Source organism: Dermacentor silvarum, chromosome 3 (genome assembly GCF_013339745.2).
Source record: "Dermacentor silvarum isolate Dsil-2018 chromosome 3, BIME_Dsil_1.4, whole genome shotgun sequence".
Taxonomy (NCBI): domain Eukaryota; kingdom Metazoa; phylum Arthropoda; class Arachnida; order Ixodida; family Ixodidae; genus Dermacentor; species Dermacentor silvarum.
In genome coordinates, this window is record NC_051156.1 from 155719911 (window position 1) to 155791999 (window position 72089).

General features: G+C 46.5%; 1 protein-coding gene across 1 annotated transcript; it reads left to right on the forward strand.

The window, feature by feature from the left end:
- Positions 1-20465: 20465 nt before the first annotated feature.
- LOC119444923 (neprilysin-1) lies at positions 20466-54691 on the forward strand. The gene is made up of 2 exons (XM_037709263.1): positions 20466-20678; positions 54332-54691. The coding sequence occupies exons 1-2, from the start codon at positions 20466-20468 to the stop codon at positions 54689-54691; spliced, it is 573 nt and encodes a 190-aa protein (XP_037565191.1).
- Positions 54692-72089: the final 17398 nt, after the last annotated feature.

Consider the following 72089-nt stretch of genomic DNA (forward strand, 5'->3'; position numbering starts at 1 on the left):
TTTGTGAAATCAGTTTATGCACCGAAAGCAACCATCCTACATGAAACGTTTTCGGCAGCGGATATGACGGAAGGACACGTGACATGTGCTAGCTGTTTGTTTTGAATGGTTCGGCCTAAAAAATACATCACGTGCGTTAATGCTATACTTACTGCCACCACATTAAAATATAGACTTATTCTGTACTTTTTAAAGCTACGAAGTGGACACACATTTGAGCTATGCAAGTTAATTTCGTTGGCCAAGTAGACAAGGTGCGCCTTGACAATTGAGTACACATGAAACATAATGCCAAAATGAGCAATTGCACGTAGCACGTAAGTGTGAACAGTCTCTAAATATCATTCTGTAAGTTTTTGGCGTTAACCGATCGCTATTTATAAAGGTAACTGGACGTGAGTAGGGGCGTTTGCAATAGTTTTACTAGATGGTGCCACCATATTAAGCGAGACTACGAAGCGAAGGCCACAATGGGGAAAAAATGTCCGGTACCACGGTAGGTAACAAGCGTTTTCATCGGAAGCAGCAAGAGCCCTCGCTAGGCGATCGAAATGCGAATAGGTACGCCTTTTTGGGTCGTCTGCGTTCATGTCGAAATTGTACTGGAACGTTTGTTTGGCGGCGTCCACTTTTGTATTTAGCATTTACCTCGTACATACCTGCCAAGTTCGAAGAAACTAAATCCGATAGAACTTCCGACCGGGGAGAGGGGGGGGGGGCAGTTGGTTACATCCCCCCCCCCCCCCCCCGACGTCTACATTTTCTAGTACGGACAGGAGAACTTCGTTACAATTTTCTTTACAGATATACACTTCTTTGTTGCTTATTCTGTATTTAATCAAATACTCTGGCCGTATGTCCCACAACCACCATCTGATTATCAGGCACGCTGTAGAGGGGAACTCCGGATTGATTTCGACCACCTGGGGTTCCTTAAGTGCACCCAATGGACGGCACACGGGCGTTTCTTTTTTTTTTTTTCACCCCATCGAAATGCGGCCGCCGCGGACTGGATTTGATCCCGTGAACTCGTACGTAGCAGCGCAATGCCAAAGCCACTAAGGAACCACGGCGGGTGTTCAAAAATTCTTCAGATAATGCTATATTGTAAGAAATTTCATTTCTTTCACATTGTGCCAAGATGACGTTTCCCAGCCTCTTAGACGAGCGACCCATGGACGAGTGGCACTACGTCGATCCTCGTATTTTTCTCGATGTTAAATTGCCGCTCGCACTCTGCATTGCTCTGTGGTATCAACAAAATGCCCAACGTCACTTCGACTGAGCACTACATTAAAATACTTGAAGACATTTTTGGCGCTCGCGCTCCTTGCTTTAAAGCCATGACTGACTGCAGGGCTACGCAATGCCAGAGCGGCTGACGCCAAGGAGAACGATGGAGAGTCGAGTGTTGCTAGTTGCGGAACGCGGCATTCGCTCGGTAGCTTAATGAGGTAAGGGCCACTAGGGCACCCAACAACCCAGTCAGCGTTAGGAGCGATTCTGCGGTTAACGAAATAGCGCATATATAGGGTTTCCCTACTACTTTCTTAACAATGTTATGCGCGATGAACTTCCAGCTGGATTGGATTGGGCTGTGTCCTTTTTGCCAATGTGGCCTGACAAAGCGCTGGATGCGGATAGAAACGGGACACAACTGCAATTTCCGGGAAATTTTCCTGTCAACCGTACAACCGGAAGAAATGGTCCAAATCCGGGAGTCTCCCGGGTAATCCGGCAAACTTGGCAGGTATGCTCGTATAACACAATGAACGCATTGTGATGCAGAACTTGGCGGCTACAAAATGGTCACAGTACCCGTTTAAGGTCACTGCGTAGATCGGTGTATTAGGCAGACAAGTATGTCTTCAACTGCGAAGCTTTACTTCAGGGAAAGTACTGCCTATAGTTTCGTTCTGCTTTCGTCCAGTTGATAATTATTCACTTTCTGGAAAACGTTTTCCACCTTGCCGATTTCAACCGGACTCATTCGGCCATCATTATTTCTTAGATTTTCATGTGTACGAGCCTTTACTACGATGCTGTTCCCTCTAGGATAATTTTCCCCACATAATAAACGTAAGAAAACGGCCATTGCTTCTTCTATTGCAAACTCAGAAAATTGCTTGGTGTTGGATGGATAACATTATTCTGCTTCTCAGTAACATTTTACGGCTCGACTCCATGAGCACAATGAATATCCGAACGGTGGGCGGACACCGCGTACCCCGCATTTGCGCCTATAGGACTTTATGCTTTGGATAGCTTTCAAGCGCGGTAGTGGTATTTACCCGATATGTACTTCAACGCCTTTTGAAATGCATTTGTGCATGAGCAAGCTCCTCACTAATTATTATTGCAAGAGGTCTTTACCCTATGCCCAAGTCATTGCGCATGAACATTTATATTTATTTTAGCTACCGGCCGGAAGGCGGCCGCTCAGACGACAATAAAAAAACGGGACATTGCGCTCACGAGCAGAACGTGCCTAAGTTCGGATAGCGCCGAGTCGAACGATGTGGTGCTGCACTTCTGATTGACCTATCATACCAGTAGAGATATATATAAAAAGACTTGGGAGTAGTTTTGATGAACGAACCCCAAGGGGCTAGAATAAGCGCCCGAGTGCATTTAAATTTGTTCGCCGTAAAATTCAAACGACATTACTACGCTATGTTGTTGCGTGATTCGCCCTGGACAACGACTAAAACCTTCTAGGAACTAACTGTTGTGCACCCGTACTCACCAAAAGGTCTTATGACAGAGTTACCCGTAACACAACATTTCGTGCCAGTCATGGTACTGGACGTAGTAGCGTAATGCGCCCCTGTAATCTCGAATACCACCTACGAATAAAAACCCTTTATTATTTGGATCCCTCTTGTTTTGATAATAATTTGGGAAGTCTGGTGGACGAGGTTTCTCTGGCGATGTCATTGATTTCCTTAAAGATGCAGTTGAGCTTCCAAGTGGCTTGCAATATATTGAATCTTGTTGGAGTAGCACTTCTGCGAAGTTGAGTGTCTTTTTCGTTTACGGTTGCGGCACGAGTTATGGTTAGGCACGGCGTCACGTGCTAACCATAACTTTACTAGCGTGCTGTGATAAACTGTGGAATTAAGCATCATGACCAGATGCTGGTCAGACATACAATGCTTCATTGAAGCAGTGCACTGATCAGGACAAAGTGGAGAGACACATGAATACACGACGCTCGCTGCACTCAAAACTACTTTATTTTAGTACGAAGACTGCATCTTTATTTACTCGCGCACCCTACGGCGTCAAGGATGTGCAAGGCAAGAATAGCAGCACTTTTAATAACACATACCCGCGCACACACGGTGTCAAAATAGGCAATATATCTAACACACTGTGCGATCCTATCCTAATCGTTGTACCCCTAACACATTCATTTTTGCAACTTTATTCTAGTGACGTTCCAAAAACGCATTTCGATGGGGGCGAAATGCTAAAACACCCGTGTACTTAGATTTAGGTGCACGTTAAAGAACCCCAGATGGTCCAAATTTCCTGGAGTCCCCCACTACGGCGTGCCTGATAATCAGATCGTGGTTTTGGCACGTTAAACCCCATAATTAAAAAAAATTAGGCGTTCCAAAAAAAAAAAATAAAACTGTGGCTCCAATCCATGCTGTGAAGGTGGTCGGACAGCGAAGCTCTAAATGACACCCACAACGATTACCCATTGTGACGTCTCTTGAATTCACACACGTGGCTCAACAAAGAGTGAAACCAGAGACAAGTGAAATGTACTTAACCACACCCTTTATTACTTCCCAACTACAGTATATTCACGCGGTTCTTCTTGCGTCTTTACATGCCGTGGTCTACCCATGGTAGCCTGGAATGAACTGAAGGAGTTGCTAGACCGCGCTGACGTCACTACGTGATTTCTATGCTGTTGGGTACTTTTCCACTCGGAGTAGCTTGCGCAACCGTAATCTTTACCGGGAAACACACGCGGCAAAAGGAAAGTGCTTCGCATTATTCGCAGACGTCATTATTATACATTATACGGTTTGTACTTCACACGAGGGTTTTGAATGATGTCAACCCGTTCGAAGGAGCTGCAAACCTAATCTTTACCGGAACGCGTCGGACGGTGTTCCCATTGTTTACACGTGCCTTATCATCCATCATGTGGTTTTGATGCTTGTTTGGTGGTTTTTATTTTGAAAACGAGTGCTGAGCTGTATGCTGCATGCCTGATTTCGAAGGAGACATGCATAACCGTTGGACAAATAAATGAAGTTTATTCCTATCCTACCCGATGCTGTATGTATTCAAGTTTTAGCCTGGCGTTTTTTTTTTTTTCTTACGCCAACGACACGAAAATTTCCTTGGCTGGTAGAGGTATACAGCTTCGCTGTAATAGGCGACTTCACTATGGCTCACTATGGCTATGGTTGACTTATACAACTCTGTTTTTCTTGTAGTGCTGATCCTTATGGTGCGAACCCGCCGTGGTGGCTCAGTAGGCTATGGTGTTGGGCTGCTGAGCGCGAGGTCGCGGGATCGAATCCCGGCCACGACAGCCGCATTTCGATGGGGGTGAAATGCGAAAACACCCGTGTACTTAGATTTAGGTGCACGTTAAAGAACCCCAGGTGGTTCAAATTTCCGGAGTTCCCCACTACGGCGTGCCTTATAATCAGATCGTGGTTTTGGCACGTAAAACCCCATAATTTAATTTTTTTATTATGGTGCGAAATAATTGTAGCGTCATCGTAAAGCGATGGGCAACCATGCCGTGCACAATGGCCTTTAATGTGAAATGAATGTTGCCCCTCAGTGACCTTTCGTATCCCATAAGTCTTTGTGTTCACACACCGTCGCGTTTGGCCGATATATACTTTTCCACAAGATATGGGTAAACAGTACACAACGGACGATCTGCACTCGACCAATTCTTTTGTATGCTGAATCGTGTGCTATATCTACTTCCTTTTATATTTGTTGAAACTTTACGATCCAGTCCGGCACATATATTACCAAGTTTGTTAGGTGCTGAAAAAACTAGTTGTAAACCATACCTGCTACCTACAGTCTTTAAGTTATGCGCAATATTGTGCGCATATGGTATTGACAAAATTTTTGTGCTGTCATTCTATTATTTACTGGGCTCCTGCTGAAGGCCATTGGGCACATGATGAATCAACTTATAGGTTGATCTACAAAGCATATGTTTTTCGCAACCTGCATTCTTTATCCTGATAACTTGTTGGTTGAAATTTTCCTTTGTTTTTTCCGGGCAAGACTTAGTTACGACCTATCGCAGACATGAAAAGGCTATGCCCCTTTTTACGACTTTTGAGTGTACCGAATCGTAGCTACGTAAGGGCTTTTCTGATCGCCGGATTGTATGGCCAGCAAACGTTGTCCAGTGTGGCAGTTAACGCTACATCTAAAAAATTTGGCTGTGGCTTAACTCAGTTGTGGCTGGGTGTGCGTAGCGAGAGGTACGGTTAATCTTATTGTATAGCTTGGTTCTCTCTATGGCTACATCTTTATCGTTAGCTTCGTACGTCTGAGTGTTTAGGTTTGGTTGTTACCTCTCGTTAAGTTACGGTTAGATTAATGACTAGACATATTTAAAGTGTAACGCATTTATTTTGAAAGTCTTCATCATGTTGTTTCTCAATTGCCACAAAGACGGCCGGATGTTCGGTGAGGCGGGAGGATAAGACGTTGTTGTCCAGCGACTTGAACAGGTTTCGGGTGCTATCCTCATCTGAATCCACTCGCCTGGCCGCTTCGCACTTACGACGCTTCTCGAGGCGTGCGGCTATTTCTTCCTCCGTCTCCTCGGCTCGCTGCCTCCTCTTGTTTTCGTTCCGACGACGGAACCTGGCTTCTTGCAGTCTCTCCGACCCACTTTTCATATCTGCCGACGAATCCGACCGAGCCGCCCCTTCTATATACGATGCAACGCCGGCTCCTCCTCTGTTGTTGCAACGCGGTTTCACCGGCTCCTCCTCTGACGTCATGCCAGATGGCGCGGCGAGCGGTACTGCCAGCTGCAGCGGCTGCTAGGGAATGGCTCAGCTGGCGGTGCGGCCACCGGCCACAGCGAAAGGGCGAGAATACGGCCAATGCAGCTCTCGCTACAAAACTGTAGCTTGGCACTTTTTGCCAACTCAACAGTGAAATCCAGTCCTTGGCTGTTGTCCTTGAACACTTTTAAAACTTCCGCCACTCTTCTACCCGAAACATCATGTTCAACTATAGCCAAAATGATCCACAAAACGGAACACCCTTAAAGCAAGGCCGTAAAGTTTTGAATCAATTGCCGTGCCACTACTACATATAAAAATTGCGCTGAGTATCGGAGCAACCTTTGAACCTATACATATCCCGGACCTCTGTCTGTACATAACATTATTCCACAGTACAAAAGTGGACTCCAGGTAAAAGGTTAATAGTTCAAGAAACTAACCGACACGGCACATTTGTTCACAAATTCTATCTCACCGTTGTCTTCCGTTATAAATTGCATAACACTCGATAACAAGGGACCATGCTGAATGTTATAATACAAATCCTGTACATCTACGCTCAAGAAATTGCACCTTCTAGGGTTAGACGTGCTCAAGTACGATACTAGTACCTCAGAGTTTGGTAAAACAAACGGATCAGACACCTTCCAGCCCTTAAGCTGGTTTTATAGATACGGTGACACAACCAACTGCAAAGAGTCCCTTTCAGATATTATGACCGGATTTGAACAACAATCTGATGTGTCCTGGCTGAAAAAAAAGAACACGAGGTGCAGGTTGCATGAGCGCTTAACTGCTGAAGCCAGTCGCTCGAAATTGTTGCTGGCCACTAAAGTGACTGCTTTATCCCTAACCTTACTAGTCTTAACGTCGACCCGGACGTCCTCCAGGTTAAAGAATCAATGAATCCAGCTACACAGCTTATTGTGACACTGTGGTCACTATTAAGTACAGTCACCATCTCATTCAGTGATAACCTCAGCTGTAAACAATTGGAAAATCCATTGTTCAACGCACATTTGGCGCCTACAGCAAAGCAGAGTACAACGCTCTCCGAGTCGCCATGAATGAAGCGTCGAGGCACTGTACCACGTACCTCATATCTTATAGCGATGCCACTGCATAAGATGGTGGTCTTGTGTGAATGTTGACTGTAGCTGCATAATAATTAGCGACATTAACAAATACTCAACACAGGCATCAATCAATGTCTACCACATGCCAATTATGTCCTGCTTCCACGTGAAGCTTATGTGTCCTGTTTATGAAACTTGGCAGGTCGATAGCACTAAGCAGCATAGTATAGACCATAGAGCACTGCACGGGCCGATTTTTTCAGCCCGGGCCCGGCCCGGGCTCGTGTTTACGTTGGGCTGCCCACCCGAGCCCGATCAAAACATTTATGGCGAGACCCGGGCCCGGCCCGGGCCCGGAAATAATCTACGTTACCCGCCCGGCCCGCCCCGGCCCGCCACCCCTTTACCTTAGGCCCGAGCCCGACTCGAAACCGGCCCGAACCCGGCCCGAGACCGAAAAATAATGTTTTTCAGAGTTGAGACACCCGAGAATATCTCTCTGCACGTTAAATGCACACCACCACAAAGCCCGAGCCCGGCCCGGGCCCGCGTCAAAAAACCCGGGCCCGGCCCGGGCCCGGGTCAAAAAGCACACGCAGTGCCCAAGCCCGGCCCAAGCCCATGAAAAAACTGTTCTACCCGGCCCGGCCCGGCCTGCGGGCCGGGCCGGGCCCGGGCTTTCGGGTAAGCCCGAGCCCGTGCAGTGCTCTTTAGACCATGCCGAACCGGTACGCGAGTTTGCGGACAGTTAAAAATTGATATTTCTCCTAGCCGGAACTGTACAGGAACAAAATCGGAGCAAGTTGAACCCGAACTTAACCATTATTCGTATTGTTTCGATACCTTGGTAAACAAATACACATTGAAGTGATCCTAAGACAAGACCATATAGGCATTTACCCCCATCACGCACAGATAACATCCGAAATCCCACGGATTGCCAAATCTGCTGCTGGTGCCACTACCGTCCCGGCCACAGGGCAGACCGCCTGGCAGAAAGCGACGGCACTCTTCCAGGCCTGCTTGTCGATGGTTGACTCCAAGCGTGACGAGGTGAGCGCAGCACGTTCCACAGCTATGCCTACTGCATTGCGAGGAAATACCACTGTTTTGCATCACAAACGCACACACGACTGTTGTATGCCTAGGTGTGCTGTTAGTAATACGGTCGAATAAGACTTTGGAATTGTATAGCAGTGCATAATATATGACAGAGTTACAAAAAAAGTAGGCATTTAACAGATTACCAGGCCTATAATATTACTTCTTAACAGATGCGTGATTGAATTGGGGAGAGTGTTACGGGTCGGGGTGTGGAGAACCTTCAACAGCGTCTACTTTGAGCTCGAACTAGGTTGACCATCGGAGGACTCTCGGCAGGGAAGACGTGGCGACATAAAAACTAATAACACAAGTTTAATGCATGGTTACGGGTGATCGGTGTGCTCCAAAGAAAACATACAAGAAACGTTCAGCATGCATGCGCCTGTACGCTAGGGAAAAGCAAAAGTGTTCTCCACGTGGCTGCTTGCTGGCTTTCTTATACCCTCCACCATCCGGGCGCTTTCCCCCTATCCTGCCCCCACTATAGGACAGGGAAACAAGAAGTAGTCAGGGTGGGTGACCGTAGCGGGTTGAACGTCACCAGCGGGGGTGAGCTGTCCGCAAGGCGGCACGGCAGGTTTCGCACATTCTCTCAGACTCATGCGATGGACACGTCTGTTCATGTTGACGAGCGAGAGCGTTCGGCACGTTGTTTCCCATGCGTTTGCACGTGTTCTGGGCATGATCGCTCTAAGTGAATCGTAACAGGAGATCCTACGTGGAAAGTTTCACCTACACTTTTTACAGCGAAGCTGTTAAGGGCTCAGTCTCTTATAATCGTGTCCGCGTGTAGAAAAAAAGTTGTCGCAGTTTCGCTTGAAAGGCGAAGCATCAATTGCGATAGCAAATTTGTAGAGAGCTATGCGGAGTAATGATAGTAGCTTTATCAGCTGTATAAACTTGGACATGCAGCAGCACCGGCAACACGCAGAACTGTTGTCGACGCCGTCGGCGTTTTGCCCGCGTTCGCACAAAATGCGTGCGGCGTTGGTGACTGTTGACGGAGCGTCTGATATAAATAGGCACTTGGTGCCGCAGCTAAACGTCCGCTCCCTTCCGCCCCCTCCCCCCCCCCCCCGCCACGGCCTTTCGTGCATCAGAAGAAGGCGCGATTGATCTACATATATGGTGATTATAAAGGAGGAAAGAGACGCCTACTTCTGCAGCCCTTAATGGAGCACGGCACAGAACGCGCGTTTGTTCTCCGCCGTGCGTTTACTCCCCGTGAAAGCGCGCGTCCCTCGCGCCCTTTCACTCGCACATACAGCGTTCGGCGGCGCGCGGCGATTGGCGCTGAGCCGTGCTCCCTCAAGGGCTGCAGAAGATAGCGCCAACCTTTCCCTTTCCCTCAAGAACCACTTATCATCATCGCGCGGCGACGATTTCATCTCCATTGACGTCATACGGAACCTCACGGCGACGGCGACGGCGACGGCGACGGCAACGGCAACGGCGACGGCGACGCCGACGGCAGAAATCTGCTTTGGAGTGTCCATATAATTGCTATCGCAATAAGAAAAACTCTCATTGGCTCGAGCATATTACCGCGAAGCTGTTAAGGGGTCACTCTTCGATGGTTGCGTCCGGATGTAGAAAAAAAAAACACCGCATATCCACGGGGTGAATGATGATGAGTGGGCTAAGCTCCGGAGGGAATCATCGGTAAACCGTGAATCTTCCGTGTAATTCGCCCAGTCTCGCCGCACTAAATCGAACGATTGACTTCCACCAATGACATGCGCCATATGTGACGTCATTCCTATTTTATAACAGCGCCCTTCATTATAATTGCACCATCTCCCGCCTAAGGGGACGTTAGCACAAACGCGTTAGAAACGTGCAGTACTCTAGTAAGGGGGAGAGGCCACAGCGTCTTACGCAGCCGTTTACACATGCCGGAACGTGCACCGCGTTTGCCGACGCCATCAGCGTTTATGAATATGGGGTAAGGCGGAGAGGCCACAGCGTCTTACACCAGCTTCTTACACCTGCTTCTTACACGGGCCGTAACGCGCTAGCACAAAGGCGTTAGAAACGCGCAGTCTTTCGTTAATGTTGGGTATTTATTGTCATCGTGGTGCGTGTGTCCATGTGCGCTTCGTGGCGTTGTGGTTAGCGCCGCCCGTTCGGAAGCGACGGGTCCCTGGTTCGATTCCCCGCTACGGACAGAACTTTAGGAATTTTTTTTTCATAAAAGTAGACGTGGCTACCTACTATGACGACGACGACCACTACTACTACTACTACTACTACAGAGGAGGGACAGACCCACACCCTAAGGAGCCTCGCCCCTAAAAGCTCTCATTGGCCGTATGATGTATGTGCCAGTGACAGCGCGCGAGGTCGAGGGACGCGCGCTTTCACGGGGAGCGACCGCATGGCGGAGAGCAAACGCGACTTCCCAGAGGAGGGAGAGCGGTTGGCGAGGAGGGCATCGAGGCACCCTAGACTGTGCGTGTGCGGGCCCGCTGTCCCACTGCGGCGCATGCGCGCAGCCCTGCCGGCCTCTGCGGACTCTTTCTCAGCTCTCGCCCGCCTCTCCCCTAATGGCACGTACACACTAGCGGCAAAACGCGCGCAGCGCGCCGCGAAAGCAGCCGCGAAACGGTTTTTTCTTGCCGCGGCATGGATCGCTCCTGGACCGATTTTTTGCGGTTTGCCGCGTGCCGCCTATGGAGACCAATGAGAGCGGCCCGCTTCCGTGACGTGCGCGCGGGAAACTGGTGCCATGCGGACCCGCCCTGACCGCTTGTTTCTAGTTTCGCACTGTCATCTGCACGCGTCAGCTCCCGGATAGTTCGAGAACGGGAGAGAAGTCTAGTCTGTCACGTGATTGCCGCAGCGGCGCGCCGCCGGTTGGTGTGGCCGCCCTGCCGCTGCTGCGCTTTGCCGCTGGCGGTGCGCCCCGCGCGTTTTGCCGCTAGTGTGTACGTGCACTAACAGTGCCGGTAGCGGCGTTTAGCCGTTCCGTCACGTAGACATCGCGCTAGCGCTCTTATCAGTTGCCCTTACGACTTGCCATGGCCCGGCCGCGTGCCGTTCGTTCAAAGGAACAACGCAACGATGACTGCGTGCCTAGAAGCGCGAATGGGCACGCAAACGCCGTGAAAGAGCATACGCAACAGAGCGCACGTCCACTGGTTCGGAAGCCCTAGCCAAACAAGAGGTCGTTGGCCAAATACGGCGCGAACGGCAGCAGAGCCAACAATGTCATCGGCGCCGGCGGGCCAACGCCACGGACGACGATCGGACCAAAGAGGCCAAGCGCAAGCGCAAGGCCCGAATACGGCAGGATACGGCGTTTTGCCTGCGTTTGCACCGCACGCGCGCGGCGTTGGTGACGTGTTTACGAAGAACGTGCCAACCTTTGCCGTACACCCTATGGCGGTGTACCGTAGCGACCATACGGCCATGGTCCCTGTGGTAACTAAATAAATGAGAACCACCGGATCATATATATTTCTCATTCTTTAATAGATCAAATAACCAATTACACCATCACAGCTTAATTGTCATAATTGGAAATACACAATTCCCACCATAGTACAGCTTCGCTGGTATTCCATCTCCACCCCAGTGGAAGGGCTGACAGTTTTTTTATTGCCATAGCAATTATATGGACACTTCAACCGGATTTCTGCCGTCGGCGTCGCCGTGAGGTTCCGTATAAATAAAATCTTCGCCGCGCGCCGTATGCCCGAGCGGAAGCGTGCGGGGACGCGCGCTATCACGGAGAGCGAACGCACTCAATCTCCCACGCGCAAGCAAGGAAGCGGGAAGCCAGCGCCGGAGGGAGCGGGGGGGGGGGCACTTTTACTCAGCGAACAACCACGCTCGTCGCTCGCCCGCACCGTCTGTTATCTCCACACGGCTCTGATCTTTATGCACTGTGCATTCGCCGCTCAGTTTCTGTTGAAGCGATAGACCGCACGTACCTTCGCCCGCTGCAGCTTATGCACTTGCTGCCAGCGTTTTGACAGTCGTTGTCTGCAGTCATTCAGTGTGATCTCTTCATGTTTGTTTGTGCGCGCTCACACCACGCTTGTTCATTCAGTTAGTAATAGTCGGGCTGCATTTTCCAACGCACGCTACACATGTAATGCTGCCCGGATCGGCAGTGCAGCGCTACTGGTGTGTCCCTTCGCACGCGCTGCCCACGGGAAGCGCTTCTCATCAACACCACCGTTTCACACGCGCCTTCTCATGGTCATCGAGTCTCTCTTCATGTCGGTCTACTTACGCCGCAGCACATCTGCTTATTTAATCAGCTCATGATTACTACAATTCATATTGCTACCAAAGCCGCTCACCTTACTTCGTATGACATTGCTGTGTTGCTATCGCATTCATTGCTTCGCCCTTAGGCGAAACTGTGACATTTTTTTTCTTGTCTCTGCGAATAGAACTTATGATTATGAATAAAAACGTGCGCCTTCAAACACACGTATGCACGCATACACACATATATATTAAACCTCTATCGCGTGACCTGCTTCCCAAACTTCAGAAACATGCAATTTTGTCGACCTTGCCACACATAATGCTGACGCAGTAACAAAAGATCAAAGGGAGTCTGACGATTGCATGGCACAAGTTTTCATGGGATGGGTTTTCATTAGCGCGCACACACGCACACACACACACACACACATACAAACACACACACACACACACACGCGAGGGCACGCGCGCGCGAATGAGGTGAGAAACGCGAGAGTGAATGCTAAAAGAAGTGAGTAAACCCCATTCAATGAAATTATCTGATTCGGCTGAAAGACGGATAATTTGTTGAATTTATCTAAGAGGTGCACTACTAGAAATGCGAAATTAGGGTCCGACGATATCGCAAATGTATTATAGGAGTGTCTTCATGATTATACAAAATAGGAATGACGTGTTCAGAGTACCATTTCATTTGAATCGTTCAGTGGCAGGCTAAAGGTTGTATACTTTTTTTATTTTTTACTTTGAGGTGCCTAATCATAGCTCCCCATTGCTTGTCTCGGCTGCAGTATAAATTTTGCCTCTGCTCTCAAAGTAATTCTGTACTTCTCAGCGTAGTGCGTGTTCATCCGCCCCCTTTCCACAGGTGCACTTATCACAAAAGGCTACAGTTTCGGAAATGAATGTGTAAATAAATGTATATTGTCCGATAACTACTCATAGAGTCTCAAAACAACAAAAATCATCTGGTGCTAATATAAATGCCCTTGGTATTGATACGGGGAGAAGAGTGGTTTAAAATATATTTACAGAGTATTTGCAACGCATTCACTGGCATACAAGATAGTAGACAGTCCGCGCGACATCAACGAGCGTTGTCGTCTTCAGTACTGTCCTAAGCTTAGTCTCTAGAAGTGCTTGGTAAAATGGCCCCCGGAGGCGAAGGCGCCGTCCCGGTGCTTGCTACATTGTCCGTGTGGCATCGCTTGAGGCGAGTGGCGTGGACGACATCGGTGGAAGGTCGAGACACGGTGGAATCGAGAGGCGTGATTTCCTATGTGACGTCAGTCACTTGGCGCAAAACACGGTACAGGCCAGAGTAAAGAGAAATCAACACTCCAACTCGCCGTGATGGTGTCCAAAGAAGGACCATATCACCAGGGTGGTAGTGACCATCGTGGTGGAGGGCATCTGACTTACTGCAGGCTAACTTCGGCAGGTTGCTATTTCTTCGAAGCGGTAAGGCGCAGGCGCGCCTGTACGGCTGAAAAGTTGGCGTCACGGGCGTATTCTGACGACGTGTCAAGAACTGCGGTAGGGATCGTATCAAATGGCAGCGTGGGGTTTCCTACGTAAAAGAGATAAAACTGGGAAAAGCCCGCAGAGTAATGTCGGGGGAATTATAGGCTAGTGTTACGAAAGACAGAGCGACGTCCCACTCATGGTGGTCGGCAGAAACATACATAGCTAGCATGTCTTTGATAGTTATATCATACAGAAAGACATTAAACAAGAGCGGACACTCCCATATAGCCCAGCGGCCAAGTTCACGGTAGCGCACCAAGTGGCTGGCACCACCGTTACTAGATTAGAAAAAGGTTCTAGTAACGTTGGCTGGCACTATAACCTGAACCACGCTTCCGGTTTCGCTTCTGGGTGCGAGCGTTTTGAATGCTAGCTGGTATGTGTTACGCCGGCTACGCTGAACGGCGGGGACTTTTTTTTCTTTTTGCCTCAACTGTTCAACCACGCGCGCTCTTCGTGCAGAATCGTTTGATCATTTAGTAAAAATTATTGCGAACGATCTTTATAAGCATCTATCTAATCTGTGCGACGTGCAATTTTGTAAAGTATAGACGCAAAATACCTTGGAAAATGGGAATGCTTACATTGCTCTACATAGGTGCTCGATCCGGGCTTTTTTGTGCATTCATCTAACGTTGCGGCACCAGGTAAGCAGCAGCAGTAGTTCCCGTACGAAGCTCGACTGGACGTCGTCAGCTGAAAAATACAAGCAGGTGTCAGTTTGGTAGTTATACCTTATAGGAATAAAAAAAATTAAATTATGGGGTTTTACGTGCCAAAACCAAGATCTGATTATGAGGCACGCCGTAGTGGGGGACCCCGGAAATTTGGACCACCAGGGGTTCTTTAACGTGCACCTAAATGTAAGTGCACGGGTGTTTTCGCATTTCGCCCCCACCGAAATGCGGCCGCCGTGGCCGGGATTCGATCCCGCGACCTCGTGCTCAAGTGCCCAACACCATAGCCACTGAGCAACCACGGCGGGTTATACCTTGTAGGAATAATGCGTGTAGTAACTAAACATGCGAAAGTTGGGAATGGTCGACATTACAGAGAAAATCAATTCACTTTTATATACATGGAGTAGAAAATACCCGACTCATCTGAAGCAATACCATAAAATATGATGGAAACATCTGATTTCCAAGCATCCCCCCATTCCTAGACCTTATTTGCTGCACTTTAAGAGCACAAATACACCGGCGACAGCGCGTTTTCAACACAACTTGGCATCAGCCGACGCGATGGAACGTGACGTACGCAGAGGTGGCCACAGCACATGTTCCCAGCCAGACCATGGTAGATGCTTGCAGAATGCCTTCTACTCGCACTCAAGACAAATGCGTGCGTGTAAAGCCTGTGTTCAGTCGTTCAGAAGACGGAATTTTCGAGTTACAAGTTTTTGGTTTTTGAGCTACTCGGCGTTATCATTTTCGTGTTCTACCGGCGCAGGCAACACATTCCCGTATTATCACTCTTGGCAATCGCTCATCGCATTTCCGGCGAATGTCAGTACGGAACAAAGGTGTATGTTTCTTTCTTTTTTGGGGTGGGGGCATAAAAAGCGTCACAAACTTTGCTGCGTAAGATGCAGTTCAGGCGAAAATAACTGCGTCACCACGGCCGAGCTGCATTTCGCTAGCTGCATCACAAAGCCATGTGTGGCGAGCGTGCATTAAAAGTAACTAAATAAGTTTCAATAATGTTCAGGCCCATAGAAAGCTTCGCCAAACATGTCCCAGTACGATTCAGTAGACGCAAAACTAACTGGCCACAACGGCCGAGCCGTTTTTTGCTAACTACGTCACAACCGAGCCATGCCGTGCCGTAAGCCTAAACTGATTAAAATGCAGCACAGACTGCCACACAAAATTTTGCACCTTGCCGGTGTCCACTAGCTTAGTGGTGCCTTGTGGAAGTGCAAAAGAAACGCAAGAATAAGCGGGGGGCTCAAGAAACCAGGCTACCTCAGAAAACAAAGACAGACGGGTAGACGAACCCGCGAACACGCCAGCCTGGCTCGCTCGCTTCGGTGGCGTGTACGGCGCATGACGCATGCATCTTGCGCGTGTGGCGTGTCATTGCCCTGTCGCTAGGTAACGCAAGAAAAATAAGTCGCAAAGTATAGGTTCATTTATACGGAAAACGTTTTAGTTTTAGAGGGAAAGTATAAAAGAAAATAAAACACTGTCTGCTAAAGGGACTCTAAAACTATTTCGACGATTTTGTACAAACGTACTGATAAGTTACGGTAGGTCTTCCTGATCATTATTTGCCTCATTTAAGTGCTCCACGTAAAGCGTGTAATTTATTGTAAGGTTTCAAAAAGGCAAATCGCTACTGATGGCAGCACGCCACTCTGCTGAGTTTCAAATACCCCTGACCATGTGACGCGATTTGATCATATGACGTAAGTAGGGCGATCTATCCGATTGGCTGCCCAGGGCGCGTCATCGACATTTTTCCTGACCGTATGGTGAACTAACGTTGTTCGTAATAGCTGAAATGAAAGTTATTTTTTTTCTACAAAAAAGAAAGTAACAGAAAGAGAAGGCACAAGAACAATGTATCCCTGCACTCAACCACTTTCGATACACAGCAAATGTCGCCGCTTGTGTTACAACGTGCTCCGTGTTGGCGTGAGCTGCACTGTGTGTGTTGGTCTCAATCTGTGTTTTACGAGCACCATGGTTCGCCCTTGCGTTGTGGGCTGCAAACGTAACGATCGGCGACATATCAAGCTGCGACATCATATCCTTCTGCAAGGCAAACATGAGAGCAAAGTGGCTGCAGCGCTGGTTGTCGGTATCCAATGGGCAACAACTTCGAAGCGTTTGCGGCCGTCACTTCACACCGAAGCATTACTATATACCACAATAGTGTTTCGCATGTCCGGTATTCGGGTAAACGCAGGCGCAAGCTGACTGGACCTGGTCGTTTTAGGTGATGAGCGGAGGCGCAAACGTGGATGGCCTGGACGGTGGAGCCACCTGGTGGCACAGAGCTCAACTAAACTCAGAACTACATAGCAGTAATGAAGTGCATTCTACTTTGCTGCTGGTATAATTTTTTGGCAGGAGCGTAACCATGAACACGTTGTTCTTCTAGATGTGTCAAGTGTTTTACACTTGGTTGCAGCGATATTAGCTGCTTGTTTGGTTGGTTAAGCTCTGTGCCATCAGGTGACTGGACCTACCACGCCGATCTTAGACCGATCAGGCCGCACACGTAAGTCTGCGCTAAAGCTCTTTCATCACAGCAATAGTAGTATTATCATCATCATCAGCAGCAGCAGCCAATATTTATGTCCACTGCAGGACGAAGGCCTCTCCCTGTGATCTCCAACTGCCCCTGTGTTGCGCTAGCTGATTCCCACTTGGGCCTGCAAATTTTTTAACTTCATCACCCCACCTAGATTTCTGCCGTCCTCGACTGCGCTTCCCTTCTCTTGGCACCCATTCTGTCTCTCTAATCGTCCACCGGTTATCTACCCTACGCATTACATGGACAGCCCAGCTCCATTTCTTTCTCTTAATGTCAGCTGTAATATTGGCTATCTCCGTTTGCATCTGATCCACACCACTCTCTTCCTGACTCTTAACGTTAGGCCTAACATTTTTCGTTCCATCGCTCTTCGTGTGGTCCTTAAGTTGTTCTCGAGCTTCTTTGTTAACCTCCAAGTTTCTGCCCAATATATTAGGACCGGTAGAATGCAATCATTGTACACATTTCTTAGTTAACGACAGTGGTAATATCGCAGTCAGGATTTGGCAATGCCTGCCATATACACAATAGTAATACGGTAATTGTAGTAGTCATGCAATATCAGTGTTGAGGAGCTTTATTTTATGCCTCCACCCATCCGTCAAAAGGCCCAGCTCACCTGTGGTTACCGTAATACCGTGCACGCTCGGCGCTGCGACAGAATGCTCGACACGCATGCTACTTCGATAGCTGTCGCTTGGGATCAACTGCCAGACTGCTGGCGGAAAGGTTGGAGAGGCTTCGCGCGCTGGCTTCAAGACAACCGGAAGTAGACGACACGACGTCCCATCATGACGTAGAGCAAGTGAAGGCTGAGGATAGCCCCAATCGCTCGGCGGATGAGGTGAGGAGAAAAAAATGTCACAGGCCTGCGCAGCACAGTCACAGCGTAAGCTGGTGGAGCAGCTCAAGAGTCCCTCCAATTTCGACACCATGCACAATAGGGTCGTCGCAACAAAGTCTCTTCGCCTCGTTTTGACAAGAACGATCTGAACTGTCCGCCCTGCGTCGACGGCTAGCTGCGGCTTGTAATGCGCTCTGCACAGCAGTCTGCTGAGCCCAATCAAGCCTGGTTGTAGCCACGCACGTTCCTCTACGATTCGCTTCTTCAGCGGCGATTCGTACCTTGCGAGGAGACGCCATAACGTGTACCGAAGAGGTATCCTGAATAAGTGGCGCACATCTCACATCCCTTGACGCGTGGCACAGTACGTTGTTGCTGTTGTTGTTGATGATTATGACGATGATGATGATCATGACTCCTTATTGGAATCTTCAGAACGGGCTGGTGACAAATAGTCACCTATCCTGCTTCAGTGAACTAGGGGCGGAATCTTATAACGGTTCCGAAAGCGCACCGGTTCGCTTGCTCTCACGTGATTGGTCAGAATTGTGGTAGCGTCAGCGACCGTCAGAGAGAGCGGGGTGGTACCGCAAATTTTGTAACACGTCACGCATCTGTCAATCATTTTCAAAGCGAACACGTCGTCGGCCATGAGTGGAACCGGCGAAGAGGTAGTCCGCTTTGGGGTCCGCTGCGGTGGCTTGGCTGTTTGCTTGCGACCTTGTCCGCGCGCGCGGGCCGTGCCGCCTCGGGAGACTCACGGGTGGGGCGCGCGCGCGCGCGTTCACCATCTCTAAGGTACAACTACATACACATGAAAACATGACGGCGCCCCTAACCCTTTGCCTTGGGTTGCTCTCCCGGACCCGTCAATGACTGTAGGTGCTAGACACGCTTTCAGAGCTGACAGATGACGCGTTTCAGCGTCATTATCGTCTGTCAAAGGGAACCATCCAATGGCTGTGTGACGAACTGGAGGAGACGAGCACCTCCCTTTGCTGGTGCGAGACGTGCGGCCCGAGGAAAATGTCCCTGTGCGACGACATCATAGAATAAAAAACCAACTTTGAAAATTTCCGCACAACTGATGGTTTCCTTTGATTCGTGTAGTTGCAATTTTTAACGCGTGGATTGCCATCTGGCGACGAACAATAAAACAAATGGTAATATTATATTGCCTAATGTACAATAAAGGAATTCGTCAACACGCGACAAAACTTGAAAACGTTCAGGATAATATTTAAATAATAGTTCATATTTATTCTGCAAGAAGAAACATTCCGCAATTCCTCGATTAACTCGTCATATTGATGACGTACACTTCAGAGGTGTACCTAGAGGATACACCTCTGAAGTACACCTCTAGAGGTACACCTTCAGAGGTGTACCTTCAGAGGTGTACCTTCAGAGGTGTACCTTCAGAGGTGATCCTAATACACCCGCTCGACGAACAGTTTATCTGTAAACGAAGTTTTGATTCTTCAAAATTGATCAAGTCTATTGTCATTTGATGATGTTAAAGCTAAGCAGTCGTCAGTAATTTTTGTATTGATAAAATATGAATGGTTACTTAGAACATTTTATATCTTAGAATTATTCATAATTTGTTTTGTAGTGCTTTGCAATAAGGTGTATTTGTTACTGTTATGTTAATTACCTTTTTAATTAAATAGTTTACAGCACATATTGCAATCTAGGAATTATAGCCGGTTAGTTTGTAAGACGTGTCAACTTGAAAAAATCTGCAAGATTGCACTGGTATCAAGAAATTACTCCTAAAGTGTGGGACGCTGCAGTTATTTTTGTCATTCAATGCATAAAAGATTCTTTTGGTAAAAAAGTAAGTGAAACAACCATGCATATTGATTTGTTTGATGACGCATATCTCCAACTTGGTATCACTTTGAAAATTCATTCCAAGTGGTGCCTTGCAAACTCATCGGCTACACTTCGTAAATTTAAACATGCGTCATACATTAGGTAGGAAGGCAATTATTCGATATTAAAATAGCTAAGTATGTGTTTGAATTCCATCCGCAAATAATGTTCGCCTGTGAAAAATTCAGCTAAATGACTGCAGATGTATTACATATAACAGGCGATTCTTTATAAAATTCTGGGAAACTTAAAAATATGACCCCGTATTACTGAAAACGTTCCAATTTAACATTTCTCATATTGTTCACAAGTTACTGACAACTTGAGAATTGACAAATTAATTCACAAGCTTTCAAACTTACTATACATAATTCAATACCATGAACAACACACTCTGATGGCAGCTGCAGCTCCACTGCGATCATCACTTGGTTTTTATTGCGCAACATTGTGCAAATCTTTTAAGAGCTCGTTGCAGGATATTTGGGACACCATGTGTAAAAAACAGACGAGCGTCAAATAGGGACAAGGATGGAGGTTGGCACAAACTATTCGTCATTGCAGACCAAAGAGCTCGCAGCGTGGATGACATCGCTGGGCCTGGATCTGAATAATCTGACGTCTTCTGAACCGTTTGACCCGGTGGACATGCTGGTGCGCTGCTCTCTCGACTTCGGCATCCCAGTCCTGCTTACCTTCTCTTTAAAGAACGTGATCATGGTCAACAACAAGCGTTTAATTATGGTGAGTAGTAAATACGAAGCATGTCTTGCCGAACATTTGTCATTTTACCAGTGTCTCTATATATTTATCTATCTACATAGCTATTTATCGGTCTATATATTCATCCATCTATCTATCTAGCCGTCTACGTCTTGGTGCTCTCATGGTCGTTTCGTTAACTTGGTGCGTATCAAAATCGGCGTATTACGACAGGAGTGTATGACGAACATAAGTGATAGGTCATGACATAAGTGTCATGACATGCGTGTCATGTAGGTGATGACAATGACGCAGCGAGAAAGATTAACACTCAAAAACTACTTAAATGGGTTCGGACGTGGGTACAAAATGAAGGAAACACTAAAGGATGATGGTAAAAGTCATAGTCATGACCATGACTGAGCGAAAATGACAATGCCTTAGCGAGACAAGTTTAACACTAAAAAATCACTGGAATGGATTCGGACGTTGATACTAAGTGAAGAAACACTAAAGGATGATAGTAGAAATCATAGTCATGTGCATGACAGCAAAAATGACAATGACTCAGCGAAAAAAGATTAACACTCAGAAGCCACTGAAGTGGGTTCGGACGTGGGTACTAAGTGAAGCAAACACTAAAGGATGATGGTAGAAGTCATAGCCATGACCATGACTCAGCAAAAATAAGAATGATTCAGCGAAAAAAGATAAACACTCAAAATTTAATGGAATGGGTTCGGATGCGGTACTAAGTGAAGGAAAAGGCTAAAGGTTGATGGTCGAAGTCCGAGTCGTGAGCATGGCTAAGGCTTGCGCCTTAAGGTCTCTTACGTTTAGCCAAAGGGACTCCTGAGGACTCATGACATGAATCTCACGGCATGCGTGGCATGTAGGTCATGAAAGATCTGCCTACGTCTTGGTGCTCTCATGCATGGTCGTTTTGTTAACTTGGTAGGCTCCACCCACATTGCTTCGCATGCCATCGATTCCCACAGTGCGTGGGATTGGCCGGCTTTCTATTTCTTACCGTTATATCGTCAGGAATATATATATATATATATATATATATATATATATATATATATATGTGTGTGTGTGTGTGTGTGTGTGTGTGTGTGTGTGTGTGTTTTGACGTTTATTAACATTTATCTCTTAGCCCTGCACATGCTCGGCATTTTAATGTGTGCGCGTGGGCGGAGAGACGGAATGAATATAAAATTGTAATATATGGTCGCAGCTGTGAATGCAAACGTAAAATGTCATAGAAATGCATTGAATATATGACAAGAAAGTAAAAGTAAACATGAGTTTGATCAAAACTAAACATCCCATGCATGAATACGTGGAACAAAAAGCGGGGTTATCAGAAATAGCTCAGCAGACGGGTATGAAATGAGATAAAGGAAAGTACTTCAAAATACCACAGTTGCATATCCCAGAGTTTTAGCTTGTCCGTATCTGAAGTTATCGTTCAAGGAAAGCTATGTTACCCGGAGACAGACATGAGCAGCCGCGTTAGTCGCGCCATCATATGGCGCTGCCACCACCCAGGGAGGACACAGTTATTTCTGCACTCACTGACCACGTGCTACTAATTTGCTTGTGTAAATAAGCAATCGCCCACATGCACTATTTCTTGCTTTATATTACTTCAACGAGAAGATCATGTAACACAAAAACAGGGGTTCTTTAACGTGCACCTAAATCTAAATACACGGGTGTTTTCGCATTTCGCCCCCATCGCATTTCGATGGGGGCGAAATGCGAAAACACCCGTGTACTTAGATTTAGGTGCGCGTTAAAGAACCCCAGGTGGTCCAAATTTCCGGTGTCCCCACTACGGCGTGCCTGATAATCAGATCGTGGTTTTGGCACGTAAAACCCCATAATTTAATTTAAAGAACGTTTCACGTGTTGTCGCAACCCGCCATGGTACCTGAGCGGGTAGTGTGTGGCGCTGCTAAGCGCGAGGTCGCAGGATGTAATTCCATCAGCGGCGCCCAATTTCGATTAAAGTAAATGCAAAAAAAAGCCCGTGTATTGTGCACTGGTGCGAATTACAAAAAAAACCTAGTAGTCGAAAATATTCCACACCCATACAAAAATACATCCTTTCTTCAGAACTCTTTCCAGCTTGCTATCAACCTTATTAACATCTGTACTAGAAGGTAAACTTGGGCGAGTTGGTGGTAATTCATGTTTTGGAAAGTAACAGCGCTAAGCGGTCGAGGACTTGGGCAAATAAGAACACGACACTTAGTTGAAATTTTCTTTGAACAAGCTTTTGTTGAAACGAAAGTAAGAACGGAGCATACCGACTTTTTAAAGCTTTCTTTAAACAAACTTTCTTGAAAGCAAAATAAAAACAGACCCTACCAACTTGCGAGCAGAAAGCGTGAGAAGAAAAGCGCAGTGCGGCGACGATGGCCACGAGATGGCGCCCGAGTGGCACGCGTCGTCTGTATGCGTGGCTGCTGCTGCGAATCGCGTCCATGCGTCACCCACGCGCTGCCTCTCGCGATCTCCAGATTAACGAGGCAGTCGCGCCGCACTTCGCTCCGTTTGCAACGTGCCGCACGAGACAGAATGTCCGCGCCAGCCAATATATCGCCAGCCAATATTTGAGCTGGGCTCAAATTTCGCATTATAGAGAGTATTGCAATCGTCCGCGATTTTTTTTTTGTTACCATCATTATACATTTCTTCGAGAAACGATCATCAAGATTAACGTGCCATATTGCCGTACTAGCACGCGTTTCAATTAACACAACAACCGCCGACTGCAACCACCAGCCCAGCTTCAGTCTTTCGATCGTCAATGCCAACTAATTCCCGAAAGCCCTTGTTGCCAATTGGTTGTAATCTTACTGTGCTGCTAAAATATGTGTTACTTTTGTTTTCATACTACCCATTCTCTTTGTAGGGCCAACGCCCTCAGAGAAAGTAAATAAAGGGAACTGTATTTTTTTAATTATTTGTTTCTGTCAGCTGCTGCCAGCGTCAAAAACAACTTCGTTTTCCGTCGAGTTTTCAATAGAGTGCTTGATGAAATACAATTTTTATTCTCAGTATCCACGATGCAGTCGGGTAGATTTTTGAAGAGGAGTTATGTAAGTAAGACTTGATTTGAATGCAGGCGATAAACTTTTGTTCCTATTTCTCAATATCACTTTCTGCACGTGTGTCATTGCTCAGTGGTCTGTTGGGATGGCGTAGGTGTCAGATCCACGCTTTCGTTACTCAAATAATGTCAAATTGCTTTTGCTTCTTCTTATTTACCATAGTTAGAGTTAAACGATGCGTATTACACTTGGACCGTATACAAAACAGAGGCCTTGATTAGCTCAATTATGAAGCTCCAGACCTTCTACGAGAGGACGCTACAAAAGTACGGTGTTGACAAGAGCAGACTTGCAGTAATCGTCTCCGAAATAATGAAATACGAGATTGAAGGTAAGAATGAAATACTTTTATTTTGCCCTCATCTTCACGTTTAGATGTAAGTGCTCGTTTGCGGTTCACAGCGTTTGTCGCAATGAGAACCTCGCCACAGAGTAGATGTCTTCCTACGAAAATGATTACCGTATTTTCCGACGTATAAGTCGCACCTATGTATAAAACGCGCCCACTACTTTTCACGACTTTCTAAGAAACAATTGGTATGCAAGGCGCGCCTGTGTATAAGACCCACCTATTTTGGTTCGCTTCGCTTGATCAAACATGATTGCGCGCGTTTTTACACTCATCGCGAAATGTCGCACTCACCCATTTCTGGGCATTTTGCATAAACAAAATATTCATGAGCATTAAATTCTAGCAGAATAAAGCTTTAAGCAACGCTTCGCTTAGGCGCAGAAAACCAGCATTTGTTGCACCACAGGCCTCCTCCTCCGTCGAACTGCTCAGCCACTTCAACCGGCACACGCACTGGGTTAGAGTCGCGGCCTCTGATTAACTTGTGCGCGACATTGTAAGCATTTTGAACCACGTCGCTGGCGTTCGTGCTGCTGCTTGGGGTGCTCGGTTCCAACGCAAGAGCGAGGATCGCGTACCTGAAGGCCTGAAACCGGGAAACATGCCTCATATTCATACAAAGGCGAAACGGTGACCCGAAGCTGGAAGCACTACAACTATAGCTTGACTGCTTAACAAGACTTCTCGCATAGGTGACTGAAGATAGCGATAGCCAAGTGTGCATCTTAACGGTAAATGTAGGGCTTCCCAACGTAACAATGAAAAAAAAAATGTAATGCCTCTTTCCTATCCATTGCGTTAGTCCAGTGGGTCTAACGCTGGCATTGAAAAGAAATACAACATAACAACTAGTAACTCTGACCTCCAATCTCAGAGGCAACTACACCACGGAGACCATGTTGGCCGAGCGACGGTAGCCGCGCTGCATTCTGGGCGAGCCCTCCCCCTGGCCTCTGTGACAACGGTCGCTCCACTGTTACAAAGAAAAAAAAAGAGCCGATGTCTGAGAATTCTTCCGCGCAAGATTTCTTCTACTAGCGAAAAAATACTCGCATATTGGTCACACCAGTGCGCTTTGTTTTATTGATATACAAGACGCACTGTTGTGGTGCTTCCAGTGCTATAATTGTGGGATGTTCTTATTCAGCCACCTCAGAAGGCATGTTCCACCAACAGCTAGCGATGTCGTACGTGGATTCGCAAATTATTGCGTGTGTCCTCTATATTGACTGCGAGGGAGAAAATAATAAAGCGCCTGTAAGTGGCGGCGCACGCGATATAAAATGCAATGCTTCTATCTCGTGCACACTACACAGACCCACCAATTGGTTATGTTGGTGAGTGTGTTAATTGTCAGTGTGAAATACTGCTCATGGGTTTTCTTCGTGTCAGTCTTACATAAGAACGCTGGAGCTAGAGCTCTCCGTGCGACTGCGTGCAGCGTGCAAAGCAGAAAGTAAGAAAGCAGGTAGAAATACAGCACAATTAATGTACGGAGTAGCGGATGGCACAGATATAGTAATCTTATTTAAAAAAAGCTATAGCATACTAGTTGTCACTGAATATCTTTCAACAGTGCCTCAAGCCCCCCCCCCTCCCATAATACGTATGTGGTTACGCAGATCTCACAGAAAATAGCTTGGCCAACTGCACGACGTAGCAACAGCAGTGAAGCAGACGACGCTGAAGCTCCGTTTAAGTAGATGACTCAGCAGGGTGCTCTCGCTAAATTATCTCCGTTGTAAATTTTTGTAATCTGAAATGTGATCACACAAAAGACGACACACCTAACGTCATTCAGAGGCGACAAGGTGGCTGCAGCGCTTTCGGTACCAGCCATCGGAAGCGACTGACAACCGGAAACGCGCTGTGGCCCGCTGCCGCCCGCGCCGTTCCCGCAATCCACTCCCCATCATCACCGTCAGAACAAAAACATGGCGTCCGCCTACAAGCCTTGCAAATTAAGGTCTACGTGACGCACCGAAATATTTCTGAAAAAATTACACCGCATCTTATACACGAGAAAATACAGTAGGTGGCAACCAGGCTTTGCATTTGTTTGGCTGCCATGGCAACGACGGTCATTAAACGGATACGTATACCCTTCATGCGTGGGTATTCCAACATTCTTGTAAAGTATTTAAACTTCACGTTTGTAAATTACCAAGCGAACACTCAGCGTTCATACCACACAGCAGCACAATCGTGATCTGCGAACTGATGAACTTATAGCGCAATTATTCAGCAAAGTAATAAAATTGAGAAGTACCGAAGCAACCTCAAACCTCACACAGCTGTCCAAGACATTAGTAATACCACGGGAGCATTGGCAGATTCGATGGTCAGCGCCGTGTCACGGATCGGAGGCACGAGAGCTGCAACAGCAGACCCATTCTCAAAGAGGATGCTCTTGATTGAGCATCGTCTGCTACGCTATTCAAGTAAGCTTCATAATGCCGTGGATGCTAACCCACTTCAAGTTTACAAAGGCGCACACGTGCTGCTGCGGCACAGTGTTTACGATTGGTAATTGCAAACGATTGATGTGCTTATAAAAAGCATGGGCTATGCCGGGTTCATAAGAACAGTCTAGGACACGATGATCAGACACCATGACGTTCTGTGCTCAGGCGCTGACCCTCGCTACTTTCGCAAGCGCGTTCCGTGACAAGTCGCTGACCGACGTGCCAGTCGACTCCAGAATGAGTCGCTGGCGCTGCACACGCACACAAACACACAAAAAACAAATCCGAGGGCAGCTAAGCACTTCTTATGAGTTGTCCATGCCCAAGCATTAATGTCCAATTGAACGCCGCTGAGCGGTCCTTCTAGTTATGAACTCCTCGCGGCAAGCCATCGCGTTGAGGCGCTTGACCAACACCTCCTAGATAGCACAAGGCCGGTGCACTTCGATTGGTGGCGTCATTCTACCTTGCCCGACTGCCATATAATCTAATGGGGACGCTGCCGAGTAAGCCACGTTGATTTTGACGTCACTCCTATCATCCCGCGGAAAAACATCGCTCGAGAATGCCTTCCTACATGCGTAGTTAGGTTAAACCAAGTTAGGACCTAGCAGGCAACGAAGTTCATACATAGCAGTAGCAGTCAGTAAGCTTCACTGTGCCTAAGCTTTGCGCGACCGAGTGCAAACTTGCCTGATTTCTTTTTGATTCTCGCAACTTGCCGGCATGTTCTCGTTTTGAGTGACCGGATAACGGCTTTGACTTTTGGTCCAAGGTCACTGGAAGGTCACCGAGAACGGGAGCTAAAGCACTTCATGCTTAATATTCTTTATACAGAAGTAGTAAGGAGATCTTTTAAAGGCGTATGAACCAATGTTCTTTATACAAAAGTAAGAAGGGAGTCTGTTAACGGTGTACTTAAAATTGTATTTATCCAAAAGTAAAAAGGACGTCTTTTCACGGTGTATTTAGAACATTCTTTATACAAAAATAAGAAGAAAGTCTGTTAACGGTGCATTTAAATATTCTTTGAAGAAAAGTAACAAAAGTATTTTGACGGTGTATGAACAAATGTTACACAAATGTAAATGTAACTAGACTGTCAGTAAAATATACAGAAAGTTGGTAGGAACCTAAATAACGTTAACAGGCATTTTCATAACGGGCGTTTCGCGTCGGCGTCCCTCTGACTAACCGAGCGAACGAACGCAGCGAAGGATGAAACAGAAGAGTTTATTGTTGGAAAGGGTGAAAGAATGGGTTATAGTGCAGCGCAATAACTGTCTCTCAAAAGAGGACATGAAACAACGAACTCGAAGCGCAGTGGGGGGTGAAAGAGGGTGAAAGTGAAGAGAGCCCGAGGCAGACAGCGGAGGAGGAGGGGCATTCCGAAAACATCAGAAAAAAGCATAGTGCCGTGCAAGACGGGCTCTGCGGCGACGACTCCTAGGAGTTGGCGCCAGGGGTGCGCGCGATTGTCTGTTCACCGATGGCATGCGGCGAGCACGTCCAACGATATCATATATAGAAACAAAGCGCTGCATGAGTGGAGGTCTGCCTGAGGCGGCTGCCGTGAATCGCGCCCAGGTGTCACCAACGTGCTGCTTCTCGCGATCTTGCAATTAGCGAGGCAGTCGCGCCACACATTGCTGCGTTTGCAATCTGTCGCACGAGACAGATTATCCGCGCCAGCCAATAATTTCGCGAAATGAAAACACGTATAGAACTGCGCTCAAATATCGTATTAGGGAGTATCGTAATCATCGGTGAATTTGTTTTACAGCTCTTAAGGTATTTGTATCAGTCCGCCACATGCAAGGTGCAAACATTTACGTTCGTGGACCCATTGAAGGCATGGGCGAAGTGACAAAACCGGCCATCACAGGAGGTACGTTTTTTTTTTGTCATTTTCGTTGTAATAAGTTCTGCTGCAAAGTTCTGTGAGCAATGAAAACAACTTGAGCATCGAGAAGAAAAGCGCATCCGCACAGTTTTAGCGCCGAATTTGCCAGGGTCTGGACACGTATAGTTTTAGATATCTATATTCCCACCTCGGTGCTTCAACCATTCAAATGTTCCTAGGCTTAGCGTGAGCTCGCGAGTTGGATTGACGGCTCCCTCCGGAATAGGGTGAGAGCCATCATTCGCCGGATTGATGGCGCTCACCCAAATATAAGTTATACGAGCGGTTGGGCATTCCGATGGGTGCGGAATGAGGAATGGCTCGCGTAACGCACGATGTATAAATTATTCCGGAGCTCGTACCCTCCCCAGAACGGTGTCCCCTCACAATCCACATGCTTGTACAGAACGTTTCCCCCTTAATTATATATATATATATATATATATATATATATATAATATATATATATATATAAAGCCGACTTTCTCAAGACGCTTGGAAAGCCGGCCTTCTCAAGACGCTTTACCTGTTGCGAAAAGCTGATGGCACGACTTTCTAAGTGCGGATCCTAAACATGTATCAATGCCTCTTTTCACTATTTTGGAGTGTTCAGACGCGTAATTTAAGATTTAGTTGCTGTTCTAGGGTTATATAGCCATCAAAATGTTGTGCTGTAAATCTTAACAGTAAGTAAAAAAAATGAATTTTATTATTGGTCAGCAGAACATGAGCAAAGCCGAGACCCATTCGTTCTTTATCAAAGAAGGAATGGGTGTACTTGGGTGTATCTCTTTATCTTTCGCAACAGATAAATCGTCTAGAGAAGGCCGGCTTTCTAAACTTCATTGTTTAATCAGTCTGCGAAGGGCTTGTAAAGAAGAAAAACTCGCAGTTTCACCCGAAAGGCAAAACATCAATTGAGAATAGTAGTTTTATTGGCTGCATAAACTTGGACACATTCACTTAATAACTTAATTTACAAGCATGAGGTCAGGGCGCGCAAGAAAACATGAATGTATCCCACTCGATGACCGCAGACAACCACTGTCAAAGCGCTGGCGTGAGCAAGCACGGCTGCAGCATCGATCGAAGGTTCGTGCGGTCTATCGATTCAACGGAAACTGAGCGGTGAAAGAATATCGCATAGAAAGCTAAGAGCCGCGTGGAGATCGCTTTCAAGATACGGTGCGCGCGACCGCCCGCCGGCGCGCAAAGTAGATGTGCGGCGTTGCTGGTAGAGTAGAAGCTGCACCCCGTCCCTCCCGCGCTGCCTTCCCGCTTACCTCATTTTCGCGTGGGAGATTGAGTCGCCAGTTCCCATTGCGTCCGGTCGCAAGATACTCATTTGGTGACGCAGCTAAACGTCGCCTCCCCTCCATCCCTCCCATCCCCCCACGGCCTTTCGCACGACGGAATATGTCGCGTTTGCTTTCCGCCGTGCGTTTGCTCTCCGTTAGAGCACGCGTCCCTCTTGCGCTTTCACTTCCATATACAGCATACGGCGCGCGGCGACAATTTTATCGCTCTTGGACTTTATATAGGGAACCTCACGGCGATGGCAACGGCGACAACGACGGCGGCGCCGACGGCAAAAATCCGCTTGGAGTGTCTATATAATTGCCATGGCAATAATAAAAAAATCGGCAATCACCCCAGCAGCTGATAGAAACGGGAAAAAGTTTACAGTCATTCCTTATATACATCAGATCTTGTCCTTCGTCCGGTTAGCGCTGCCCACCCCTAAGAATATGTTCGGCTAATGAATGTCTGTACATCCTTCAGTGCCCGTCAGCTTAGCGACAGCCTGGCATGGTCATGCTGTTCTCATATTTTACGCGCATTTCCCCATAAGATTTAGTTTTATTGACGTGACAGTAAGTTCATTTCACTGCTTAATGTTTTTGAGGATGGTTCACCGTTGTCCTTTCAGTTCACCTCACAGACATAAGCGAGATTACAGTCTTTACCATACCGCATGTGAAAGTGTTGTGGGATTCAAACCTATTATATATATATATATATATATATATATATATATATATATATATATTCATCCTCGCACTGCACAGTTACTTTTCAGACACGCACTTTAGGCCGGGGAAACGTGGTTACCGTTGATCTACACCAAGACGATTGCTCCAGTTCTGGCGAAAGTCGAGACGCCTGTGCCCTCCTACCACTCCTTTTTGTTTTCTTACAGCGCTGTTCCAAGATGTTGAATCGTATTCTCCGGTTTGCGTGATGTCAGTGGCGATGAGCGAGGTGCATGTTTACAGATATCTTGTCAAATATTCATGGAGCAGCGAAGCAAACATAAAGAGAACAGCTACACTAAGATTAGGTGAACGTATATCCGCAAGAACAACTGATTAGGTATGTAAGACAATCGCAACCTGTTGTTATATTAGCATAGTGGAATATCTGGTAACGTATGCGAGAGCGACTAGAAGCCCTGGTGGCAAATCTTGTTACAACGTCATCGAGAAACTAGAAGCCACTAGAAATATAGGTGACATAGAGCCTGCCCTTGGCAATACAACTTTTGCTTGTTTTAAATAAACAAGACCATCACGAGGTGTCTCCACCAGCACTTTTACGCGCATACAATTCTTACTATACACGTCAACGCTAAAACGTCGTCTTTATGTAATGTATGCGCAACCAGAATTCAAAACGCGCATGTTAGTGGCGCTGATGTATAACGTCGGGATAGATATCTTTCGGCTTGCTATCGCCAATCTTGCTCCGCCGTAAATAGACCCGTGTTAAGCCTTGATTGAAGGAAGTCGATTGAACCCGATAATTATTTAATCAAATCGAGAACATCTTAAATCGTAAAGAGGTAATCCACACATGCGAGTAATATTAAATTCACTCAAACGCAAAAAAAGTTCTTTTTTTTTGCTGCCCACGCACTTATCGTAGACAGTGAACGAGTTCACCTTCGTCTTGCGTTCTTTAGTAGAAGCGGCACACTTTCCCCACATGTCGAAGGTGTCTTTCAGCTAAGCGAAATCCAGGCATGGTCATGTTATTCCCTTATTTTGCCCGTATTTCTCATTAAGATTTTGTTAAATCGGCGTGACATTGGGTTTGTTTCGTAGCATTAAGTTTTTCTATACTTCGCCATACATCAATATATTTTGAAGTATAGAAATTACTTCCGTTTCGGTAAACCGAACTTTGTATGTTAGCCTTGTCTGACGACGCAGTATCCTCATACATAGATATCAGGTTGACAATTTGCGTAGTCTTCGTGGCAGTGGCGCATAACGTGGCGCGGCTCATTTGCAGAAATGTGGGCCGGATCAATTGCAAAGTACACGAAAAACACGTACCAAGGCAGTGATATCATCGACTACCAGAAGAGGGTCCCGCTGTTCCTGTCGAAGGCGCTGGAGTCCAAAGACGTTGGCTCGCACGGAATGCGGTGCTGTATAGCCTGGGGCCTATTGCGAACGCTCATAAATTACACGGATCCCAATTTATTGGTGAATGATGAAAACCCCGAAGACGTGTGCTACAAGCACGCCAACAGACTTATGGGGTACGCTATCACCAGCCGGTTCTACCATTCGGGTGAGTTGAAGGGCTCTCATAAATTCTTGATGAGCGGGCAGTTTAGCTTGTGCAAAATTACAGCGCTTAATTGCTGATTGAAATGGTTACTAAACACTCGGCGTGTAATATGTATAGAAAGAGAGAGCAAGATAGAATAACTTAACCGCCACGGTGGTTCAGTTAGCTAAAGCGTTGCGCTGCTGAGCACGAGGTGGCGAGATCGAACCCCGGCCGCGGCGACCGCATTTCGATGGGGGCGAAATGCAAAAACGCCCGTGCGCTTGCGTTGTAGTGCACGTTAAAGAACCCCGGGTGGTCAAAATTATTCCGGAGCCCTCCACTACGGCGTGCCTCATAATCAGAACTGATTTTTGCACGTGAAACCCCACACAGAAGAAGAAGAAGAAAGATGGAATAACTTGAGATCTTTGAATACGTTTCCAAAAGCAGCCCACATAACTAAAGGAATATGATATATATATATATATATATATATATATATATATATAGTGGAAGAAACGGAGGAGCACACTTCAGAGAATTGCATGTTTCATGGTTGAACGTGTCGGCCGTGGCACGGTCTTTGTTAGCATATGTATGTATGTATGTATATATATATATATATATATATATATATATATATATATATATATATATATATATATATATATATATATTGTTACGGGGAGAATATAAATAGAATGGATATATTTACAGGGTAAGGCGCACAACGCTGCAGCAATCGTTCAGGGGAGCGCGTGCACACCAGAAAAACCACCCGTCGTCGTCGTCATCGTCCAAGCACCGACCACAGGATCGCCGCTCGTGACATTACCCGCCGGCGGCAGAAGCACCGTCCCGGTGCAATTAGGGCCCGGGCTGAGAGTGGTACGGTTTTAGACGCGAGACATGGACTATGTCACTCGCGATTGTTGCAGAGGCCGACGTAGGATTTAGCGGAGCGATTTCATAGGTCACATTAGTGACTTTGCGTACGACGCGGTAAGGGCCAGCATAACGGGAGAGAAGTTTTTCGCATAGGTCAACGCGACGTGACGGGAACCACAGCAAGACGAGCGATCCCGGAGGGAAGTTCACCTCCCGGTGTCGGCGGTCATAGAGACATTTTTGTTTAACCTGTGAAGCCGACAAGCGATCGCGGGCAACCTGACGGGCGATGTCAGCACGGGCAAGAGCATCACGAGCATAGGCAGAGGATGTGTCTGCGTGAGCATGAAGTATGGTGTCCATAGGTAATGGTGGGTCGTAGCCAAAAAGTAGATAAAAAGGTGAATAGCCAGCTGTGTCGTGAGAAGAGTTGTAGGCGAAGGTCACAAAAGGCAAGTTAATGTCCCAGTCTCGGTGGTCCTCAGACACGTACATAGCAAGCATATCTGTGAGAGTACGGTTGAGGCGTTCAGTAAGGCCATTTGTCTGTGGATGGTACGCAGTGGTGAACTTGTGATTGGTCTTGCAAGAACGAAGAATGTCGTCGACCACTTTAGACAGGAAGCAGCGGCCGCGGTCCGTGATTAACTGACGAGGAGCACCGTGGCGCAGGATGACGTCGTGAAGAAGGAAATCGGCTACATCAGTAGCACAGCTGGTGGGAAGTGCTCGTGTAACAGCGTACCGCGTTGCGTAGTCAGTAGCGACTGCACCCATCTATTGCCAGTGGTTGACATGGGAAAAGGCCCTAGAAGATCGAGTCCCACCCGGAAAAATGGTTCATCAGGGATGTCGAGGGGCTGAAGGCTGCCAGCAGGCAGTAGGGCAGGAGTCTTGCGTCGCTGGCAGTGGTCACAAGCCGCAACGTACTGTCGCACAGAACGGTAGAGACCAGGCCAAAAGAAGCGCCTACGGATGCGATCATACGTGCGTGACACGCCTAGGTGTCCGGCCGTCGGTGCATCGTGAAGCTGGCGCAAAACAGTAGAGCGAAGATGCGCGGGGACAACAAGCAAGAGCTCAGCGCCGTCAGGCCGGGCGTTGTAGCGGTGTAAGGTGTCATTGTGGAGCGCAAACATCCGTAGGGAAGGGTCAGGGTGTGGCGAGTTGAGACCGTCTATAATAGGCGGCAAAGATGAGTCGCGGCGCTGTTCGTCAGCTATGTGGGCGAAGTCTGTAATGGCCAGAACAAAGGTGTCAGATTCATCTTCCAGTGTATCAGGGGGATCGACCGGGTATCGTGACAAGCAGTCAGCGTCTTGGTGAAGCCGTCCAGATTTGTAGAAAACAGAAAATGAGTACTCTTGCAAGCGGAGTGCCCAACGGCCAAGGCGACCAGTGGGATCCTTGAGCGAGGAGAGCCAGCAAAGCGCATGGTGGTCTGTAATAACTGAAAAGTGCCTGCCATACAGGTACGGACGGAATTTTGCGATGGCCCAGACGAGTGCTAAGCACTCGCGTTCTGTGATAGAGTAATTTTGCTCCGATGGCGACAGAAGGCGGCTTGCATAGGCGACCACGCGGTGGAGGCCGTGCTGCTGTTGTGCAAGGACGGCGCCTATACCGTGGCCACTGGCGTCGGTACGAACGTCCGTGCTGGCTGACGGGTCGAAATGTGCTAGAACAGGTGAGTTCGTTAGGATGGCAACGAGCGATGAAAAGGCGTCCGCTTGGTCACGACCCCAAGTGAAAACGACGTCCTTCTTGAGTAGGCCAGTTAGAGGGCGGGCCACTTCCGCGAAGTTCTGGACAAAACGACGGAAGTATGAACACAGGCCAAGAAAACTGCGGACATCCTTGGCCGACCGTGGAGTAGGGAACTGACTAACCGCGCGGACTTTGTCAGGGTCTGGCTGCACGCCTGCAGCGTCAACAAGGTGGCCGAGAACGCAGATTTGACGATGCCCAAAGCGACATTTCGACGAGTTAAGCTGAAGACGATCGCGGCGAAAAACATCAAGGACGGTGGACAGGCGAGTGAGATGGCTCTCAAACGTAGTCGAAAAAACGATAACATCGTCCAGGTAGCAAAGGCATATGGACCACTTGATGCCTCGAAGAAGAGAGTCCATCATGCGCTCGAAAGTAGCAGGGGCGTTACATAGGCCAAAAGGCATCACTTTAAATTGATAGAGGCCATCAGGAGTCACGAAGGCGGTCTTCTCGCGGTCTTGGTCGTCCACAGCGATTTTCCAGTATCCTGAGCGCAGGTCGATGGAAGAGAAATATTTGGCGCCATGCAAGCAGTCCAGCGCGTCATCAATACGCGGGAGAGGATACACATCCTTCTTGGTAATCTGGTTAAGGTGGCGGTAGTCTACACAGAATCTCCAGCTATTGTCCTTCTTTTTCACGAGTACGACGGGAGAGGCCCAAGGACTGCATGAGGGTTCAATTATGCCTTTGCCCAGCATTTTCTCCACTTCCTGTTGGATGACAGCACGCTCCGGAGCTGACACACGGTAAGGCCGTCGGTGAATAGGACTCGCATCGCCGGTATGAATGCGGTGGGTGACGACGGAAGTCTGGCCCAAAGGACGGTCGCCAAAGTCAAAGATATCCTGGTAGGAAACCAGCACGCGGCGAAGGGCAGCGGACTGTGCCGGAGCGAGGTCTCCTGATATCATGCGGGCGAAGTGGTCGCAGGACGAACCTGACTGCGACGACGGCGGTGAAAAATCCGGTGGAGGTTCTGTGGTCAAGGCAGAAACCGTGTGGCCGGCCAATGGGGTCAGATGAGCGAGTGATATGCCGCGAGGAAGAACTTGCGTCGAGTAGCCAAAATTGAGGATGGGAAAGGCGGTGCCGTTGTTTCTAACTGTCACCACCGTATCGGGTAGCGCGACGTTGCGTGTCATGGCGACCTCAGGAATAGGGCAGGCAACGTAGTCGCCGTCGGGTAGGGGCGGAAAGGCTGACAGCTGGACGTATATTGCGGCTTGCGGAGGCAGTCGAAGAAACTCGACGGAGCGTAGCCGGGGTGGGCCGGCATCAACGTTGTCGGGGCACGAAGGAAGTTCTAGCCGGAGAAGGCCCGCGGAGCAGTCGATAAGGGCAGCGTGAGTGGACAGAAAGTCGATTCCCAAGATGAGGTCATGGGGGCACTGTTCTAGAACAGCAAAAAGAACAGATGTGTGGCGACCAGAAATAGTGATGCGTGCAGTGCACATTCCAAGTACGGCAGGTGTACTCCCGTCGGCTACTCGGACGGTAGGTGAAGTCGCGGGCGTCAGGACTTTCTGGAGGCGGCGCCGGAGGCTCGAGCTCATTACAGAAATTTGTGCGCCGGTATCAACAAGAGCGGTAACTGCCACACCATCAACCAGAACTTCAAGAAGGTTGCATCGGGTATAAGGGACAATCAGAGGATTTTCAGGCCGGGTCGTAAATGCAGCGTCACCTCCGGGGGCTGCACTGGCTAGTTTTCCGAGAGGTGGCCAAAGGGAGACCGAGAGCGGCGAGGTTGGGGCGAGCGAGGGCCACAGGGGTGCTGTGATCACAAGAGATAGTGCTGTGGTTTCATTTCGCATTGTGGTTGGCACAGAGATGGCGACTTCGTGTGTGTGCTTATGTGCCCACAAAGTTTTGTGAGATACGAATGACATGGATATATGCAGTAGGTTACACAAGAAAGCTGTCGCTGACTTTTACAATCAATTTCGGCGGTTTCTACCACATTCTTTTCCTTTTCTTTGAATTTTCACTTGATTTACATGGCATGACTGACTTCTATGGCCGACTTGGCGGTAGACAGCTGCTAGCTCACCCGACAATATTGACCGTTTTCGCGGCGATCCCGTGGGCGCTGCCATGTTTGATCACGTGGTGACGCGTCCATTGCTTGCCTCAACTGCCTCCGTTGCCTGCTTGTTTACAATGGAAGTGTATGACGCCGGCGCAGCTTAGAAAACCTCTGTTTTCGGAGATATCGTAGACGGTGACTAGGTGGAGGACACGAAGCTTTGATCACAGCTTCAGAGAACATGCAAAAGCGCTTTTGGAGCTGATTAAGCTATGCCCATACGGCGCAATGAGCGTATATGGTACTTCTTATAAAAGCAGGGGCTAAATGTGTATTCCAAGCTATCCAAGCATTTTGAAGCAGTGGCTTGTCAGTTTCTGACTCAGTGAAGTTCCTCGGTGCGGCCACTATCTGATTATTTTCTGCCTAATCGCTCGCGGGTGTGCTCAGTTCCGATAAATTTGTTTTTGCTGCGCACATACTTGAAACGTAGCTGTTTTGTACATTGTAATACCTTGTAGCAAACATATATTATAGCTAGTAAGTCGCTTACTCTTATGGACCGTCACGAAGTATTCAGCTTCGACCATTCGTGCGCCATAGGTGTAGTCCGTCATTTATTGTGCCTATACAGTGCGCATATATTCAAGTGTACGCCCATTCACTTATTCTTGATACGTCGGCGATTGAGTGGCCGTAAGTTTTCCTGCCATTTGGGACAGATGTGTATAGATAACGTGCGCGAAACTTACTATGACAGGAAACGGCGCTACTCGCTTTGTCATTGTTTAACGAGTGGTACTCACTCTTTCCGACGTTCTGGGGACTGAAGCCCTTCCTTTGAAGGTTAGTGATACAAGGCTGGCGGCTGAGCAAATTTCTGTATCCTCGAGGAAAGCCGTACATATCGAAGTGCCGGAAACACGTTCGGACACTTGCAGCAGTGGTTCGCGAACTTGGCCACACAGACTCATTCCATTCCTTAACATGCCAGTCGCTATTTTTGCAGCCAGCTACTGCACACGTCTTCAATCCACATGATTCAATCTAGCATGATTGGAGCACAGTGTGTTAGCGAAAACTCAGTTGCATTTCTGACAGCTGATCGCACAGAAGCAAGGTAGAAGCGGTAATGGTTTCGTATTCGTGCGTGGTCGCTGAGGAGAGGTATGGCGCGCCGCCGTGAGCGCCATCTCGTTTCTCTAAAACAAACTGCTCCGCGAAAAGGGTCAATAGGTGGTCACACACCGCTCTACGGCACTATATTGTTATCGATAAGACGTAAATTTATTTTACAAAGGTTTTTCTTTCACTACCTCTCTGTAGCGCATCTGATGCTGCGATAAAAAAACTCGAAATAGAAAATGCAATTGCGGGCACTCTAGCGGATCCGCGCTTCTATCGATAAATCAATACTCGCCGCGGCGGCTCAGTTAGCTAAGGCGTTCCGCTGCTGAGCACGAGGACGCGGGATCGAATTGCGGCCGCGCCGGCCGCATTTCGATGAAGGCGAAATTCAAAAACCCCCGTGTGCTTGTTAAAGTGCACTGTTAAAGAACCCCAGGTGGTCAAAATTAATTCGGAGTCCTCCACAACGGCGTGCCTCGCAATCGGAACTGGTTTTGGCACGTAAAACTCTAGAAAGACGAAGAAGATAGAAAAATGAAGCGTTTTTCGCGTGATGAAAGTTGCAGCGAATGCTGGCGGGCTGTGTGAAAAAGTTATAGGCGTGGTGATAGCATTAGATGCATTCTGAGAAACTGTCGCTTTCTGGTATTACGTACACAGGTGCAGTTAACACAGGAAGCTAACGTTCTGTGGCGGGTACACGTCGTGTAATTAGAATACACACCTTGTAAAATTTGGGAGTGAATGATGTAACCGTAAGGGTCTCTCAATACTGTAGCAATCACCTTGCGCCTCGCGGCTTGTCGGGTTTCAAAAACGCTCTTTGGGAAAGAGCTGTAGCAAAACAACGACTGGGATTAGACCCGGACCCGGACGTGACTCGTTCGTTATCTGCAGTAGCAACTGAGCGAGCAGCGCCCGTGGCCGCTGCTCGTGATCGGCGCACCTTCTTCTTCTTTATTTGCAACAAGGGCTACTTGATGTGTCGGGCTGAAAGAGAAAGGCTATGTGCATAAAAGACTAACCGTGTGCTTATGCTTTAGGAACACCATGCCATGTTTTAACAATAACAAGAGAAAGTGAAGCCACAGGCAAACTGCCACGAAAGTCGCGAAAACACGTTATCGTGTAGCGAAGTTAACTTATAATGGTTTCTACGAGAACGTTTCGACTTGTCCAAGTGAAACTTCTCTCACATCGTCCTGAGCTACTACGCTTTTAACAATGCGGTATAGTTTTTTAATGCGAATATGATTTCTTTCCTACTTCGGCTGTTTTGAGTCTATCTATCTATCTATCTATCTATCTATCTATCTATCTATCTATCTATCTATCTATCTATCTATCTATCTATCTATCTATCTATCTATCCTCTTATGCTGCACGAGTTGTCCGATTTTTTGCTTGCCTGGACCACTTCGCTGTCGTTCGATTATCGTCATTCCAACTTCCTGACATGACACAGATCATTCCATCGTCCTTACGCATTCTACCCCGATCCAGTGGCCCTAGTTGTCTAATGGCTTGAGACACTAGGCGTGGACTTGTGGTCGCGATTCCGTCGTGGTCGTAGCATCGCCGTCATTTCAGCTTTGTCATCTAACAATCGTCATGCCGTCATCATCATGTCACCACTGCCATACAGTCGCCATGCGTTGGCTGTGACACACCCATAGTGACGGCGTCGTGGTCATTCAATTGTCGTCATTCCAGTTCCATGATCTGACTCTCGTAATGCTGTTGTCGTCACGCCTTTTACGCCGACCCAGTGGTCGAACTTGTGTAATAACTTGGAACAGTAGGTATGTGTTCGGGGTCGTCATGCCGTCGTGGTCCTTGCATCGTCGACAACACGCTGTCGTTTTATCATTGTCATCACTTTAGTATTGTTATCCTATTATCATCATGCTGTGGTCGTCGCACAGCCTTCTTCGTTTCACCCATGTCAATCTTTCTTCCTCATTATTTTGTAATCTTACTGTCGTCATTCAATTGTGGTTATACCGGCCTTGTTATGCCGTCATTATCAGACAGTCACTATCATGACTCAATTGTCAAACCATCGTCGTATGTCAAACCATCGTCGTAGTCACCGTCACGTTATTGTCATCACACATTCCTCGTCATTCCATTGTCCTGAAGTCGTTGTCAGGTCATCGTCATCTTATAGTCGTCCTCATGCATTCGCTTACATACCGTCATCGGGATGTCGTCGCGACAGTTGCATCGTCCTGTAACTTCGCCATTCAACTCTTTTCATGCCGTCGTCTTCATCGTTGTCTTCAGTGCCATCGTTGTCACGCTCTCGTTTCACCATCGTCTTCCCTTCAGTATCGTTATCCCATCGTCGTGTCATCGTCTTCATACCCGCTTCGTCGATTGTTCGACGCCATTACTTATTCATCACTCTATCGTAATCGTGTTGTCGCCGTTCACTGGAGATTATGCCGAAATTCTAATGACATCGTCATCATTGCGCCGTCGTCACACAGATACTATCATGAATCTGTTTTCATACCATCATCGTCATTTCATCTTAGTTCTGCCACTGTCGTCATTCCTCCTTCTTCCTCCAGTTGTCGTCATATCTTCGTCGTCCCGTCATCGTCGTCATACAGTCGTTGTCATCTCGTTGCCCTAATGTCATCGTCGTCACGTTGTTTTCGTTATACCATCATAATAACTTTTCATGTGACATCTCCTTGTCATGGCATAATCATTATTCGCTGTCGTTCCACCGACATGATTCATTCTCCGTGATTCCATCGTCAATACGTCGGCGTCACACTGTCGCCGTCATGCCTCCATGCTAGTGGCCGACCTTGGCAAGTTAGTGCCATATAAGAGCTGTAATATGTCGGCTTATGTGGTATTTAGTCAAAGCAACGGAAGTCTCAGAATTGCCATTACACGTGTCGAATGTGATGTGTCGCTACACTGCTCGATTGCTATTCACAATGGCGTTGACGGACAGTGTGAGATGAGTTCTGCCGTAATTTCTTTCTTTTGTTACTTTCATATTGTCGAATGCGATAAACATTTTGTGAAGTCCTAAGTACTTTTTAAAACAATGGTTTCTTTTCGCGCTTTCCTATCCGTGGCCGCTCGGGGATGCTACTGTCCTGTTGAGCAGCTGATGTTGAAGGAAGATAAATTGAAGTAAGTACCCGATGGAGGGATTGGGCCTCCGTCCCCCGGCTCAACAGTTCGATGCTAACCATTAATGCAACAATTCTACACGTACCTATACTTCCATCGTACCAACACTGATTAGCTCGTTGAAATGATCGCCGCGTGTGTCACATTGCGTATAGCACAGGTGTGCGGGAGCGCGTGCTTGCATAACCGAGTTGATGCGAAGGGGATGCGTTGAACAGCTTGTAACGTGGATGATGTGGTATGGGCGAGTGCTCTCGATATGACCTTGTACTGACATTGTGATACGACATAAACTAAAAAAAAAAGGTTTCTGCACACGTTATGCATTTACAGAAAGTTTCTCTAGATGTAGGTACCGAAAGATGCGCTGAATCTGTCGCCGATCTTACGTATTTTCTTTCAAACGAAGCTTGTTATAAGGCGCAGATTTCGGTAAGCGCTCGTGTACGCAAAAAATGACCATCATCAGCAATGGCTCGAGCGCCGTCGTCTTCTTCCACAGCTGGGACTTTGGCGCCCCTCGCCAAAACCACGCGAACGCGCTCGTACCTTTGCTTCCGGGTTCGTCGTCGTCGACTTCTTCCACAGCTGGATCCGTTGCCGCTCATCATTCCAGCGTAGAATTTCACTTCTCATCTGTAGTCGCAATGGGGAGGGCGCGTTTACAGGGTATGAGCTATTGCTTAAGGGCGTATGAGCCATTCGTTGTCTTACCGTGACTGGACAGATTTAATTTTGAAGCAATTAATTTTGAAGAATCGCAAGCGGCAATGGTAGGCGGATGCTGTTACCCAGGCCGCCAAGCAAACTCGAGACATTGAACGCAATCGTTTGTGGTTCGAAAACAACTTGTCCCTTCATCAGGGTGAGCCGCTCCGACGAACAGCGACACAAGTATACGAACGAATAGATTCTAAGGCAGGATGAATTAACAAGCGCACATTCCAGTAAACATAAAGTTGGTGGCAAAGGGGGCTGGTTACATACAAGCTTCGCCTATCATCACGCTTCACGGATTGGAAGGGCCGACGAATTTCTTTTATCTACATCCACTTCATTTATTTTGTATGTCACCTGTTCACTTTTCACATTTCTGGGCTGCTGCATTAATAGAGCAGCATAAATTAGCAGTTCTAATTTTAAGTGGAAATGCCCGCTAATATTGAGGCGGCTCTTTACTATTCATTGAAATAGTTACTTGATTACTACATTTTTATTGCGAAATATTGTTTACTGCAACCGATTTTTTTGGGGTGGCCTGCGTATATCGGCGTTTTCTAGGTCCGGTCGTGGTAGTGGTGCAGTTTAATGTTACGTGCCCCAGCGAAGCCATTGGGTATCTGTCACTGAGTTGACCGGGTATTCGTCACTGGTTTTAGTTCGCTTCCAATCTTACATCTTGCGATTATAAATATTCTGCCCTACTTATTATGAACATAAAGCACAACAGCGTATAATCTCTACATAGCCGTTCGCTGCGCAACATTTGCTTTATTCATATAACCGTTCTCTGCGAAGCATGAATACTTACCATGGCGTCGACGTTCGCTACAATTGGATCCGCCGAATGCTTTATCACTTTCGATTTTTTGTTTAAGTTTTCCATGTTCCACTAACATAACGTTCTCATTTACTTATATCTTTTATATTTCATGTCCATGTTGGAAGCTTATCTTTTTTTATGTTTTATGCTGCACATCGCTCTCTCCTTATGAAATACCCTAACTGAGGTCCTCGGGCCAAAAATGGCTACTATGGCGAAGAAAATCCGCATTGTCGGAATGTCCGCGCCAACTTGAAGCTTCCCTCGTGTCGGCATTGTTCATCTCTTCAAGACTCTAAAGCTTAGGTAACGTAGCACCTTTCACTCTGTGAACTGCTAATAGCAGCCGAAGCGCGCCCACGTCGTCAGCAAACTGTTAACAGTAGCCATTAAACATAGGTGTTTCTAACTGGAACCTTTGAAATCATCTACAGAACACTGTCTGAAGTGCTAGGCATTTATGTAGATATTTCTTGACCACTGGTTCTCTTGCTGGGCTGCGCTGACGCTCTGGCCTCTACGAGGCCATTGCTAATTAGTGGCAAGCTACCTAATCGCCGTTTTGTTCTAAACTAACATGCCCGAATGTGCACGTGTGGAATAGAAGAAAGTGAAGTGCCACGAGCATATACAACACCGAGGAAGAATTATGGCGATCTCAAAGCGGCCGCGCTGATGCTTGAAAAGAAAAGCATTACATTCACGGAGGTTTCCATCATCGACACAGGCTAAAGTTGAGATGGAGACCGCATGAACGTATGTATAAAGAGCAGGTGAGGGTGTTATCGTAAGTGAAAGTTCACTAAGATAGTATGTTCTAGAAAGCCGGTGGGGAGAACGTGTAATCTGAACAAACAATGCAAGATGTTTGGGGGAGCTTGCATAAAATACGAACATTGGACGAATCTTTAAAGATTGAGTACATCGAACGAGATTTACATCGCACTAGTGGGTCTTAATTTCTACCTGCTGTAGCAGTAAATGAGTTACAGGCTCGGAAGGAATCAATGCAATATAAGTTTTATTTTTCTTCCTTGCATTGTGTCCAACAACTAGTAATCAGCAAGAACACACTCAATGAGGTCCGCGAAATTGCTTCCAACATTCGCAAGGCCTATCAAGCGGCATTCCAATCGTCAAGCTGGATGACGGGATCAGTACGCGAAACCGCCCTGAAAAAAATAAAGAAAATGCGGCATCACTTCGGGGCCGTTGATGCTACCTACGTGGAGAAGTACTACGGTAAGTGTCTCACCTTGAACTCATCTGATACGCCCGTCTGATTAGAATAGGAATCCCATAGAAATTGACATTTTTGGGCTGCAGCGCCACCTTGGTTCACATTTGATGACGCCAATTTCCCGACATTACCGGCGTGCTTGCGGTGCCTGAATTCTCAGATTTTGCATGAAAGTGTGATTGTTCGTTGTACTTAAAACCACGAAAAGAAAAATTGTCAATTTTTTCTTTCATGAGCCTGCAGTGAGCGTCGAGGAACCCACCCCGCTTTTCTGCTACATTATACCGGTGTTCCCTTAAACGCTTGTTGCGGCACCTTCCGCTTTGTCCCACGTAATTTTTTCCACACTTTAAAGGAAGGTATTGCAGGCATTGGGCATTGCAGGCATTGCAAGTGGGCTGATGCCGGGGCGGATGATGGTCACCGCTCGACGTGTGCTCCAGCATGCATAGACTGCTCTATCGTGGGAAGAGCACGAGGAAGAATAACTCGCGAAATTATCGAAGCATAAATGATTGATAGGCTCGCGGATAACTGTATTTCGTAACCATCAATTGCCCTTTCCCGCAAAGTGCTAGCTTATCTGCGTAATGGTGTGTAAGGTATTTTTTGTAAACGGCGCATGTATGATGATGTATGCGAAACAGTTGTATATATGTGTGGGTCCTTTGCTCGAAATAAATATTGTTGCAAGTTAGCGCCTGTGTGTGTCACCTCTTCATTCGTCCTTGTCTTTTCATGCGCTATAAGCCTCACGATGTCATACCAACAAGCCCAAATCACTGCATTACAGCACTTCTTGGGGGCTGTATCCACATGGTACCCTGCGACTGGCATGAGGGCGCCAGTTAGCTGCCATGCAGCAGGTGTCAGAGCGGCTGACGCCAAGGTGCTTTCATATTCAGCAATCTCATGAGCAGCCACAACTGCACGGTGGCTGCGTGATGCGGAAGTTTCGCTTCCCCAGGTCTCACAGTGCTCAAAGAGACCTAGGACAGCCTGGACGCCTTCCAGGTTCGTCCGTGATCAATACGAAACGAAGACGGTACTTGTTGGCCGATCATCCTTTCAGCGGGCCCCTGAACAATATGCATGTTCAGCGGTGTCTAAGGTTGACGAAGGCTCGAGACAACCTATAGTGGACCCTTCGAGGTGGATGTCTAGCGCGTTAATAGCGTTGATACTAAGCAGATAAAGAAATTCTTAAATTATAGGGTTTTACGTGCCAAAGCCACGATCTGATTATGAGGCACGCCGCAGTGGGGGACTCCGGAATAATTTCGACCACCTGGGGTTCTTGAACGTGCCCCTAAATCTACGTACAAGGATGTTTTCGCATTTAGCCCCCATCGAAATGCGGCCGCCGCGACCGAGATTTGATCCCGCGACCTCGTGCTCAGCAACCCAACACCATATAGCCACTGAGCAACCACGGCGGGTCTAAGGAGACAAGTACCTTGCCCGGCGACGTTAAAAAGCAGGAGTGCGATGCAGTTCGTAAACATAACTTCCGGCGACAAGCATCCGAGTGCGGGAATATTTTGGAGGAATCCTTTTGCCTTACTCGAGGAATGGACAGGTGGAAATTGTGAGTGAAGGACTGTTCGAATATACTGTCCATAAGGAGAGTACTTGCAGATCCTCATTATTTTTATAGTTCTTGAACCCGTGTACTTAGATTTAGGTGCACGTTAAAGAACCCCAGGTGGTCCAAATTTCCGGAGTCCCACACTACGGCGTGCCTCATAATCAGAACTGGTTTTGGCACGTAAAACCCCATAATTTAATTTAGTTCTTGAATGCCCAAGGGCATTGCACAGGGGAAGTGGTGGAACGGTAATCATAACAATTAAATTAGACCAATAAAGTAAGCCTGAGATCACAAGTTACCGGCGTACCGGCGACACATAAATCGAAGCAAATTCCTATACCAGGCGAGCTAGCCCGAGAAAAAAAAGTGCCTGCAGATAAAGCTTCTTTATGGCCAGGCGAATTGCCCTTGGCTTCTCTAACCGCAGCAGAACAATGACGCCACTTGTGCCACACGGAAGGAAAATGCCCAAGGTGTGGTTTTTTGAAGGTATAGTGCAAAAAAGTGACCCGATTCTGTATGGAACCGCACAGAAAACAATGGGGCCGCCAACTGCACGTGATATGCGACTACTCAGGAGAGTCGGGCTAGTCGCTGCTGGTTGGCTTGTCCCCATGAGCGCGGGAGGCACTAGTGGTGGCAGTGTTAAATGCCGGAGACGCGCAACTCAGCTGCGGGCGGTTGTTGGCTTAATAAATACGGGGAACAGTCAAATCCTGGTGTGTAACTGGGCGTTGGCCCCTCGGCGGGCAATTCTTGTAGTGTAGTGATGGTAGTTGCGTGGATTTCCACTGACGCGGACCACGTTTAGGGGCGAAGCACCTTAGGGCCGAGCCTTGTCGCTCGTTGTCCGCAGCTCTGGTTTGCATGCAGACCGCTAGGGGCACTGCGGTGCACAAGGGCTATATAAGCGCTGTAGATACTCTACAGATGACAGCATATATATATATATATATATATATATATATATATATATATATACATACATACATACATACATACATACATACATACATTCATACATACATACATACATATACCGTAGCTCTTGTTTGCATGGAGACCGCTAGGGGCGCTTCGGTGCACAAGGGCGTTCGTTCCCGACACACGCTCTCTTTCTCTCTCGTCCGTAGCTCTGGTTTACCCGAATGATCCCCCGGTGCTTCGCCCACTCATCATCATTCACTTCGTGGATATGCGGTGATTTTTATGAAAAGCCCGTCTGACCGGTTCGGACGAAAACTCTCGAACTTCGTGAGATGCATGAGTCGCGGGCCGAGACGTACGGTCACGAGAAGATTCAAGACGCGCCCGTTTGTTGCATGTGGCGGCGGAAACGATGCCATTCCATGATGACAATGCTCGCGGAGGCGAGATGTTGCTCTAACACTGCCGCAGCTTGTTGATACACTGAAGGTGCTACAGTGTCCTGTTTTCGTTGCCCAGTCGTATTCGATAACTTGCGCATTACTGGCTGCAGAAGTACGGGCATAAGCAATGGGCAGCGTAAAAGAAATTATCTTTCCCGCAATGGCCAGGCAATGAAGAAGCAAGGTCTTCCAACCTCTCTGGCCTAAATTTCGACGCTGAAGAAGCGTGTAGGCACGTCTCAAACCTAGGATATCATTGCGGCCATGATACAGTGGGAAATCCCGGTGCAAGAACGAAAAGCGGTGTCTCAGACAGCCCTGATAAACTCATGGCGCAGGTTACGTGTAGGAAATTCAATCATCGGTGCCACCATGATAGTGCGGGCTGGCGCCACCAAAAAACACGAGGAAGCTGAAGTAGACTCACGACGAACAGGGAGAGAACAATATCCTCCCTGTATAGAGATAGATAGAAGAAAAGCTAGTGCCATTAGCATGAAAATGTTGCTAGAAACACATGGAGAATAGAAAACAATTGAGAACAGAAACCGAAACTGTCAATACAACACTCATCAGACCCGCCGTGGTTGCTTAGTGGCTATGGTGTTGGGCTGCTAAGCACTAGGTCGCGGGATCAAATGCCGGCCACGGCGGCCGCATTTCGATGGAGGCGAAAGGTGAAAACACCCATACACTTATATTTAGGTGCAATTTAAAGAACCCTAGGTGGCCCAAAATTTTCCAGAGTCACCCACTACGGCGTGCCTCATAATCAAATCGCGGTTTTGGCGCGTAAAACCTGAAAATAAATTTTTGTTAATACTCATCAGTTCGTTAAACAGGTGCTCCATCTTGTCAAATATCACCGGTACCATAAAAGTGTAATGTGCCGTCATCTCTGCGTTGCGCCATATGTTTTAATAGTGACATCAGACGCCACGTTCAAGTTTCGGTCGCTTCGTTATCCCGTTCAGCTACTCTATTTCGCAGCCACCTTTTCCGTCCTATTGTATTTAGCACTTTTACCTGCGACAATCTAAAGCGACACAATAACACTTAGCACCTCTAGCCCGTGACCGGCTTGCCACACTATACACACATGCACACACATTTTTCCACTTTGACACTCTCAATGCTTGCGCAATGTAAGGCGACAGTGGTTCAGGCCTTAACCGCTTGTCGCCTTTAGCAGGGGTCCTGCGCCAATTCCGCCATTTTGATACAAACGCCAATTTCTGCACCAAATCGCGCCCAACACAGGAAATCGACCGAAATTGCGCCACGCTGCGCCGAGTGGCTTCGGCGTGTCTGCTCCGGCTGCGGCCGCAAACACCGAGGCGATTCGTTCTCTGAAAGAGTGCCGCCATTCACATTCCACACACCGCGCGACGGCGAGTCCTACACAGTTTGTCATGTTCACTGGACTTCTCGGCGCATCCGGCAAGTGACCGGCGCTGCGCGCAGCCATTCTCGACTGTTGTCGCTGCTGTCGGGAAGGCCTCGGGCGCTGCTGTCGAATAGCTCGAACGCTAATGTACCTTGTGGCGAATTTTGGGAATATATATCTCGAAACTTGTGTGAGTTTCAGAATTCCTTCTATGTAGGCATGCCCTGCAAACTCACCAGCTACAGCTGGTACATTGCAACAGGTGCCGTGAAGATATTAGTTTAAAAGGTGCTTAGAAAAAATTCTCGTAATTAGTCGAATATGAATTACCATCGTGCCATTATAGCACGCCTCTTAAAGTAATTGAAGGCAAGTAATAGAATGGACTTGCATGCCAGAGGCAATTTATAAAGTTTCCATCAACGCAAAGAAAAAAAAGACACTTGCTCTCTTTCTTACTGATGATCCATCTCTCGAAACAGCGAGCTTTCCGGACATGCCCACTGACCGGTTCTTCAAAGCTTGGCGGGAGGCCGCAGCAGCCGCCATTCACCAAGCTTGGGCCGACGCGACGATGCTCCTGAATGCGGAGACAAGTGCGAACGCATATTATTCGCGCCATTTTAACACGATGGTCATCTCTGCGTCAACTCTGCTTACCCAACATCCTTTCACTGAAGGTCCTTCCTGCCTTCAACTACGGCAGCTTAGGCACGGTGAGCATGCGCGGTGTTACGATGGATACACCCTACATCATGAGTTCTGGAGAAAAAAAAAACAGGTGCATCTTGCATAAGTTAACATATTCTTGGTTATAGCGCAACAGAACACGGACTAAGGCAGAAGAATACAGGACAGGCGCTAACTCGCAATTAAAATTTTTATTAGAAAGAACAACATATATATAAGCAATTGCAAATACTGTTTGCATAGAAACATGGCATGGTCTATAGGATAACAGTTAAGAGATAAATATATGAGAAAGTGGTGAAGCCGTAAGAATCAAACAAAAAGCACTACTTTGCATTGAGCATTGAGCGTATGTGCTGAGCAAATATTCAAAATTCCCTGTCTAAATGTGATATTGATGCCTGTCTAACACACGTTTCTCGTAATCCTTTTGTGTAAAATGCCTCCATTATTCAGCTTGTAGTTTGTCACTTGTGTCTTGAACGCACTTTTACGTACCCTCAAACAAAGGTTCGCAATTGCAATTTCAACAATGCAACACTACATGTGGAGCACTGGGGTTGTTCAGTGAATGTTGATGTTCGTTTGGTGCAATATTGAGGCACCTGCCGCTGTGTACAATACAAGCTTTACCGCACTTGAGTGGAATGTGATAAGCTATGCCAGTGTTACAATGTACTAAATGGTGCCTAACGCCACCATCATTTTTCTTCTTCTTTCGGAATCTAAAGGACTACACCTTGACATATTTTTAGCGCTAAGACACACAAGGCTGATGTACTTTTAGAGCAATTATTTCTAAAAAGGGAACGGCGGCAGTACAATGTGTCAACCTTCTTACATAATGTACTGTCTTCAGTAGCATAATGTACTGTCTTCAGACCCTTTCCTGTTAAGACATTCTGAAAATATTGTAGTCTTCCTAACCGAAAATATTCCAGGAAAATGCTTGGCAATCAGTGTATATGTAGATCTTTTTTATTCGCTTCCGCAAAAGGAACTAATGTGTAGTGGAAAAGAGGCGGTGACGCTCTACAATGATGAGTTCCGGTTTACACAGCGTTGTGGGATGCCATTGAAATCTTTTTTGCAACTTTAGTTGTTTAACTCAGACAATACTATGATGAAATGGCGTAGTTCTATGTATGTACAAAAATAAGGAGTTTGCATTGGCTCAAACGTTGCACCGGTATTGATTGATTTGTACCTCCGTCGCGTCATTTGAAAGCTACAGAACAATCTAAAGGAATTGAGAGTTAGTACCTTACGATACGTAGATGATTACCTCGTGTTTTGTTCACGCGATAAGTACACCAAAAAGATACCAATGTTTTAAAAGTTTTTAAAGAATGTGGTGGCGGTATGGGGGGTTTCACGCTTGAGTTTATCCAGAATAATATATTACAATTTTTAGATCTATACCTTACGTTCTAACAGCAACATGTCTGTTAGTGCTATTCCCCAATGGCTAAAAAAAGCACAACTTGATTTTTCTTCTTCCAAAGTTGTAGAACAGGGGACAGCTTACTCAGCTCTTAGGTCTGCTATCGCTAAGTCATGTCCACACAGTAGACAACAAAGTTTTCCACAACAGTTAGACTAGAGAAGGCTGGCTATCCTGCTTCATTTTTTATCACTAACCTGTAAAAATCTTTCAAAATGGGTAAAGAGTGATGCTAAAAACCAACAAGAAAATCAGAAAAAAAGAAAGACGTGTTGCTCTGGTGCCCTTTGTGCACAGGTTGTCGCGCGGTTTACGGAATGTGGCCAGTAGATATGACGTCAATACGGTTTCTTCGGCCCCCTGTAAATTGTTCATGATGTGTCCCATCATAAGAAAACTTCAACCGGGGGGGGGGGGGGGGGGCTGGAATAAGGAAAAATGATTGTGGTGTAAGGCATGGTGCCCCCTTTCGTATATTGTGACACTGGCATTATTTAACACATTCCACTAAAGGGCAGTAGACCTTACATTTAACAGAGCGACTGGTGCCTCAACATTCGTCAAAACTAACGTCAAGACTCACTCAACCCCAATTCCTCACATCTAGCGTCACCTTGTTTTAATCGCAGTTGTAAACCGTTGTTTGAGGACACAAAAGTCCTTTAAAGACACAAATGTCAAACTGCACGTGACATAATTGAGGCATTTCACATAAAAATACAAGAGAAACTTGTGTTAGCCAGGCACCATTATCACTGTTAGACAGTGAATTTCTATATTTGCTCAGCACGTGCGACCATGCAAAGTAGTGTTTTTTCTTGTTTGATTCTTGTGGCTTGACCACTTTCTTATATGTTTTATGTGTTAACTGTTGTCCTTTAGACCATGTGATGTTTCTATGCTACGTTTTTGCAATAACTTATAATACTTAGAATATGTTGTTCTTTCCAATAAAGATTTAATTAAGAGTTAGCGCCTGTATAGTCTTCTTGTGCCTTCGTCCGCGTTCTTTCGCGCTTAAACCAAGAATATGATCCCGCACCAACTCGCCCAACTGTCCATACTCTTGCATAAGTTACCTGTGATGCCTTGTGTGATATACTTCACGTTTTAAAAGGCAGAAGACGAGGGGCATTTCTGCTCTTTCCGTGTGGGTTTCGTAGGGTTCAGGTATAATATATGCAAAAGGCGAAAAAAATAATGCCAGATCTTCTCAACAAACGCAAACGAAGAATAAATATGAATGGGAAAATGGAGGTCATGATCGTTTGATCTTTAATCTTATCGTTAGCAGCATGTGCGCCTTTATCGCTCCGAGTGTCAGTGCTCCCATATGAGAAGATCGTGCACTACAGAGAGCAGAGGTACTGTTGTTTATACACGCCCGGAAGATTTGTCAGCATTCTAGTCTCTTTGCGGCTGGTTAAATGTTTCAAGCAGGGACATGTTGAACAGCTTGAGTGACAAGCGAATCATGCCAGAGTCTGAGTGACAGAAGCGTTCCTAGACTTCAAGCACTAGACAACTTTCCGACTCAGTGATTCGCTTGATGCCGCATTTTCAGCGCTGTCAACAGGCAAGCTGGCCAGCCGACAGTGGCGCCGCCACATCTACCAACTAATTTGTTACTGAAAGTTCCGGCCTGACAGCCACGTCGATTCTGTTCTCTATATATACTGCTGTAAAGAGCGGCGTGCGGCTGGTAGAACCATTGCTCACTCTTAAAAATTGTTCACCACTTACTACGTCCTCTTTGTTACTCGTTTTGTGCCAGATTATGGGACACGAGATGATGCATGGCTACGACGTCGACTCATCAAAGTATGACGAGGATGCCAAGAGAGGCCTTGGTTCTTGCCTGAATCAAAGAAGCACTACGTGAACAAGACGCTGTGCTTGCGGCACCTCCACAAGGATGTAAGTCAAGGCCCTCGCAACGCTGGCGAGAATACCATCGCGTTTCGCGCTTGCACGGGCCGCACTGGTAGTCGCAGCTTGTTTTCCAAAAGTGGCACGGCATTTCTGAGAAATACTCTGCTGCGATGTAATCTCCGATGTAGCCGGACAATGACCTCCCCAAGGTCTGAAAGGCTTGGTCTTGTCGATTGGCTCCTTACGCCTTACTTAAATCTCAAAGTGGCGTTGAACGTTTGCTGTAACCTCGATTGCTATTCTTTTCAATTTTCAATTTATCTGAAAGTCTTCAAGCAAGTATAATGGATGAAACATTGGTTCATTTTGTAGGTATACGTCTGTAGAGGTAACATGGCCAGCTAAGCTCCGCAGAAATGACGTCCAGCAGTAGCTCCTGGACTCAGTAATGGTTGATTATAACGGCTAGAAGCATATATGCGCCTGGCATATGGCGAGTTATGGCATGCAACCTATAACCACATCCATGATCACTGATTCATTGGGATGTCACAAGTTGTAGCATGTGTTGTTTTGGTTAGGGAGTGTGAACGTATGTGTTATTGGACTCAGCCGTGGCCCCCCAGAAAGGTAGCGAGACCACAAACTGCCTAAGTTTTGTCTTAAGGTGAACCCAGGCCAGCTGTTACCACTGACGTTCTGTGCGCATCCACCGAGGTAGCCCAGAGGCTATGGCGTTGTGCAGCAGAGCTAGAGGCCAGCGCTTCAATTGCGACTGTTCCGGACTCATTTAGACGGGGGTGACATGCAAAAACTCTCGTTTATCTTGATTTAGGGGCACAGTAATGATACACAGGGTGTCATAATTATTACACAGTCCCTCATTACTGCGCGCCCCCAATCAGATGTCTATGGCGCGTGTAACCGTAGAATGTATTACTAATAAATTCCGAACACGCGCACGGCAACGCGGACGGCAACATGCCATCAGCAGCAGTTTCATTCCATTCCATTTAAACGTTGAATACCCCTAAAGAAAGCTTCACGGGACATTCCTTCAGCCAATAAACAAGCTGACATGGCGGCTATCTTGGAATGCACCACATATTCGCGAAATTGCACATGCACTGCACGGGCTTCTGCATTCTACCGTGCACATTCTCTTTAAAGCGCTAAAGTCGCAATATATCGGCTGAGAACGTTAAAAATGTGTTAGTCGATAAAAATTGCAGCCTCACGTCGTGTTTCGTCATTTTGATGGAAACGCAAAATTGCATTTTGCAAAACTGCCGTTTCATGCACAAATTTCAAAACACGCGACCTCTCGACAGTCAGTGAGAGAGTCAGCATGGCGGATAATGGCGGCCGTGCAGCTGCCATACGTGTCGAAAATAAAGCCCTTAGATGGACCTTGGTGCGCCATTCGGAGCAAATGCCGATTGATGTAGCTTCTACTCGCGATGCAGTTTCGCATTTGCCCAGGCATGAAAAGAAAAGCAGTAAAATGAGTCGTTTAAGACTCATTTGTGTATTTCGTCGTATTTCGCTGTTTTAAATTAGGTGTTTATATTTTCTCTTCCTGTGCTTAAGTTATCGCAGAAGCACACTTATGCCGACTTTGGCTCCGTAGCGTTTCCTTCATTGCCACAAAACGCGACTGTATAACTAAACGACGACCGCACAAGATTATTAATTTGAACAATGCATTCCTAAGGAGAAAGGCAAGGAAGGGTTGGTGCTCAGTGTGCATGGTCACAGGGTGATTACCAACCAGTGGCGCACCGACGGGGGGTGATTCGGGGGTTGTAACCCCCCCCCTCCCCCCCCCTGAGGCCGACTTAACCCCTTTTCTTTCCTTACGCATTTGAGTGCTGCAACTAAGATGTAAGACGCGCAATCGTCTGCACACTCGCAAAAAGCGCATTTTTTTGACAATTTCTCGTGAAGAAATCGAAATTAGTGCTGTTTAGATGGTATTGGCAAACTGTCAACCCCCCCCCCCCCCCCCCCCTGGCAGAGATCCTGGGTGCGCTACTGTTACCAACAATATATTGATGGCATGAGTTCACACAATCCACACTGTTTCTCCAAGAACATTTGTCTTATCGATCGTGGAAATTATTAAGGTGAAAAAAAACAGGCTCATGACCACCAGGGCGGCTCTGCATCTCGCAGGTCCTCCGGCCAAGGCAAGACGTCCTAAACGATACGGTGGACTCGGAGAACCTGGGCGATTTAGGGGGAACAACGATGGCATACTCCGCGTTTACATCGCTGCCCCCCTCAAAAAGGGACATCACACTGCCAGGCGTTGCCATGACAGCGAACCAGCTATTCTTTGTCGGCCATTGCACCCCATGGTGTGAGAAACGGACAACGAACTCACCGCCGTGGCTCGCTGGCTACGATCGCTACCCACCTGGCCGCTCTCGTTGCATCGTGCCACTTATGAACATGCCCGAGTTCTCGGATGCATTCCACTGCAAGCAGGGGTCGTACATGAACCCGCCAAACAAGTGCATGTTCTGGACTTGAAAGTGGGACACTCGACGCGTTCGCTGTGTCATCCTCTATCGGTCCCTGCATAAAAATTGCAGGTTGTGTTCTAAGCAAATCCCAGCTATAGTGCACGGGCGCGGATACACTCACTTGCGTGTGTTTCTTGCTACGTAGCTGCTCGGCAAATGAAATAATGTGCTGATTAATTGATGTGTGGTGGAAATAGCGGCAGTATATACACAAGTATAGTCGAAGCACAGTCCAAGATTCCCTGTCTCTTTTTATTGCGATAGCAATTATATGGACACTCATTCATTTCATTCATTCTGGGGTTTTACGTGCCAAAACCAGTTCTGATTATGAGGCACGCCGTAGTGGAGGGCTCCGGATTAATTTTGACCACCTGGGGTTCTTTAACGTGCACTACAACGCAAGCACACGGGCATTTTTGCATTTCGCCTCCATCGAAATGCGGCCGCCGCGGCCGGGATTCGATCCCGCGACCTCGTGCTCAGCAGCGCAACGCCTTAGCTGACTGAGCTACCCCGGCGGGTATATGGACACTCAAAAGCAGATTTCTGCCGTCGGCGTCGCCGTCGCCGTGAGGTTCCGTATGACGTCAATGGAGATGAAATCGTCGCCGCGCGCCGCCGAACGCTGTATGTGCGAGTGAAAGAGCGCTAGGGACGCGCGCTTTCACGGGGAGTGAACGCACGGCAGAGAAGAAACGCGCGTTCTGCGCTGTGCTCCCTTAAGGGCTGCAGAAGTAGGCGTCTCTTTCCTCCTCTACAATCACCATATATGTAGAGTAAACGTACCTTCTTCCGACGCGCGAAAGGGTGTGGGGGAGGGGGGGAGGGGCAGGGAAGGGAGGCGGCGTTTAGCTGCGGCACCAAGTGGCTATTTATATCAGAGGCTCCGGCAACCGTCACCAACGCCGCACGCATTTTGAGCGAACGCGGGCAAAACGCCGGCGGCGTCGACAACAGTTCTGCGTGTTGCCGGTGCTGCTGCATGTCCAAGTTTATACAGCTGATAAAGCTGCTATCATTACTCCGTATAGCTAGCTCTCTTCAAATTTGCTATCGCAATTGATGCTTCGCCTTTCAGATGAAACTGCGACAACTTTTTAAAAGCTCTCCCGCAATATTATGTCGCATATATATTCCCGCTCGTTATCACAATAAAAAACTAATAATAGTCGTCATCGTGGTCTGTGGAATTTGGAAACATTGGCCGTGAATGTAAATGCCTGCGCGCTCTTATATATACCAGGAGGACAATTTGACATACTCACGGACCCAAACACGCAAAATAGAAATGTATCTGAAAAAGCCGGCAGATCCCACGCCCTGTGGGAATCGTTGTTATGCGAAGCAGAGTGCAGGGAGCCCACCAAGTTAACGGAACATCCATTACAGCACCAAGACGTAGGCGGCTGTTTTATGACCTACATGACACACATGTCAGGACATTCATGCCATGATCTATAATTTATGTCTGAACCCATTTCCCTGGCTTTTGAGTGTTAATCTCTTTTCGCTAAGTCATTGACGTTTTAAAAAAAACGTAAATTATAGGGTTTTACGTGCCAAAATCACGATCTGATTATGAGGCTCACCGTAGTGGGGGACCCCGAAAATTTGGACCACTTGGGGTTTCTTAACGTGAACCTAAACCTAAGTACACGGGTGTTTTGCTGAGTCATGCTCATAACTATAACTTAGATCATCATCCTCTAGTGTTTCCTTCTCTCAAGTCCGTTTCACATGGTGCGAGCTTGCAGTGCGCTTTTCGTAGCTACGATTTCCGCAAATGCGAAATTCGCAATGCCGTTTCACGTGGATCCACGGCAGCTGCGTTTTTCGCATACTCGTAGCACATGCTTCGCAAAATCGTATATTGTCCGGTGTATGTTTTACCAACTTTTTTTTTGCTAAATTAATGACTCTGCAATGTTTCTAAACTATATATTTAAACTCCTGAAAGTTTTATTAACGTAGTTAATGAAACTAAAACAAACAAAAAAAAAACAAAACAAAGCAAGCCGCCTCCTATTGGTCGTCTGTTTCCACCGCATCTGCGTTTTCGCAGAAAAGTTCAACACGCCTAACAACGAAAAATCGCATGCACGAAGGGAGCGGCGGCCTATTTCCCGCAGCTGCGAATTCGCAAGTGCGAATTCGCAGACAAAATCGCACCATGTGAAACGGGCATTAGTGCCTAAGTCCGAACCCATTGCAGTGGCTTTTGAGTGTTAATCACGTTCGCTTAGCCAGTGCCATTTTTGCATAGTCATGCTCATGACTATGACTTTGACCATCATCCTTTAGTGTTTCCTTCACTCTGTATGCATGTCCAAACCTATTCCAGGTACATGCCATGTTAACGAAACGACCGTGAGAGCACCACGACGAAGGCTTTTGAGTGTTAATCACGTTCGCTTAGTCAGTGCCATTTTTGCTTAGTCATGCTCATGACTATGACTTTGACCATCATCCTTTAGTGTTTCCTTCACTCTGTATGCATGTCCAAACCTATTCCAGGTACATACCATGTTAACGAAATGACGGTGAGAGCACCACGGCGAAGGCGGCTGTTTCTTGCGCTACATGACACAAGTCATCATTCATATTCATGTCATGACCTACCATTTATGTTTGTCATACACTCTTCTCATACTATGCCAATTTTGGTACACACCAAGTTAACGAAACGACCTGTAGATCACCAAGCCGTAGGCGGCTGTTTCATGAGCTACATAACACACATATCATGATATTCATGTCATGTACTTAAATAATTATAGGGTTTTTACGTGCCAAAACCACAATATGATTATGAGGCACGCCGTAGCGGGGGATTCCGGAAATTTGGACCACCTGGGGTTCTTCAACGTGCACGTAAATCTAAGTGCACGGGTGTTTTCGCATTTCGCCCCCATCGAAATGCGGCCGCCGTGGCCGGGATTCGATCCCGCGACCTCGTGCTCAGTATCTACCATGTTAACGAAACGACCATGAGAGCACGAAGACGTAGGTGGATAGATAGATAGATAGATAGATAGATAGCACCTTTAACGTTGTCTTGTTTAGACCAGGGCGGAGAACCGTTGCCCAGATGCAGGCGTTGTCGCCAAGATAGTACGCCACATCTTTGTGACCACGTTGTAGAAGCCACAAAAGATTCTCTACTTGTATGATTGGGGCTGTGTTTATCAGAGTCTGATGTGCATACGACAGAATTCATGTACTTCGTCGGTGTGACGAGCAAGTTCCTCGGTGTTCGAGACAGCTTTGTTCTCATTGTCCGAAGGAAGCAGTGTTGAGCATGGGGCCACCTACACTAGTAAAATCCAAATTCACCTCCTTAATAATCTACCCATTTCACTATTGCATAATGCCGTTTAACCATCTGCTAACGTAACGCCTACTATATTTCGTCCGTCCTCATTACATTGTCCTTTGCTGATTCACAAGCTTCTTTGTTACGAGTATGCCGAGAATTTCAGTCCCATTAAGTCTTGGCAGAACACACTCACTATAGTGTCTCCTGCACTCCTGCGTAATAAAGGTGTTCAGGAGACATACGTAAATATCTTGGGAAATATCTACAAAGATTTGACAGCTAAATTGGTTCTCCACAAGAAAAGTAGGAAGGTACCTATGAGGAAAGGGGTCAGGCAAGTAGACACAACCTCTCCGATGCTATTCACTGCATGCTTAGAAGAAGTATTCAAGCTCTTCGACTGGGAAGGCTTAGGAGTGAGGATCAACGGCGAATATCTTAGCAACCTTCGGTTTGCATATCACATTGTCCTATCCAGCAGCAATGTGGACGAATTACAACAAGTGATGGAGGACCTTAACCGAGAAAGTGTAAGAGTTGGGTTGAATATTAATATGCAGAAGACCAAGATAATGTTCAATAGCCTGGAAAGGAAACAAGAATTCAGGATCGCCAGTCAGCCTCTAGAGTCCGTAAGGGAGTACGTTTATCTAGGTTAATTACTCACAGGGGATGCTGATCATGATAAGGAAATTTACAGAATAATAAAATTGGGTTGGAGTGCACACGGCAGACATTGCCAAATCCTGACATAGAGCTTACGACTGTCATAGAAAAGAAAAGTGTAAAATCACTGCATTCTACAGGTGCCAACATATGGTGCAGAAACTTGGAAACAAAGAAGCTCGAGAACATGTTAAGGACCGCACTAAGAGCGATGGAAGGAAAAATGATATGGATCAGAGAGCGGTGTCGATCAGAGAGCAAACAGGGATAACCGATATTCCAGCTGACATTAAGAGAAAGAAATGGAGCTGGGCACGTAATGTAATGCGTAGGTAGACAACCGGTGGAGAATTAGGGTTACAGAGTGGTTGCCAAAAGAAGGGAAGTGCCGTCGAGGAGGGCAGAAAACTAGGAGGGGTGATGAACTTTAAAAAATTTGGAGGCACAAGTTGGAATCAGCTTGCACACGACAGGTGGAATTGGAGATAGCAGGGGGAGGCCTTCGTCCTGCGGTGGACATAGATATAGGCTGATGATGATGATGATGATGATATTGTAGTTCTATTATCAAAAATACGGTTAGCAGGAGTTTATGGCTTGAGAATACTTGCATGCCACGCTCTAACCAATCTTTAATCATCTGGATATTTCGTTCTCTTAATTAGGGTCCTTTAGGACTACTTTGCTTATGTCAGCTTCCGGTGTGCTCCACAAATCAGTCTATTGAGGCAATTCCGCACGAAGAGATTGATACAGAAACTGTCGAAACGCAATTTGCATGAATGGTTTTTTAGGCGCACGTCGTACTGGAATTCAATGCGAAACCCGCTCTAATACCGTGCCAAAGCGAAGACGCAACGCCCACGTGAAGAACAGATATTTACGAAGCTTGAAGTGCAGTGCCTCATATGAGCAAGGGTTTAGTGCAGTGATGGCGATGGACGAAAACATGGGACTTAAATTGCTTAGCGGTGTAACGAACTTTACATAGAAAAATGCTGCTTCATCGGTATCGATCTTGTATGCTTTCTAGTCTGGTTAAAGCACAAAGAGCAGCAGCGATTCAAGACAATTGGCATGCATCAGCAGAAACAACCCCGAGCGAACGATCCTCTTTAGTTGTTTGTGCAGAGCTGAAGAAGAAAACTCATGCGGAACGCCCTAGCACTAGCCGTATAAAGCATATATATTTTCTATGAGATAATGAGAAAATCGTAAGAGGATAAAGAAAAAAATTTGCGTAGCTTGCGAGGCGCAATGCTAAACAAACAGCGGAGCTGATGGGCACTTAGTCAGTCCATGCTTTTTGGCTAGGCTAAGCACTACCAAGTCATCCCCTGCATTTCCTGGAATTTATTGATGATTTGTCGATTATCGATTAGCTATTAATTGGCTATCGATTGGCTATCTAAAGGTATTGGTCACGTATTTGGGCTAGGCTAAGCACTACCAAGTCATGCCCAGCATTTTACGCAATTTATTGATTATTGATTGATTATCAATTAGCTATTAATTGGCTATCGATGACTGACTAAGCTTAAGTAGACCCAACCATGCTTAGCTAGACGTAGTCAGGCTCAGCTTCGCTAGTCAGGCTCAGCTTAGGGGTATGTGCGCAGGGGTATCAGCTTAGGGGTATGTGCGCAGGGTAGCGCAGGGGTATGTGCCATTGCGCTTGGACCCTTTCTGCACTGTCGCCAGCATCGGCCCACAAACAACGTGACGTTTGAATGCTTGTTCTGTAGCCCAATGCAAAAGATTCTTTCGTGGTCAACAATGGCAAACTCCAGCCTGCGGACACACATAAAGGTAATGTGGTTTTCTGTAGTTCTTACCGCATCTCCACGTGCTCGTTGATTCTGTCCTTAAGCGCTTTCTTTCAGCGGTGATCGATCTGCTAAGAGTAAAGAAATATTGTGCACATAGGTACAACGCAACGGCACAGCCACCAGAGTGGGAGAGGTGGTTATTTTTGCCGGATGCATATGTCGGGCGCATATTCTCGGATTCATTTTACTGTCGTTTGTTGCAAGCTATGCATAATCAAGCTGGCACGTACATGATCTACTGTTCAACTCGTGGGTATAATTTGCGGCGGTTTACGTTTCTAGGTAGCAGATCATAATAAAAATGATACTCACACCCGTACGTGTTCACTTGAGTGCGATTACGTTTAAACGTCTAAAACCTTGTATTTTACTTAGATCAACAAATCTTCCTTGTTCGCTGTTCAGCGTTAGACAAATAACATTTCTGAATACTGCACCACTGGTTGTTACATTCTCGGCGTCGTCATCTTTCATTCACAGGCTGCAGTGTAATGGCGACTTATCGATCCTTTTTTTCCAGCGACAACATCCTGGCAGCTTGTCAGAATTTGCAAATATACTGCGAAAGCGGAAAAGTTCTGAGACTTCAGGTTCGCAGCCGAAACGAATCGAAGATACCGTTTGCAAACAATGCTGTGTCTCCGTCCGAGCTCGACAAGTTCGTCCTAGACTTTGTCGCCGACTCTTTGCAGCCATTTTCGGTCGTTAATTTACTTCAGTACTTGGCGCCAAATTGCAAGCCTATGACAAGGAGAATGCTGATGACACGTCTGAAAGCAATTCCATGACGGCCGTCAGGTCGTTCGACGCCAATCAAATCTCTTTGGCTGCTCACAGAATTCTCACTCACAACAAAGTATTTCCTCACGAGTTGACGTTGTTTCCCGCCCACATGGGCGCCTCCGTCGACGGCATCGCCAATCCCAACGAACTGGCTCACGCTCGGGCGCGAGGACTCATTCACCGCCCCGGGCAAACGAGCCCCCCGCCCACTGCGGGGGAGGGAAGTGGCGGTGGCGCCGACGGGGACCCGTTGACTACCTTTCACGAGATAACTTCGCATTACAGACTAGACAGGAAATCCTTCACGGATCCGCATAGAGAATTAACTAGGAGGCAGGAGATAGCTCTCCGACTCCTCCAGACTGAATCCTTCCCGTCGCCGGCCACCATGGCCATGTACACGGACATTTCACCTAAGTGCTTGGCATGTAATCAACTCGCAACCTTTCCTCATTTGATGTGGCGATGCCCCCGCTTACGCGTCTCCACAAGGAAGCATCACGTCAACGAGATGGACTTCTTCCACTGCATCGCAAGCTCAGACCTTGCGCACCAACTCCGCGCGGTCCAGGGAGCCTGTGAAGACCGACCGACCGACCGACCGACCGACCGACCGACCGACCGACCGACCGACCGACCGACCGACCGACCGACCGACTGACTGACTGACTGAAGGAGGTGTTGAAAAGCCTTCCATACGTGGTGGCAACAGCAGACTGCTGGACGACATGTCGTCCGTAAGTTTTTTTGTTTTTTTTTTGTCAAATAGCCGCTAAACCAGGGGGATAAGAAAGCAAGGAGCAGCTCGCATTGCTAGGTGCATGCGCTATTCACATCTGTAACCAAATAATACGCCAGGAGTCGCGGCTCGCGCCACATTCCGTTAGATGGCGTGCAGGTATCAAGATCGGTCTCATCGCGTGTGAATGTTTCGCTTCGCGAATTCCTTCATCCCGACAGTTTTTTGTACCCTGTGTGTAGCAGCTGACCTCTTAACGAGGAAATGTAGAAGAATCAGGGAAAGCTTTGCAAAACCACTCCTGTTGAAAGTTCCAACGCGTAACACTAAATCACAGAAGCCACAGTAAGCCTCCCAGCCTTCACGCAAGCCTCCAACCTTCTATCTACCATGCAAGCCACAGTAGGTCGTTGTAGTTTCAGCAAACTTGTGTTATTGTGTTACGGCAATAAAAGTTTGAAGGAAAGAGACGCAAAAGTAATATATTACAGTTCTGCCATTGCTCCGTTACTTTTATAGGACTGTAATTGACCACATGTAATCAATTACATTTTTAAAGGAAGTAATTGTAAGTGCAATCGGTTACTTATTTTCTGTAACGTGTACAAGTCTGATTCTGGGTGATGAGGCCGGTGCGAAATGCAGCTTGTCGCATCTCGACGCCCGCTGCAGCCGGGGCATGCCGACGAACGCTGGATACGCTCCTCGCTCTGTGGCGAGGATAACCTGGGAGAGGGCGGTACCCTCGCCGAGCGATGACGGCACGTGCGTCGCCTCGCACCAAGAGCTCTGCTCCGCTGTTAAAAAGCTCTAGTTACATACATTCGCTGTGGCGAAAATATAAGCAAATGCTCTTGTATGGTATGTTAGTTGTCCTAGTGTAGTGGTACGCAGGTTCGTATATTCGCCTTTATGTTCCGTGAAAGACAGTTGCGTAGAAATACCAGCCGACTGACCTTTCTGCGGGATTCTAACGATGGGGTGTTATGTTGGCTTATTAATAAGGAAGGTGAGTCGGTCATTCTTTACTCATGAAAGATGAACCGCACTGATTTTCTTAGCACATGTTCAAGCCCTCGAATAGCGCTTTTGCTGTGGGGGTGCCATGTCATCGCAGCATACTCGAGCTTAGCCCAGACGCAAGTATTGTATGCCAGAAAGCATTACGCAAGGAGGAGAAGATTTAAGTGTACTTTTGGGAAGCGACAATTTTGGAAGCATCGAAATAGAAACACCCTATATATGTGTGAAGAACCGTTCAGTGTGTTATTCGATTTAATTAGCCGGATACTTGCGTTTATCTACTTATAGGATGTAACGCTGGTTAAACCAGTATGGACACGTGGTAAGGCTTTTCTTTCTCGTCACATGCAAATGTAGACATTTTTCTACATTTAGTTTCATGTCCCATCGAGTACACCAGTCTCTAATGGCCTGTAGCTATACGCTTAATACTTATAATCATTTGCAATATCAATTTCTTTAAGAACAAAAAGATCATTCGCCAACAGTCGAATGCAAAGACCAAGTTATTACCGTATACATCAAAAGAATAGCGGTCCCTATACACTTCCCTGAGGCACTCCAGAGGTAACATGCGACAGTTCTGAAGAGTCATCCAAAACACAAATTGCGGCCTCTCCAGTAGGTGAGCCCCTAACCATTGAATGTTATTTAACGGAAGACCCAAACATTCCAAATTGTATGACACCTTCCCATGTGGCACTTTATCAAACGCCTACAAGAAATCTCAGAACAAGGCGTCCAACTGACACGCCCTATCACGGATATATGCCTAATCGTGTACTGTCGGTAAAGGTGATTGATGACATGTCCATGATCCATTGTGAGATAGCCCGTCATTTTGAGATAGAGGATTGCCTTATTTTGTGAATAAGAGTAATGCGTGGTATACGCCAGTTGTCTGGTTTTTCACCTGTTGAAAGTGATGAAAAATGAATATGTCGTAAACTAAGATATATGTTACGCGTACCGACGCAGAGAAGTATTTAGGATACTTTCTGAGTCGGAGGGGTATCTTTGTTTAGGTTAACATTACGAACCACATACGACGTCTTCAAGCGTCACTGTTTGAGCATCGGCTTTGAATGAGCCTGCGCTCCGAGGTACGCAATTAACGCGCTTCGTAAACATGCAATTAAAAAAAATAATTGAAATCCTCTAATTTTCCTAACGTTAGTAGTTATGCCGTGACAGGCTTTGATTTAAGAAATATTCTACCTAATTTTCTTCAAAATATTCCAGACCTTCTGTCTTTGACGTTTAGTGAACTGAGAATGATTATTATTGAAGTAAACTCTTTGAGACTATTTTTTTACTTTTACTTGTGAATTAAACTTCATTTCAATAAAAATGAAAGATGTCGTCTTTTTCTGGTTGCGGAGCCGTTAAATCTTACACTTTGTATTATAATATCCTTAGTTATATACGGGTAAACATAGCTTCTGTACGCTAATAATCAGCAGAAATTTCATGACAAAGTTTTCGGCTTCACATAGCCTCTTCCAAGAAGTCTCGGTATTATTTACCTTAATATTCAGATTAACTATTAAATCTTCCACTACTAAAACATGATTGGCGTTACAGAAATCCTGAACTACCGACGAAGTTTCTGTAGGCTTAAGCCTGCTGTTAGTTAGCTGCCAAAAAAATATTGGACCAATCGAGGTCTGAAATTTACTGCTGCACTGATTCCGACTCACCTATGAATATTTGTATTAAAAATAACAAATCGAAAATGGATTTACCACGCGTTCAGTGAGACATCATCGGCTCCAAATTCAGACAGAATACAATGTCCAAAATCATACCAATTCTTCTAGAATACCCATACTTCAGTTGTTCCCAAATAATTTCGCTTAACAAAAGACCAAATAAGGAAATAATAAATGAACGCCTCTAACTGAGTATATCAGATAGAATTGGCTTAACTTTAAAAACTGGTAAACAAGAAAACAAGAGATATTCGAAATTATAATGTCGGAAAGATGATAAATAAGCAAGAAATGGGCGCAGCATGAAATCAGCGAGAAGGAGTAACATGTATTCAGTGAAAGATAAGCTGCGTAATGTCATCAGCGATTTTACTGATATAGTACAATCAGCGGAAGAGTTCTATACTGACTCTAGAGTACCCAGAGCAGCCACGCAACCTTCATTGGAAGTAATGATGAACAGGATACAGAGGCTTTTTCTATAAATAGCGATGAAGTTGGAAGGGTCCAGCAAGACATGGCTCGGTGGTAAAAGCGAAAGGAGAAAATAAAATAATAGTCGACTTATTCAAAGATGCACGAGATATTATGCTACAAAAGCCTGCGGCCCTTTATACGCCGTGCCTCACGACATCAGGTGCACCAGAGAGCAAGAAAAATGCCAACATTATACGTACTTATCCATAAGAAGAGAGACGTTAAAATAGAATTTTTATCGGCCAATTATCATGCTTTCATTAATGTATAAAATATTCACCAGGGTAATTTATTATGGACATCACTCAACCAAGAAATCAGGCTGGCTTCAAGGTCAGGATATTCCACAATGGATCATGTCCATGTTATCAATCAGGAAATTTTTAATCTGCAGAGTGCAATCAACCTTTCTATATGGCTTTCATAGATTATGAAACGACTTTGATTCAGCAGCGACACCAGTAGTCATGGAGGCATTGCGTGATGAAGGAGTACAAGAGGCGTACATAAATAGCTTGGGAAATAGATACAAATATTCCACTGCTACCTAGTTTCATCTCAAGAAAAGTTGAAAATAACCTACCTAGAAAAAGGTCAGGAAGGGAAGAACTAACTATCTGATGCTATTCACTGCAAGCTCAGAAGAAATACTCCGGTTATTAGGTTGGGAAAGCTTAGGCGTTAGAATCAACGACGAATGTATCAACAAGCTACGGTTTGCAGAAAGCACTGTCCTGGACAGCAACACTGGAGATGAACTGCAACAAATTATTGACGACCTTAATAGAGAAAGCGTAAGAGTTGGGTTAAAGATTAATATGCCGAAGACAAAGATAATGTTCAGTAGCCTGAAAATAGAACAACAATTCATGATCTGCCACCAGCCTCTAGAATCTGTGAAACAGTCTGTTTATTTTGATCATTTACTCACATGGGAAACTGATCATGAGAAGGGACTTCACAAAATAAAAATGGATTCGAGTGCATACTGCAGTCACTGCCAAATCCTTAGTGGCAGCTTACCAGTGTCGTCAGAAAGAAAAGTACACAATCATAGCATTCAATCAATGCTGACATATGGAGGAGAAATTTGAGGGAATAGCTCGAGAACAAGTTAGGTACCGCGCAAAGAGCGACGCAACAAAAAAATGTTGGGCTTATCGTTAAGAGACCGGAAAAGAACGGCTTGGATCGGAGGGGAAGCGCGGTCGTAGACTGCAGGAAATAGGTGGGTGGATGAAGTTAGGATATTTGCAGGTTCAAGTTGGTATCACCGAGTGCAATATAGGGATAATTGGAGATCGCTTGGAGAGCCTTTCGTCCTGCAGTGGACAAAAAAAAAAAATAAAGGACTCTTAAGCTTCGCGCTTAAGAGTGTAACGCGATAGCATTCAAATATCCCTGAATGCTTGTTACGTTTACCGGCAACTGCAGCTTTCGTTTTTCTCTACCTTCGCCTCTGCGCACCGCCAACGTTTTACGCCGCCGAGGAGGCTAGCGCCATCTAGATGGGGTATTCGCCGCCACGGAGCCATTGAAAAACACGTCCGTCCGCCACAAACATCGCCGATGACGCTGCCGAGGAGGCGAGCGCCATCTGGATGGTATTTATGCAAGTAACGTAGCCGGGTGCGCAGCTACGGCGAGCACCATCTGTATGGTAGTAAGGCTGGAAAAAGGGTTTGTGTTTGAGTTTCGTCGTAACAGAATTACGTTCTCTTGTACGTTCAAATTACAATCCGGCGCTATCATGTCTGTAGGTTGTAGTTAAGTCGTACATTACAATTATCTGACGGATTTTACTTTCATAAATTCAATTTTGTTCACTAATGCCTCTGCGCCACGCGGACGGCCTGTGTGGTCGGGGTGGTTCTGGATAATTTCCTCCGTCACGGACGCCGGCGCTTACGCCGACACCGATGCCGACGCCGGATTTTCTGCGACACGGGGCCCTTAACGCTCTCGCGTTAAAAATAGGATGATGATTATTATTATTGTCTGCACGAAGGGTAAAAATGCTTGTCACAAAATCATTTTTATTACGTAGGCTGAGTAAGTTGTCGTACACTTTTGACAAATACACATCACTTGCATCGCGTGAGCGGTGCACTGAAGAAAGAACATATCTAATCGCACAGGAACACAGGTTCAGCAGCAAACTTTCATTATCAGCGATTTAACACAGGTAGTAACATCGACAGAATTCTTTGCAAGAACAGCCACTCCGTCTTCTCTAGAACCCCTGTCACCTCTAAAGCCCCTGGAAATGATCGCGTCGATACAAGAGGTATCCTGGTGGTACAATTTCATGATCTCGAATATCTTCACGAAGCCAAGTGTCCCTAATACCGCAGTCATGTGGGACGTATAAGAGTAACAGAGATTCCTATGGCTCTGTTTTGTTTAACCCGCTTCTGACATTTAACGAAAAGAGGTGGCACTGATGAACCTCGGATTGCAAGCTTTGGAGGGATGTGGCGCTTTTACTTGTTAGTACTCTGCGTGTCATCGTATTGTGGTCTCATACGTAAAACTGATGGGGAGGGTAAAAGCGCTTACCTGCGCTTAAGCCCACTCTCCCCCGCCCCACTCCCTGTCCACAGTGGCTTGCTGCCCAAAAACCGGCTTTGCCAGAAGAACGTTACAACTGCACATTATAAAGACGGCGAAACAGAACATTGAACGCAAATTCAGAGACGATCGGACAATCTACTGGGGGGCGGCAGTGGAAAATAAACCGGCTATGAGTAACTACCTCAGAGGTAAAAGCGAAATAAGGCCAGAAATATTTCACGGTAACTCAAATGGAAACTCTGTACTTATCAAAGCGACATCAGAATGTATTGGAACTCGTAGTCATAAAGCAACAGTCCACCAAGGAAAAACCAATGTCTGCTTCTTGTGGTAAAGCTAGGAAAAAGATGGAACGTGTTTGATTGGAATGTAAAGACAACTGCAGACTGGATTGTCGGTTTATGTTCATCTGGCTTCCTTGAAGCCCTGTGGTGCAGTGATTGCAGGAAGAAAGTAAACATGTCCCCAATTGTGATAAGTAAAAGGTGGTTGCAGGTTAAGTTGTAGAATAGTAGGCAGACCACAAAACACGTTGCAGTACAAAAAAAAAACAAAGTTCGAAATAGTGGCTCCGAAAGTTTCATGTTGGGTATTCATTATCTGTAACAAAATAAAGTAGGTTAGACATTCGGCAATAGCGGAAACATGGAGCTCTTAGCAGTCATCCATACGAGTATATACACAGGTCAAGGACTACGCTGAAAGCGTGTTTGCAGAGTCGTGCACTTGAAGAAATGTCGAGAAGGCGCGGCCACTGGAGGTCTACATACAGGCGAATCTGGAGAAAGAATCTATCCCGTTTTGCCCGTTTTTTTAATGTTTACTAACGCCACATTTGACAAAAGCCAAAATGAACATGAAACAGCTTGATAATGTTTTTGAACAGATGGCGCCAGAGCCACAGGATATATTACTGAATGAAAATCTTTTGTTTAATTCACTGCTTAGTAAACGTCGTGTCTGATGGTATAACAGGATACTGTATGGCTCACCAAATGGGCAAGATTCATAACAAACAGGCATGTACTTGGAATAAAATGTCAATTGACGAGTATCTGGCTAGTATTGCCACAAACGATTAGGTCTGGAGGCAAGTACAGCAAGCACATGGTTTCTCACTCTTAATATCACACTTTCCAATTGTGTCATTCCAAAGCGCAGGATAAAAACTTTCTAACGCAATATGGTTCCCATCACCATAGTGTGTACAGAATGCGCAGTTCGTCCGCGAAAATTGCCTAAAATGCGGAGTGCTTGGCACGGCAGGATGTTTTTTAAATGAAATGACGTATTTATTAACCACAACGTCTCTAAGTGAACCTGCCATCCCTATTTTACCGGTTAAGGATTCCGTTACTGCATCAAAATACAGAAATGTTCGTTTGCAAATTGGTGTAAACAAATTATTGATGGGAACATCTTCGCACATTCAAAAGCTCCATATATTTGCTTTATCAGTTATATTGACACGAGGCGAATATTCGCTGTTGGCGTCGCCGCGAGATTTCGGACATATATATAAGTTTGTTTGTTGCAAAGAAAATGAAGAGACGCCCTTGTGCTCCGACGCTTGCATGTCTGGCGCACACACACACGCACACACATCTAGACAGGTCTGGTCTGGCGATGTCCCCTCTATGTCATTTCTGCAATGAACCTGAAACCATTGATCATTATTTATTAAACTGCCGCCGATTCACAATCCAGAGAAAGAAATACTTCGAAATTCCGTTCCGAAAATTAGGCATCGCTATAAACACTGAAAGTATTCTAGCTTTCGGGGCATATACACTGGGTTTTAGCCACTGGAACGTATGCAGGGCCGTATGCTAGTTCCTCGGTGACACAAGGAGAATACCAAGTTAATTTACTGATATATTGTTTATTATTATTTTACAAAATTCCAATTTACGGTAATTTACTGATTGATTATTTATTAACTTCGAAAATTCCAATTAAACTGATTGAAATTTATTACCTTCTACCTTGATCTCCTTCCAAAAAGCACACTAATTCCCTATAAGATAAAATAAAATACGGCTCTAACTTCAGTTAGTTTCATTGCATAATTTCAACCCACCTGTTTAACCGCCGGCTTTGTGGTCAATCCCCCGTGGTGGGTATGCGCCATAGCATAGGAAGCAAGCAAGCAAGCAAGCATGGCTGGCGCGAAGACAGCAGTCAAAAGGCTTCGCCGGAACGGCCGCTCGTATGCTTATTCTCTCTGTCTACAATATATATATAATATATATATATATATATATATATATATATATATATATATATATACGTAGCTGCCAGGCCTGTGTTCCTTCTACCCAGCGTGAGTTGCCTTGCGTGCGGCGTCTCGGTAATACATCGTGCCTGTGTAGAGTTTGTAAGCCGTTCCAGGCGTCTGTCGTTGGTGTTCTTCCCATCCAACTCGTAGCTCATGCCCACTAAGTAAGATAAGCGATGAAAGGGCAGGATTACTTCAAATTGCAAAAAAAAATTCATTACTGGTCTAGAGTAAACGCTTTAGAAAGCGGAAAGTACATCTTAAAATGAAAGGAATTATAATATGAAGAATAAATATTCAATAATTGAAAATGCCACAGAAAACGAAAAGATCCAAATTTGTTAGGAAATTTTGGTCGATTCCCCCATAATAAATACCAGGAAGAGCCTTTGAGTGAAACAGGCCCTTTTTGCAGCATTAAAGAGCAGTGCAATACTCCGTTATCTTGTTTGTGGTTTTAGTGTTCTTTTCTAATGGCTATTTAATATTTACGAAAACAAATTTTCTACACTCTCGAATAATGGGGTCTTAATTATCCACTGCACTATTGGAGCGTTATACCGTGCTCGGTATTCAGGTAAAAGCCAACGGACTGGGTGTTTTACTGGATAAGCGGATGCGCGAACTTGAACGCACTACACGGTGCAGCCACCTGGCGGCTTGGAGCTCAATCATACAAACACAGAGATAATAAAGCCGTAACCAAGTGTATCTTACTTTGCTGCTGGTGTAATTTTTCGGCAACAACACAATAACGCCACTACGAAAAAAAATGCAGCAACACCAAAGTAAAATACACTTGTTTACTGCTAAGTTAGCTCTGTGTGTGTTTGAGTTAGCTCTAAGCCGCCAGGTGGCTGCACCGTGAACACCATTGACGTTTTTGAACCCGCTCATCAGGCAAAACGCCTATTCCGCTTGCATTTGCCCGAATACTGGACACGCTAGAACTCGCTATTATCTTAGTAATCCTCATCGTCATCATGATCAGCTTATTTCTATGTCCACTGCAGGACGAAGGCCTCTCCCTGCGGTCTCCAATTACCCCTGTCTTGCGCTAGCTGATTCCACCTTGCGTCCGCAAATTTCCTAACTACATCACCCCACCTAGTTTGCTGCCTTCCTCGACTGCGCTGCTCTTCTCTTGGTACCCATATTATGTAACTCTAATGGTCCACCGATTGTCCATCCGACGCATTACTTGGCCTGCCCACATCCATTCTTGCCCCATTTCCTCTCTGATCCATACCGCTGTTTTCCTGGCTCTTAACGTTAGGCCTAACATTTCTCGTTCCATCGCTCTTCTTGCGGTCCTTAACCTGTTCCCAAGCTTCTTCGTTATCCTCCAAGTTTCTCCCCCATATGTTAGCACCGGTAGAATGCAATGATTGTACACTTTTCTTTTCAATGACAGTGGTAAGCTCCCATTCATTCTTCTGTAAATTTCCTTCTCATGATCAGGGTCCCCTGTGAGTAGTTGACCTAGATAAACGTACATCCTTTAGAGAGTCTAGAGGCTGGCTGGCGATCCTGAATTCTTATTCCCTTGCGAGACCTTAGTAATACTGCCTTGTAAATCCCGTATCGGTATCTCAGAGTGACACAAAGCCGTATTAAAGCACCGAAGCGTCTAAGGAGATCCTACGGAAGCGGGTGCACGTCCAATCAACACTTCTCTTCCTGTCGCAGAAGCTCTGCAGCTATGTCTTTGGTCTAGGTCAGGAGTTTGAAACCGACAGGGGCAGCTGCATTTCGACTGGGGTGAAATACAAAACCACTCGTGTAGCAAGATGTACGTGCCGTTAGAACCGCAGGGGGTTCGATTATTACAGATTCCGCCGCTATGGTGTGCACCATAATCCGATTGTGATTTTGTCACGTACAGCTGAATATTTCATTTAAGGGTTAACACTTCTGCCACGATGCGATGTGCCGTGTGAGGCAATGACAATTTTTACTTTCTCGGAGGTTAATAATAATGGCGCACAACAACGCTCCAAGCGAA

What these genes read in the sequence shown, in the direction of transcription:
- LOC119444923 (XM_037709263.1), top strand. Translation starts at nt 20,466, where the DNA reads ATGGAGGTTGGCACAAACTATTCGTCATTGCAGACCAAAGAGCTCGCA. An exon ending in ACAACAAGCGTTTAATTATG is followed by an intron (nt 20,679 to 54,331) that starts GTGAGTAGTAAA and finishes TGCATCTCGCAG; the next exon opens with GTCCTCCGGCCAAGGCAAGA.